Source organism: Chiloscyllium plagiosum, unplaced genomic scaffold (genome assembly GCF_037043375.1).
Source record: "Chiloscyllium plagiosum isolate Xiang-an unplaced genomic scaffold, Cpla_swu_hap1 HiC_scaffold_10, whole genome shotgun sequence".
Taxonomy (NCBI): domain Eukaryota; kingdom Metazoa; phylum Chordata; class Chondrichthyes; order Orectolobiformes; family Hemiscylliidae; genus Chiloscyllium; species Chiloscyllium plagiosum.
The window spans coordinates 53,514,023-53,586,111 of NW_028270148.1; the positions used below are offsets into that span (position 1 = coordinate 53,514,023).

At 40.6% G+C, this 72,089-nt stretch overlaps 1 protein-coding gene across 1 annotated transcript; it reads left to right on the top strand.

Annotated features, from left to right (window-relative positions):
- The first annotated feature begins 15,401 nt into the window (after positions 1-15,401).
- Positions 15,402-45,422, top strand: nek2 (NIMA-related kinase 2). The gene is made up of 9 exons (XM_043695888.2): positions 15,402-15,653; positions 26,462-26,679; positions 27,566-27,806; positions 28,896-28,978; positions 34,892-35,018; positions 37,568-37,790; positions 38,937-38,991; positions 41,603-41,676; positions 44,130-45,422. The coding sequence occupies exons 1-9, from the start codon at positions 15,558-15,560 to the stop codon at positions 44,357-44,359; spliced, it is 1,347 nt and encodes a 448-aa protein (XP_043551823.1). The 5' UTR covers positions 15,402-15,557; the 3' UTR covers positions 44,360-45,422.
- The last annotated feature ends 26,667 nt before the right edge of the window (positions 45,423-72,089 follow it).

The following is a 72,089-nucleotide window of genomic DNA, read 5'->3' on the forward strand; positions in this document are numbered from 1 at the left end:
TACCTGTCAGATCTTTCATGCACATCCAGACTCTCTCGGGCACTGAATGCTGCCCTTGAAGCAGCTGCAGGGGATTGGGGTGGGTGGTGCAAACATTTGCACACTTCCTCCTGGAGTGTGCCTTTGCAAAGATCATTTGGAGAGAATGCAGTGGTTTTTGTCAAGGTTCATCCTGAGTAGTTCCATGACACAGGACATTGCTCTACTGTCTTTTCTGGTTGGCACAGCAAGACAAACAATGACTGCACCTGGAGGACTATCAAATCATTGAAAGGTGCTCATTTGTGTGCCTGAAATTTGCTGACCTCAAACAAGTTTTGTGGACTGGCACATTCCAAGATCCATGGGCTGAGGGAAGCACTAAAACTTGGGAAGTTGCCACCATTGTGCCATGGGGAAAGACCACCGACTAAGGTCTTTCTGCCAATGTATAATGAAGGGTCCTTTCAGTTCCTAGACCCCTTAGAGTCATAGAGTTATATAGCACTGAAACAGGCCCTTCAGCCTGACTTGTCCATGCTGACCAAGTTTCTGAAACTGAACTCGTCCAATTTGCCTGCGTTTGTCCCATTTCCCTCTAAACCTTTTCTATCCATTTCTAAATGCCTTTTAAATGTTGTAATTGTACTTGCTTCTACCAAATGTATATAAACATCTTTCCTGCATGAGTTAAAAACACCTTTTTTATTTGCAATTGCACAGTAGCGCAGAGATATCAAATTTCTGTGACATTTGTGTCTCTGTATTTCTCTCTGCAAAAACTGTATGGAATGAATTAAGAACCGAGAATGTACAAGGTACAATTAGTACGTTTGCTGATGGCACTAAAATAGGAGGTATCATGGACAGTGAGGAAGGTTATCAGAAATTGCAGCAGGACCTTGACCTGCTGGAGAAGTGGGTTGAGAAATGGCACATGGAGTTTATTGTAGAAAAGTGTGAAGTCTTGCATTTTGGAAAGTCAAATCAAGGTAGGAGTGTCGTGGAAGAGAGGGATCTTAGACTTCAGGTTCACAGTTCTCTGAAAGTGGAGTCACAGGTAGACAGGACAGTGAAGAAGGCTTTTGGTACACTGGCCTTCAGTCAGGGCACTAAGTAAAGAAGTTGGGAAGTTATGTTGCAGTTATACAGGACATTGGTGAGGTCGCACTTGGAGGAGTGTCTTTAATTTTGGTTACTTTGTTATAGGAAGGATGTTATTAAACTGGAAAGCGGGCAGAAGAAATTTACAAGGATGTTGCCTGGACTCAATGATCTGACTTATAGGGAGAGGTGAGACAAGCTACGTCTTTTTTCTTTAGAGTGTAGGAGACTGAGGGGTGGGACCTTATAGAGGTGTATAATATCATGAAAGGCATGATAGGGTGAATGCACTCAGTCTTTTTCTCAGGGCTGGGGAATTGAGGACTTGAGGGCATTAGTTTAAGGTTAAAGGGGAAAGAATAAAAGAGATCCTGAAGGGCAATGTTTTTACACAGAGAGTGGTACACATATGGAATGAGGTACCAGTGGAAGTTGTTGAGGTGGGTATAGTAACATTTAAAAGGCATGTGGACAAATACTTGGAAAGTAAAGGATTAGAAGGATATCGGCCAAGTGCAGAGAAATGGGGTTAGTGTGGGTGGACATTTTGGTCGGCATGGACCGGTTTAGGCCAAAGGGCCTGTCTCCTTGCTGTAGCACTCTATGATTCTATTATTCTAACCCTTCATAATTGATTACAGTTTTTTTTATGAATTAAGTATATTTTTGCAAGAAAAGAAATAAAAAGACAGTCTGCAACTTTTAAAGAGGAGGTAACGTTTGACTGCAGACAACTATTATCTGAAGACTGCTGACAATGAAGGAGTGAGTTATGGGCATCATTAATCTTTTCTCCCAACATTTTGTGGCTGTTCTGTCCTGACATTCTTCTGGCTTGTCAGGTGTTGAGAGGTGATTTGTACTTGACACATTTTGGTAATACCCCTTTCCTCAGGCATTCATGTAGGAAATACAGTTGTTCGCGGGTGGCACTCAGTCGGATGGCGTTGGTTCCCCATCTTTGAGCTTGTTTGAGCGTATTGCGCCCATAGATGTTTGTGATTTTTGAGAAGATCTGTAGCTCAGGTTGAGGTTCAGATTGTAAGTTTGCTCGCTGAGCTGGTAGGTTTGTTCTCAGATGTTTTGTCACAATGGTAGGTAACATCATCAATGAGTCTCTGGTGAAGTGCTGGTGTTAAGTCCCACTTTCTATTTATTTGTCTTGGTCTGTTAAGGTGGATGGTATCATTTTCAGTGATATCAAATCACCTTCAACGACAAGACCTACAAACAAATCAACGGGACACCCATGGAATCTCCAATATGAATATTCTTAGCAGAAACAGTAATGCAGAGACTCGAATGTATAGCCCTCCCAATGATCCAACCCAAGCTTTCAGTCTGCTATGTGGGTGGCACCTGTGTCATCACTAAACGGAACAAATTAGAGCAATTCTACAATATCATCAACAACATCTTTACTGGCATAAATTTCATCAATGAGGAAGAGACCAACAACAGACGCCCCTTCCTAGATGTCACAGTGGAATGAACAGTCAGTGGAGAACTACAGACCAGCATCTACAGGAAAGCAACACACACACAACAGATACTCAACTACAGGAGCAATCATCCCAACACCCACGAACGGAGCTGCATCAGGACATTATTTAAATGGGCCACAACACATTGCAGCACCCAGGAAGTATGAGCTGCAGAAGAACAGTGGGTACTCGATATACACAGTCTGCCGATTCTTAAACAACAAACCCAAACAAGGAGACACAATAAACCCAGAGATTCTACCCACTACCATACATCAGAAGCATCTCGGAGATGACTACCAGACTACTCCGACCCCTTGGTATCATGGTAGCCCACAAACCTACTAACACATTGAAACAGCTACTGATGAACCTAAAGGACCCTATAGCAACAACCAGCAAAACAAATGTCATTTACAAAATACCCTGCAAGGACTGCAACAAGCATTATATTGGAAAGATAAGCAGGAAACTAGCCACCTGGATACACGAGCACCAACTAACCACCAACAGACATGACCAACTATCACTAGTATCCTCACATACAGACGAACAAGGACAACATATCCATCTAGGACAAGCTAAACAGAGACACACATGGGAATTTCGAGAGGCCTGGCATTCATATCAGAACTCCATCAATAAACACATCGATTTGAACCCCATTTACCAACCTCTGAGAAAAAGAACTGGAAATGATATCACCCACCTAAAATGGGAAACCAATGCTATCCGACTGAGCGCCACCCACGAACAATTGTATTTCCTACATAAATGCCTCAGGAAGCAGGTATTACCAAAATGTGACAAATACAAACCACCTTTCAACTTCCCACAAGCCAGAAGAATATCAGAACAGACCAGACACAGAACGTTGCGAGAAATGATTAACAATACCCACAACTGACTCCACGGGAAATTTTGCGCCAAAAGACTTTGTACATCTACACGACTGACCAGGAATGGACAAGCACGTTAGAACGCGCCATCAGCATCAAACAACAACAGACCAAGACAAAGAAAAAACTATCCCTACAAGAAAAGCTGGACAAGCTCGCACAAAAGAACAAGACAGACAATTCAGAAGCTTGGATTAAGAACCCGTTGAATTGACCACGAACAAACATGGAGAATGCCGTCCTAGTAAGAGGGATGAACTACAACTACACAGACATGGACAAAAAGGACTTCCTAGCAGCATTGGAATCAGCCCTAGAAGACAATGGACTCAAGAAAGAAACCCAGCACACCATCAGACAGCAGCACCAACACTAAGCAGGAAGAAAGAAGAGAACACCCTCAACACACAGGAAAGGTAAGCCCTAAAAGGACTCAGAAAAGACAGAAATATTGTAATCCTACCTGCAGACCGTAATCCTAAACAGAACACAATACATTGAAAAGCTGAACCCACTGCTCACAGATACCAACACCTACCAACAGATGGCGATGGAGCCGACTCCACAGCTAGAAAACTGTATCATAGCATAACCGAAGAAACTCCAGACATCAGGTAAAATTAACAAAACAGATCTCCAAAGAAAGAAACCTGAAGGATCCAACATACCCTGCTTCTATGGATTACCTAAGATGCACAAACCAAGGGCCCCCCTCAGACTCATTGCCTCACCCCCTGTCACACCGACATACAAACTAGCAAAAGAAATTCACCATAAACAGAAATACCTTGTAGAAGACTCATGCCACTCAACCCATTCACCCAAGAATTGTTGAACGTCATCAAAGATACCAAGATAGAAGAGGACAAAGGCATGGTCTCCTTCGATGTATTGGTTCTATTCACATCAATTAACATCAGCCTGGCCAAAAAAACACTGACCTCACTACTAGATGAACCAAGGACACAAACACCAGACAGCACCAACTGCATCAACCAGGACAGAATCCTCAAGCTAGTAGATCTGTGCCTCACTACCCACTTGATCTTCAACGACAAGACCTACAAACAAAACAACAGGATACCCATGGAATCACCAATATCAAGATTCTTAGCAGAAGCAGTCATGCAGGGACTCGAACGAACAGCCCTACCCATGATCCACAACCCAAGCTTTCAGTCTGCTATGTGGCTGACACCTTTGTCATCATGAAATGGAACAAATTAGAGGAAACCTACAATGTCATCAATAGCATCCTTACTGGCATAAATTTCACCAAAAAGGAAGAGAACAACAACAGACTCCCTTTCCTAGATGCCACAGTGGAACGAACAGTCATTTGAGAAATACAGACCAACGTGTATAGGAAAGCAACACACTTAGACCAGATACTCAACTATAAGAGCAATCATCCCAACCCCCACAAACTGAGCTGCATCAGGACATTATTTAAATGGGCCACAATACATTGCAGCACCCAGGAACTGTGAGCAGCAGAAGAAAAATACTTACACAGCATATTCAAGAACAGCAGGTACCCGATAAATGGAGTCCGCCAATTCTTAAACAACGTACTCAAACAAGAAGACACAACATGTCCAGAGACTCTTGCCACACTTCAATCCTATCTGGTCTAGTAGCCTGTATCTCAGTATTCTCCTCGACAACATTGTCTTTTTCTAGTGCGAATACTGATGAAAAATATTCATTTAGTACTTCTCCTATCTCCTTGGACTCCATACACAACTTCCCACTACTGTCCTTGATTGGCCCTAATGTTACTCTAGTCATTCTTTTATTCATGATATACCTATAGAAAGCTTTAGGGATTTCCTTGATCCTATCTGCCAATGACTTCTCATGTCCCCTCCTGGCTCTTCTTAGCTCTATCTTTAGGTCCTTCCTGGTTAACTTGAAACTCTCAAGTGCCCTAACTGAGCCTTCAACTCTCATCCTACCATAAACCTTCTTCTTTCTCTTGACAATAGATTCAACTTTTTTAGTCAACCACGGCTCCCTCTCTCGACCACTTCCTCCCTGCCTGACAGGTACGTACTTATCAAGGACACACAGTAGCTGTTCTGTGAATAAGCTCTACATTTCAATTGCGCCATCCACTGCAGTTTCCTTCCCTATCCAATGCATTCTAAATCTTGCCTAATCGCATCATAATTGCCTTTTCCCCAGCTATAAATCTTGCCCTGTGGTATATACCTATCCCTTGCCATCACTAAAGTAAACATAACCGAATTGTGGTCATTATCACCAAAGTGCTCACCTACCTCCGAATCTAACACCTGGCCGGGTTCATGACCCAGTATCAAATCTATTGCAGCCTCACCCCTTGTTAGCCTGTCTACATACTGTGTCATGAAACCCTCCTGCACATATTGGACAAAAACTGACCCATCTAAAGTACTGTAACTATAGTATTTCCAGTCAATATTTGGAAAGTTAAAGTCCCCCCATAACAACTACCCTGTTACTCTCCCTCCTATCCAGAAACATCTTTGATATCCTTTCCAATATATCTCTGGAACTATTCGGAGGTCTATAGAAAACTCCCAACAGGATGATCTCTCCTTTCCTATTTCTAACCTCAGCCCATTCTACCTCATAGACGAGTCCTCAAATGTCCTTTCTGCCACCGTAATACTGTCCTTAATTTACAATGCCACACCTCCCCCTCTTTTACTGAAACATCTAAATCCTGGAACCTGCAACAATCATTTCCTCTCTATCCGTGTCTCCGGAATGGCCACAACATCACGGTCCCAGGTAACGGCCCATGTTGCCAGTTCACCCACCTTATTTCGGATGCTCCTGGCGTTGAAGTAGACACACTTCAAACCTCCTTCTTGCTTACGGCGAACTCTTACGACCTTGAAACCTTATTTCTGACCTCAATATTCTCAACCTCCTAAACATTGGAATTGCAATTTAGGTTCCCATCCCCTTGCTGAATTAGTTTAAACCCTCTCGAAGAGCGTTAGCAAATTTCCCTCCCAGGATATTGGTATCCCTCTGGTTCAGGTGTAGATCATCCTGTTTGTAGAGGTCCCACCTACCACAGAATGTTCCCCAATTATCCAGGTATCCAAAACTCTCCCTTCTGCACCATCCCTGTAGCCATGTCTTCAACTGATCTTTCTCCCTATTCCTCGCATCATGGGTAACAAACCAGAGATAAACAACTCTGATTATTCTAGCTCTAGGCTTCCACCCTAGTTCCCTGAATTTCTGTCTTAAGTCCCCATCCCTTTTCCTATCTATGTCGTTAGTGCCTATGTGGACCACGACTTGGGGCTGTTCCCCCTCTCCTTAAATGCCCTGAAAACATGATCCGAGACATCACGGACCCTGACACCTGGGAGGCAACATACCAACCATGAGTGTCTCTCGTTCCCACAGAACCTCCTATCTGACCCCCTAATTATGGAGTCCCCAATGACTAATGCTGTGTTCCTCTCCTCCCTTTCATTCTGAACAACAGGGACAGACTCTGTGCCAGAGATCTGTACCTCATGGCTTACCCATGGTAAGTTGCTCCCCGCCCCCCCCAAACAGGATTCAAAAAGGTACACTTGTTATTGAGGAGAACGGTCACACGGGGTCCCTGCACAGTTGCCTTTCTGCCCCTGACTGTAACCCAACTGCCTTTTTCTTGTACCTAGGGTGTGACTACTTCCCTGCAACTCCTCTCTGTAACTCCCTCCACCTCCTGAATGATCTGGAGTTCATCCAGCTCCAGTTCCAGTTTCCTAACACGGTTTTTGAGGAGCTGGAGTTGGGTGCACTTCCAGCAAATGAAGTCAGCAGGGAACTAGTGGTGACCCTTACCTCCCATATTCTGTAGGAGGAACATTCAACTGCCCTAACCTCCATTCCCACTATTCTAAATTCCCAAAGAGAGTATTGAAAAATAAAGAAAAGAAAAAGTCACCTTACCAATCCGATGCACAGAACTCTTTTTTTTTGGTTAGACGAGGATGGGTGGGAGACACCACCGAAATAGTATTTTGGGTAACGCAACAGCCCAAATATTTTACTTCGCTTACTCAGCAGTCCCATGTCCGCTCCTGCTCAGTGTGCACTCTGCCTATTCACGAGTTAACTTTTTAAAGCAGTCACTTCCTGGCAGTCCCCTGGTTGTCACTCCCACTCTTCCTGCTGCTAAACAAAAATGGATGGCCCCGATACAAAGAAGGACACCACTTTGACTGGGACATCATATCCATCCTAAGACAGGGTAAACAGAGACATACACAGGATTTCCGAAAGGCCTGGCATTCAAATTGGAACTCCATCAATAAATGCATTGATTTGGGCCCCCTTTACCAATCTCTGAGAAAAAGACCCGGAAATGTTATCACCCACCTTAAGACACATAAATAGAAAGCGGGACAGAACACTAGTGCTTCACCGCAGGCTCACGGATGATGTTACAAAGCATGGTGATGAAATGTCTGAGAACAAGCCTACCAGCTCAGCGAGCAAACTTACAACCTGAACCTCAACCGAGCTACAAATCTTCTCAAAAATGGGTGAGAGTCATTGAGCGGACAGGGTACATGCAAGAGTGAATTTGGTGAAATATATTTGCAGTGGCAGAGTTAAAGTAGTGGCTTTGAGTGTTTGGGAGCCGAAAGAAAATGGTGGCATTTACCCTTCTGGAGCTCAGAAAATCATTTACCTTCTTGCACTGCTGTGTTCAATTTAACTAGGTTATAACACTAGTTAAACATCCCTGCTGACTGTGTCTCACAGTATAACCTCCTTTGATGGTCTAAAGGATAAAGAAGTGCCCTTCTCTTCATCACTCCATCCACCAGCACCTCAACGTCCTTGTGTGCAAAGTGGGTAATTAACTTGTCTTCATGTGTCATGTCTTTGGGGATCACTTTGCTGGACTACAGAATTAGAGACAGTTCCTGGCTTGCAACATATGATGTGGTGTACAGCTGGGGTATAAGTAGTGTGAACTCCACCTCTCCCACTGTGCAATTTAATAAGAAGGTCCCCCAGAATCCATAATTAATGAGTAAGGAGAGGAAGATTCCCAAGAAAAGGTGCCCTAGGCCAAGCTGAGCAGGTGCCATGAATCCCATTTGACAAAACACTTTAAATGAAAATAGGAAAATTCCACCAAATGTGTTTCAGGAAGATGTTTCTGAATATCTCTAAGTTTACTGGGAATGGATAGATGATTGCCTTACTAATTGAGAACAGAGTCTGAATAAATGGATAATTTTCAGGTGGCAAAATATATATCGAGTGTTGCTGCCCCCTTGACTATTACAACTTATGTTAATCATTTGGACAAGAATTTTATTGTAGCAGAAACTGCTGACGAAATAGATGGGTAGGAAAATAAGTAAGTAAAAGAAAATAAGATCCTGGAGCAAGTGAGGTTGAGGGGTGATCTTATAGAGATTTATAAAGTAATGACGGGCATAGATAAGGTGAATAGCAAATGTCTTTTCCTTAAGGTAGGGGAGTTCATAATTAGAGGGCATATTTTTAAGGTAAGAGGAGAAAGATTTAAAAGGGAACTGAGGGGCAACTTTTTCACACAGAGGGTGGTTCATATGTGGAATGAACTGCCAGAAGAAATGGTACATGCAGGTACAGTTACAGCATTTCCAAGACATGGATATGTATATGAACCAGAAAGGTTTAGAGAGGTATCGGCCAAATACAGGCAAATGGGACTACTTTAGTTTGGGAAACTTGGTCAGCATGGACGAGTTGGACTAAAGGGTATGTTTCCATGTTCCATGACTCTATGATAAGTGAGCAAGGAGACAAACATACAGATAATTATAGGTCAGTTAGCTCAACATCTGTTATTGGAAAAATATTAGTCTATTATAAAGGATATAAAATCAGAATATTTAGGAGTACATAATATGATTAATCAGAGTCGCCATAGCTTCACGAAGAGAATGTCATGCCTGACAAATTAATTAGAATTCTTTCAGGAGGCAATGAGAATCATAGATAAAAGGGAAGAACCAGATGTAATATATTTGGATTTTCAGAAGGTATTTGATAAAGTACCACACATTAGGCTTTTTAATAAATTAAGAGCCCCTGGATTTGGAGGTAGTATATTAGCATGGATAGATTATTGGCTTATTGATAGACATTTGTGATAAGGAGGGGCATTTGCAGGATGGTAATTTGTAACTAATGGAGTGTCACAGCTACTAGATATTTTATAATATCTACTAAGGAATTGGATGAGAAAAGTGAATGTACTATAGCCAAGTTTGAGGATGATACAAAAATTGGTTGAAAGGTAAATGGGAAGAATGGCACAAAGTCTGAAGGAAACTGTTTCACTTTTATGTTTCTTTGCAGCCTTTGTTTAGTTTCTTAAAAGGACTGTTACAATTTTTTTTTTGTTTATGGTTGATAAGGCACTGGGTGTGTGTATCAGTTTGTGCGTGTTTGAGTGTGTGACAGAGATTGGAGGGTCCCCTCGGCCTGCCCAAACTGGCGATCAGCAGGTCCAGAAAGAGGCTTCCAGTACCTGTCTGGCTCCTTCTTCTGTGTTTATGTCCTTTGGTTGTCCATCAAGAGGGAGCATGTGGTGTCCACTGGCATGGTAGAGGCCTTTACAGACCAGTAGGCAACGAGGCGGTAGAGTATATTATCACCCTGATAATGATATTTTGATTTGGTCTTGATAAGATTCTATTTGTGTTTTGTAAGTTTCCTTTGACTGATTAGCTTGTTTTTGTTATAGTACCCCACCAGGACCTTGTTTAAGTTGTTTTAAAAGAGTAGACTGGTTATACAATGGACAAAGATTTGGCAATTTGAGGAGCCAAATATTATTTAAATAAAAAAGATTGCAGAAAACTACAGCACAGAGAGATTTAAAGTCATAGAGCTTCACAACATGGAAACAGACCCTTCAGTCCAAATAGCCCACACCAATCATGTTCCCAAACTAAACTAGTGCCACCTGCCTGCGTTGGCCCACATCCCTTCAAACTTTTCCTATTCATGAACTTATCCAAATGTCTTTTAAATTTTGTAACTGTACCAGCATCCCACTTTCACTGACAGTTCATTCCACATATGAACCACTCTGTGTGAAAAAGATACCCCATGTCCTTTTTAAACCTTTCTCCTCTCACCTTGAAAATAGGCTTCCCAGTTTTGAACTCCCCCACCCTACAGAAAAGATCACGGTCATTCACAAGTCCTTTTACACAAATCACAAAAAGCTAGCATGCAAGGGAATGCGGAAGACAAATGAAATGTTGGTCTTTATTTCAAAGAGAATGGAGTATTTTGAAAGTAGAGTCACAGGTAGATAGAATATGAAGAGGGTGTTTGGTATGCTTTCCTTTATAGGTGGTGGGGGGTCATGTTGTGGCTGTACAGGACATTGGTTAGGCCACTTTTTGGAATATTGCATGCAATTCTGGTCTCCTTCCTATCGGAAGAATGTTGTGAAACTTGAAAGGGTTCAGAAACGATTTACAAAGATGTTGCCAAGGTTGAAGGATTTGCGCCATCGGGAGAGGCTGAATAGGTTGGGGCTGTTTTCCCTAGAGTGTCAGAGGCTGAGGGGTGACCTTATAGTGGTTTATAAAATCATGAGGGGCATGGATAGGATAAATAGACAAGGTCTTTTCCCTGGGGTGGAGATACCAGAACTAGAGCGCATAGGTTTAGGGTGAGAGGGGAAAGATATAAAAGGGACCTAAGGGACAACTTTTTCACACAGAAGTTGGTGCATGTATGGAATGAGCTGCCAGAGGAAGTGATGGAGGCTTGTACAATCACAGATTTAAAAGGCATCTGAATGGGTATATGAATAGAGGGATATGGGCCAAGTGCTGGCAAATGGGACTAGATAAGGTTAGGATAATCTGGTCGGCATGGACGAGTTGGACCAAAGGGTCTGTTTCTGTGCTCTCCATCTCTATGATTCTGTAAAATAGAGAGGTCTTGCTGAAACTATACAAGACACTAGTCATACCACAGCTGGAATATTGTAATTGGTTTTGGTCCCATTATCAAAGGAAAGCGATAGTGGCATTAGAGGCAGTAGAGAATGTTCAGTAGGTTAATCCTGGATATAGCGGCCCTTAATTATGAAGAATGGTTGAGTAGGGATTGTACTTTGGCAGGAGGAATAGCAATGCAAAACTGCAGTAAAGAGGGATCAGGTTCTCCTTGAACTTGATTGCAAAAGGTTCGTGTGCAATTTGAATGTAAATCTTATCTTGAAATTTGGGATTGTTAGAAGTTGCCCAAGTCCTATAGTTAATTACATCTCAATGCCATTTTCAGAATTTGACTTTCTGTTAATGTTTGTTATTTTTCAGAACAATAGTAGAAAATAATGTTGCTACCTTCCATGCCAAGTTTTGACAGATATTGTACAGAACATGGAAATATCCAAGTTTAGGTGGCACGGTGGCCCAGTGGTAAGCATTGTTGCCTCATAGTGCCAGAGACCCAGGTTCAATTCCCGCCTCAGGCGACTGACATTCTCCCCATGTCTGCGTGGGTTTCCTCTGGGTGTTCCGATTTCTTCCCACAGTCCAAAAATGTGCAGGTTAGGTGAATTGGCCATGCAAAGTTGCCTGTCGTGTTAGGTGAAGGGATGAAATGTAGGGGAATGGGTCTGGGTGGGTTGCGCTTCGGCAGGTCGGTGTGGACTTGTTGGGCTGAAGTATCACCTAACTATTCGAGATTGCCCAGGTTATGCTTTTTTGTTTGTTATGTAAATTGCGAAACAGTTAAACTGTCAAGACATCTATTATGTCAAGTCTGGGAGAGGTTGGGCAAGAAGGAACTTGCGAGGAGAACGTGAGGACTGCAGATGCTGGAGATCAGAGCTGAAAATGTGTAGCTTGAAAAGCGCAGCAGGTCAGGCAGCATCCAAGGAACAGGAGAATCGACGTTTCGGGCATGAGCCCTTCTTCAGGAATGAGGAAAGTGTGTCCAGCAGGCTAAGATAAAAGGTAGGGAGGAGGGACTTGGGGGAGGGGTGTTGGAAATGCGACAGGTGGAAGGAGGTTAAGGTGGGGTTCTGTCTTGGTGGCGATTGGAGGGGAGGGGCTCAAGGGCGGAGGAGCGGGAAGTGGAGGAGATGCGGTGGAGAGCATTGTCAATCACGTCTGAGGGGAAATTGCGGTCTTTGAAGGAGGCCAACTGGGTTGTACGGTATTGGAACTGGTCCTCCGGGGAGCAGATGCGGCGGAGACGAAGGATTTGTGAATATGGGATGGCGTTTTTACAGGGGGCAGGATGGGAGGAGGTGTAGTCTAGGTAGCTGTGGGAGTCGGTCAGTTTATAGTAAATATCAGTGTTGATTCGGTCGCCCGAGATAGAAATGGAGAGGTCTAGGGAGGAGTCTGAGACGGACCAGGTAAATTTGAGGTCGGGGTGGAAGGTGTTGGTAAAGTGGATGAACTGTTCAACCTCCTCGTGGGAACACGAGGCAGCGCCGATACGGTCATCGATGTAGCGGAGGAAAAGATGGGGGGTGGTGCCAGTGTGGCTGCGGAAGATGCACTGTTCCACATATCCTACGAAGAGGCAGGCATAGCTGGGGCCCATGCGGGTGCCCATGGCTACTCCTTTGGTTTGGAGGAATTGGGAGGATTGGAAGGAGAAGTTGTTCAGGGTGAGGACCAGTTCAGTCGGTCGAAGGAGGGTGTCAGTGGAAGGGTACTGGTTGGTACAGCTGGAAAGGAAGAAACGGAGGGCTTTGAGTCCTTTGGAGGATGGAGGTGTACAGGGACTGGATGTCCATGGTGAAGATAAGGTGTTGGGGACCGGGGAAGCAAAAATCATGGAGGAGTTGGAGGGCGTGGGTGGTGTCCCGAACATAGGTGGGGAGTTCTTGGACTAAGGGGGACAGGACCGTGTCGAAGTATGCAGAGATGAGTTCGGTGGGGCAGGAGCAGGCTGAGACAATGGGTCAGCCGGGGCAGTCAGGTTTGTGGATTTTGGGCAGGAGGTAGAAACGGGCGGTGTGGGCTTTGTGGGACTATGAGGTTGGAGGCGGTGGATGGGAGATCCCCTGAGGTGATGAGGTTATGGATGGTCTGGGAGATGATGGTTTGGTGGTGGGAGGTGGGGTCATGGTCAAGGGGGCAGTAGGAGGAGGTGTCCACAAGCTGACGTTTAGCCTCAGCAGTGTAAAGGTCGGTGCACCAAACTACTATCATGCCTGAAAATGTGTTGCTGGAAAAGCGCAGCAGGTCAGGCAGCATCCAAGGAACAGGAGAATTGACATTTCGGGCATAAGCCCTTCTTCAGGAATGAGGAAAGTGTGTCCAGCAGGCTAAGATAAAAGATAGGGAGGAGGGACTTGGGGGGAGGGGTGTTGGAAATGCGATAGGTGGAAGGAAGTCAAGGTGAGGGTGATAGGCCGGAGTGGGGTGGGGGCGGAGAGGTCAGGAAGAAGATTGCAGGTTAGGAAGGCGGTGCTGAGTTCGAGGGATTTGACTGAGATAAGGTGAGGGGAAATGAGGAAACTGGAGAAATCTGAGTTCATCCCTTGTGGTTGGAGGGTTCCTAGGCGGAAGATGAGGCGCTCTTCCTCCAACCGTCATGTTGCTATGGTCTGGCGATGGAGGAGTCCAAGGACCTGCATGTCCTTGGTGGAGTGGGAGGGGGAGTTGAAGTGTTGAGCCACGGGGTGGTTGGGTTGGTTGGTGCGGGTGTCCCAGAGGTGTTCTCTGAAACGTTCTGCAAGTTGGCGGCCTGTCTCCCCAATATAGAGGAGGCCACATCGGGTGCAGCGGATGCAATAGACGATGTGTGTGGAGTTGCAGGTGAATTTGTGGCGGATATGGAAGTATCCCTTGGGGCCTTGGAGGGAAGTAAGGGGGGAGGTGTGGCCGCAAGTTTTGCATTTCTTGCGGTTGCAGGGGAAGGTGACAGGAGTGGAGGTTGGGTTGGTGGACCTGACGAGGGAGTCACGGAGGGAGTGGTCTTTTCGGAACGCTGATATGGGAGGGGAGGGAAATATATCCCTTGTGGTGGGGTCCATTTGGAGGTGGCGGAAATGACGGCGGATGATACGCTGTACATGGAGGTTGGTGGGGTGGTAGGTGAGGACCAGTGGGATTCTGTCCTGGTGGAGGTTGGAGGGGCAGGGCTCAAGGGCGGAGGAGCAGGAAGTGGAAGAGATGCGGTGGAGGGCATCGTCGACCACCTTGGATGCTGCCTGACCTGCTGCGCTTTTCCAGCAACACATTTTCAGCTCTGATCTCCAGCATCTGCAGTCCTCACGTTCTCCTCGAAGATTACTACCACGCCTCCCTTGTCTGCCGGTTTGATGGAGGTTGGGGTTGGAATGGTGGGAGTGGAGGGCTGCATGTTCCGAGGGTGAGAGGTTGGAGCGGGTGAGGGGGTGGAGAGGTTGAGGCAGTTGGTGAGAGGGGTGGAGCTTCAACATACATTCTGGGTTATTTTGTATCAAATAACTATACAACCAAAAAGATTAATGCCGGTAATTAATAGCCCCTTGTTTTACACTTTTTAAGAGTTACTTGTTATTTTGAAGTTTTTTGACACTTAAATTTCTCATTTCTAATAAATTCCAGTATTTTCCCAGAAATACAGTGACATTCTAATTCCATTTGGCTTGGACGCTGAAAGAAGTCTTACTTTAGAAATTGGATCGCCTTTGTCTCTAACAACAAACTATAGACAAAACAAATTCGCAAACATCATAGTATGAAAATCCAGAACGAACGCTAATCGCGTTTAAATTTCGCGCGCTGCCCCCGCGCTCCAGCCGCTCCCAAGGCAACTATTTGTTATTCGCAAGAGCCAACCAAAGGACGGGACACCGAGGCTGACTAACCAATCGGAATGGAGCTGAGGAAGCCAGTTTGGGGGGGGGGGGGAAGGCCCACGCGCTTTCGTCGGTTGAGCGCGGCTTCAACGAGAACTGGCCATAGCACCCGACCCCACTCCCACGATCCCCTAATCGGTCTCTCTCCCCCGACAACTCGCACATATATATCGAGCCAGGGAAGTGGATGTGTCAGAGGCAGAGTCCCCTCAACTCCATCTCGGACATCGATGCTCGCCTCGCGTTGAAAAAATGCCTTCCCGCCTAGAAGATTATGAGCTGCTGGAGAGCATCGGCTCCGGTTCTTATGGCAGATGTCAGAAGATCAGACGGAACTCGGACGGAAAGGTGAGCTCCCATCTAAACAATGCCCCTGGGCATTTTAACTGGGTTTTCCCACCTCACTGGCAAGAGCTGTTTTGTGTCTTAAGGAAATTTGAAAACACTAGCTAGGATGATTTCAATTTACAATTTCGACTCAGAGCGGCAGAAAAGCTAACTGCCGATTCTGACCTCCCTTCCCCCTCAACCCCAATTCCTGGAGGTTTCATCACATGATCTTCTCTCCAATCGCAACCTATTCCCAGATGTAGTTAAAGACACCTAATTTCACCGTTGGACTTTCGTTACCTTAACACACACATTTATTGTATCTGTTGCTCCAGATGTGGTCCCCTCTACATTGTGGAGACAGGACCTGTACTTGCAGAAGGCTTCAGAGAACAACACCCCCCACCTATGGCCTGACCACTTTAACTCCCTCAGGCGGAAGTGGGTACTGCAGATGCTGGGGATTAGAGTCAAGGTTAGAGTGGTGCTGGAAAAGCACAGCAGATCAGGCAGCATCCGAGGAGCAGGAAAACTGAAAACGTTGATTTTCCTGCTCCTCGGATGCTGCCTGACCTGCTGTGTTTTTTCCAGCACCACACTATCTTCACTTTAACATCCCCAATGACATGCAGGTTTTGGGCCTCCTCCGTTGCCCAACCCTTAACATCCAACACCACATCTTCCACCTTGGGACCCTCCAACCACTTGGGATCAATGTGGATCTCAGATCAAACCTTTCAGCTTGGCACCACCCTCTTGACCTCTCCTACCTGTCCATCTTCCTTCCCACCTATTTACTCTACCCTCCTCTCTGACCTATCACCTTCACCTCCCATCTTCATTTACCTATCACATTCTCAGCCCTCTTTCCTCCACAGCCCCCCCCCCCCCCCCCCTCTGATTTATCTCTCAGCCCCCTTGGCCCACAAGCCGCATTCCTAATGAAGAGTTTATGTTCGAAACATCAATTCTGCTGCTCCTTGGATGCTGCCTGACTGTCTGTGCTTTTCTAGCACCACAGACTCAACGTGGAAGCAGAAATTGTCATTTAGCTGAGTCTGCTCTGCCATGCAACGCCATTATGACTAATCTGATAATCCTTGACTCCATTTTCCTACCTTTTTCATATAATTTTTAATTACTTAACCAATTAAAAATCTATCTCGGCCTTGCATATGCTTAATGAGCCACTGCAAAATCCCTCTGTGGTGAAGAATTCACAGATTCACCTCCCTCTGACAAAATTTCTCATTATCTGAAATGGGTAACCCCTTACTTTGACATCATATCTGGCTGTGGACTCTCCCACAAGGGGAAGTCATATCTCTATATAGCCCTCACTGTAAATCTTGTATTTTTCAATCAAGTGTCTTCGTTAGAATCATAGAAATGTATAGAATGGAAACAGACCCTTCAGTCCAATTTGTCCATGCTGACCAAATATTCTAAATTAAATCTAGTCCCATTTACCAGCATTTGGTCATATCCCTCTAAACTTTTCCTTATCAAATATCCTGGAAGTCCAAATATTCTACATCTACAGGATCCCCATGATCCAGATTTCTTATATCTTCAAAGAACTCCAGTAAATCAGTAAACTAAATTTACCCTTCATAAAACAATGCTGACTCCAAATATCCTGTTGTTACTTTCTTAATAATTGTTCCCAATGACAGGCCAAAAATTACATGATGGGGTTATAGTCCAACAGTTTGTTTGAAAGCACAACCTTTCGGAGCTCCCTCCTTAGTAACTGATATGCAGTTTTCTGCTTTCTGCCTCCCTTCCTTTTCTTGAAAAAAGTGTGTTATATTTGCATTTTTCCACTTCGCTGGAAACTTTTCTGCATCCAGGGAATTTTGGAATATTCTAGCCTACAGATTCACTACCTTTGTACTTTTTTTAAGACCATAGGATGTAACGCATCAGATCCAAGGATTTGCCTGCCTTCAGTAGCTTTGCAATGATGTTGTTCTAAGTTACTATCTTTCTATAACTTTCATTACCTGTCAGAAGCTTATTTTCCCTCGTCAGCCATTGTTTCTGTGGTTGCTAAGTTGAAATGTTTAAAGGTGCACGATTTAGAAGGATGATAGTGGCCTGATAGATCATAAATCATACAGAAGGATTTAACAAGGCTGAATGGTAATCTGATAGAGGTTTATAAAATCATGAAAGGCATGGATAGAGTAAATAGACAAGGTATTTTCCCTGGTGTGGGTGAGTCCAGACCGAGAGGGCATAGGTTCAAGGTGAGAGGGTAAAAATATAAAAGAGACCCAAGGAGCAACTTTTTCATGCAGAGGGTGGTGCGTCTATGGAATGAGCTGCCAGCAGAAGTGGTGAAGGCTGGTACAATTGCAACATTTAAAAGGCATCTGGATGGGTATATGAATAGGAAGGGTATGGAGGGATATGGGCTGGGTGCTAGCAAGTGAGACGAGATTAGGTTGGGATATCTGGTTGGCATGGATGAGTTGAACTGAAGAGTACATTTCCGTGCTGTACATCTCAATGTCTCTTAGCAGCACTGAGCATCTTTTCTCAAGTTACCTGTTCTTAAGATTATTAAGAGGTTTGATAGGGTAAATGCAGAGATGCTTCCATTTCTGGGGTAAGACCGAAATTGTTACTAATAAGTCTAGTAATAAATTGGCAAGTTTCTTTTTTGTTTGATTAAAATGCAGAAAGTGCACAAATGCATTGTGATAAGTGGATACCATGGGAAAGTCAGATAAACACCTGAGGGAGATAGAAATAAAAGGATGTGATGATGGGCTTCATTGAAGTAGTTTATGAATAATGTTCCCTCTAAGCGGTAAATGCGCACAGCTGCTCTGAAAGTCCATGCATGGTGATAGTGTGCTAAGACCTCTGAGGTCCATGAGGAAGAAAATAAAATAATCGAGACTGCTGAATATGAGGTTGCTTGTAAAGCAAGATGTTTGGCAACATGACATACTTTTTCTTTAAAAAAAAAAGGATGCTTGAGAAACTCATGAATTCTGGCATCTATGTTTCAAATCCATTGACTCTTTTGGAATGGAAGTGAGGTGGAAAATTGTGTGTTTTACTATGTTGTTAAGTGGAAAGCAACAAGAAGATCAGAAGAGCAGGTCAGCAAAATATTAAGGGAGATTGTGAGATTAAAGGCATCATGGAACAAGATAAAGAACGTAGCACAGTTTTAGAGAAGACAAGCTATAGATCAGAGTACAGGTGATCTCCAATTTACAAATATCTGATTTATGAATGCTCATACTTACAAACTTATACACTGATATAATTTTAAATAACAGACATGCACATTTCCTGTACTTTTGCCTTCCTGCTTTGTATTGTCCTGCCTTGCGCTCCAATTTACAAACTGACCTGCAAGTGGACTCAAGAATGGAATCTACAGAAGAACCTCAATTATCCAAATGAGATGGGCGGGCACAATTTCATTTGGATAATTGTTTATTTGTTTAATCGATTCAATGCCTCTCCTCTGGGGCTCAGTTTTCTGTTAAGTCTGCTCCCTGTTCAGGAGTCTAGGCAGTAGCACACTGCATGAGTCCCCAACCCCGTCGGTCCCCAGCCCGCCCCTAACCCTGTCCAACACCGCCACCCCCAACCTGGTCCAACATTGCCCCCAACACCATCTCACGCCCGCCCCAATCCCATCCAACACTGCCCCCCAAACGCCACGCCCTGCCTGCCCTCAAATCCTGTTCAACTCCACCGCCCAATCCTGTCCATCACCGCCCGCCCCCATGCCCCCACTGTGCTCTCCTCCCCCTGCGGGGCATCCAGACTGGACGCCAACAGTAAGACTGCTGCTGCCTTCCTGGGGTAAGTCTCCAAATAGCACCCATGTGCGCATACACACAACTTTATACTGCAACTTTTTGAAAGTTCCCCCTCTGCCCTGTACAGAACAATGTTAGAAAGAATATCTGGGCAAAGGGGGTTTCGGGTTCACCCCTGTGTAGAACTCCAGAGAAAGTGTGGAGAAAGGAAGAGAGGGCGGGAGGTCAGTCATTTGGTGACAGTGCCTGGGCTCCCATTGATATCCAGGACTGTTCTCAGCAGCTTTTCACTAAGCCGAGATTGTTTTTAATCATTGTAAACAAAAGGTGTGATCAGTGTTGGAAATACCTCTTTGATGTAATGTTTCTATCGGGACCTCAATCTCCTTCGGATAATCCGATATTCGGATAATTGATTTTTGGATAATCGAGGTTTCTCTGTATTCATAACCCACGGCTGCCTGTAGGTATTAATAACAGAATGAAGTTGGACCGTGACTGAAAACGAAGTTTTCTTCTAAAGGCATCCCAAGATCGTAGTTAAAGGAGTACTTAACACTCTAAAAAAATACTTTGGCTTCCCAAATGAATCCACGTGGTTCATATCTGCTCCTACCAGATATCATCTGCACACTTTGGATTACAGACACCTACATTGCCAAAATCACATGAGTAGATAAAGCTGATTTATATGCGAAACTGCCTTCTGAAACCATGGAAATTTCATGCCCACAATTCCAGCATGTGGAGGGTGAATTCTGATTTTATCAGGAATTTGGTGAGGGGAATTTGTATAACAGGAGAGCTTGGAATAACTGAATCATATGAAGAATGAGAGGTCAATGAGGAGAGGTTTGCAGTTATTAAATCTGTAAATGCATCCAATATGGTGAGGTAGAGAAAAAATATGGAGTACTGGACACAAACTGCAGGTCTGGCAGCATCTGTAGAGAAAAAGCCATGTGAATATTTCAAGTCCAGTGATCATTTGTCAGAACTGAAGAAAGCTGGGAAAGGGTAGTATTTATGCTGATGACAGGTTGGGGGATGGAAGGGCTGGAGGGAATAAATAGATAATGCAGTTGAGATAGGGTGGACAGAATGGTGGACAGAGAGATAGCTGATGATAAGCCAAGGAGCGATAAGTGCAAACAAGAAGTCTGAACATTTGATAATGGATTGTCTGTTCAGCGGCTTGTTCAGTGAGGATTTGGGTGTGGGAGAAGGGTAACCTACATGGAGGAGGATGATCATGTTCTGAAATTTTAAATCTTAATGTTGAGCCCTGAAGATCATAAGTTGCATAGGTGGAAGATGAAGTGTTGTTTTCCAGCTTGCATTGAGCCTTGCTGGAGCACTGCAGCAGACCTGAGACAAATATGTTGACGTGGGAACCTGGTGAGTTGTAGTGGAGGACAGCTGGAAGCTTGGGGTTATTTCTATGGACCAGATGTAGGTGTTCAAGAAAACAGTCATCCAATCTGCTTTTTGTCTCCCCAGTTTTAAAGGAGACCACATTGTGAGCAGCTAATTCAGTATAATAGATTGAATGAGGTACAGATAAATTGCTGCTTCACCTGGATGGTATGTGCAGGTTATTGCATAGTGAGGAGTTAAATGGGCATGTATTATACCTTCTGTGATTGCATGGGAAAGTGCTGGGGGATATTTTGGGAGTGGAGGAGGTGTGGACTAAGGTGGCCAAAAAGAATGGTCCTTGAAGAATGCTGACAAAGGAGAGGAATGTGTGTCTGGTGGTGGCATCTCTCTTAAGGTGGTGGAAATTGTTTGTACACTTTGGAAGGAGCATCAGGAATGCAGAGTACTGGGCTAATGGTAAGATTCTGGGCAGGGTAGACGAGCGGAGAGATCTCCGTGTCCACGTACATAGATCCATGACAGTTGCCACCCAGGTTGATAGGGTTGTTAAGAAGGCATACGGTGTGTTAGCTTTTATTGGTGGAGGGACTGAGTTTCAGAGCCACGAGGTCATATTGCGGCTATACAAAACTCTGGTACGGCTGCACTTGAAGTATTGCGTACTGTTCTGGTCATCACGTTATAGGAAGGATGTAGAAGCTTTGGAAAGGATTCTGAGGCGATTTACTAGGATGTTGCCTGGTATGGAGAGAAGGTATTATGAGGAAAGGCTGATCAACTTGAGGCTGTTTTTATTAGAGAGAAGAAGGTTGAAAGGTGATTTAATTGAAACGTATAAGATAATCAAACGGTTAGATAGGGTAGACGGTGAGAGCCTTTTTCCTCGGGTGGTGATGGCTAGCACGATGGGATGTAGCTTTAAATTGAGGGGTGATAGATATAGGATGGATGTCAGAGGTTTCTTTACTCAGTAGTAGCAGTGTGGAACGTCCTGCTTGCAACAGCACTAGACTCACCAACTTTAAGGACATTTAAATGGTCATTGGATAAACATATGGATGAAAATGGAATAGTGTAGGATCGATAGGTTTCAGATTGGTTCCATAGTCTGTGCAACATCCAGGGCTGAAGGGTTTGTACTGCACTTTCATGTTCTATATTCTGTGGAGGTTAGTGGGATAGAAAATGAGCACCAGGGCACCCTATCGTTGTGGGAAGGGCTGAGGGCAGAAGTGCAGGAAATGGGTCAGATATGGTTGAAGGCCCTATCAACGTCAGTGGCGGGGAACTCTTGGTTGAGAAAAGGTGGATATTTCTGAGGCCCCTCCATGGAAGTTTAGAGGCCAAAAAACTGCAGATGCTGGAATCCAAGGTAGACAAACAGGAGGCTGGAAAAACACAGCAAGCCAGGCAGCATCAGGAAGTGGAGAAGTCAACATTTTGGGTGCAACTCTACTTCAGGATCTTCTGTTTTTTTATATGCCTAAATATAGTAAGGTTTTCAGAAACATTTCTGACTACTCATTAATCATTGGCAGTCAAGAGCAGGCACAGTCACAGGAAGGTTATTTTAACAATACAGATTGGCTTTGGGCAACAGAACCTCAGCTTCTTATAAGGGGTAATGGACTTGGAAAAGAAAATTACTCCTCAAAGGGAGATGGATCTGTGGAATTCACTACCCCAGAGTTGGATGCTAGATCGTGGAGTAAACTGGAGGTTGCGGTTAGCAATAAGTTGAACCTGGCTTGCTGTGTTCTTTGAGCCATCTGCTTGTCTACCTCCATGGAAGGTGGCATTATCAGAACAGATGAGATGGAGAAACTGGGAGAATGTGTTGCAGAGTATTTATAGGAAGTGTGGTGTGAGGATATATGTCAAGGTAACTGGGAGTTGATGTGTTTTTAATGAAAATTGGTGACTAACTTTTATCTCTAGAAATGAAACCAAATGGAAAAGGAAGGGAATAGTCAGAAATGGAGCAGGTGAAGGTGACAACAGGATGGAATTGCAAGCAAAATTGATAAACTCTTCCATTTTTTAATGAGATAGGTTGGTTTTTATAATGAGTGTGGTGCTGGAAAAGCACAGCAGGTCAGGCAGCATCTGAGGAGCAGGAAAATCGATGTTTTGGGAAAAAGCCCTTCATCAGGAATAAGGCTTGTGAGTCAGGGCAGCTTTATTCCTGATGAAGGGCTTTTGCCCGAAACATTGATTTTTCTGCTCCTCGGTTGCTGCCTGACCTGCTATGCTTTTCCAGCACCACATTCTAGACTCTAATCTTGAGCATCTGCAGTCCTCACTTTCGCCTAAGTTTCTATTATTAATCTAGTAATAGTGTATTTAACAGTACTACTGTTCTTTGTATAATTAATTGTCAAGTTTCTTATTTATTGTATTTACCTATTTTTCTTGTATTATACTTACTTTTTGTATTTTAAATAAACGCAGAGATTCTTTTGCCCTGAAACACCTGTCTACTGCCTCTTCATTTCACATTCCCTAAATAAGACATGTCTAGAACCAGGAAACTGAGTATTTTAACCATTTAAAAGTCAGGAAATAACTGATTGCAAACCAGAATCCTACACAAGTCTCTAAAGGTAGCAGTACAAGTAGATAGGGCTGTAAAGAAAGTAAATGGAATGCTCTTCTTCACTGACAGAATAATAGAATATAAAAGTAGGGACATAATAATGAAACTGCTGAGGCCAAAGATGGAGTATTGTGTGCAGTTCTGGTTGCCTCATTGCAGGACGGATGTAGTTGTTCTGGAAGAGTGCAAATAAAATTTACTAGAATGTTGCCAGGTCTGGAGAATCGTAGTTACAAGGAAAGATTGGAGAGATTGGGTTTTTTCCTTGAACAGAGTAGATTGAGGTAACACAAAATTGTGAGGAATAGAGAAAAGAGTAGACAGGTGGAAGCTGTTTCCTTTGACAGAGTTAAAAAAAATACCAGGGGTCATACATTCAAGCTAAATGGCAGAAGGATTAGAGTGGACATGAATAAAGTTTTTTTTACACAGAGGGTGGTAGGCGTCTGAAATTTGCTACCTAGGTTGGCAGTGGATGAAGAAACCCTAAACTCTTCTTTAAAAAAGTACCTGGATATGCACCTTAAGTGCTGCAAGCTTCAGGGTTATGGGACATGTGCAGGATGGTGGGATTAAAAAGGGCATCTGAGTGTCTTTGGGTCAGCATGGACAAGATGAGCTGAATGCCCCCCTTCTCTGCTTTATCATTTCCATGGTTTTATAATTGATGCACACAGACTTGTGGTGTCTATATCTCACTGCTAAATCACTAATTAAAGATCAACGCTTTATTTGTTCCCAAAGTTACCCGTTCGTACACATTTGCACTGCAACCCAAAGTAACATGTTCATTATAAAACCCAGGAGAAAGTGAGGACTGCAGATGCTGGACATCAGAGTCGACGTTTCAGGCAAAAGCCCTTCATCAGGAATGGGCTGTGAGCCGAGTAAGTGGAGAGATAAATGGGAGGGGTTGGGGCTGGCGTGAAGGTAGCACAGAGTGTGATAGATAGGTAGATGGAGGTGGGGGTGATGGTGATAGATCAGAGAGGAGGGTGGAGTGGATAGGTGGGAAGGTAGATGGATGAGTAGGAGAGGTCATGAAATGGAAGGTTGAAATTGGGAACTTACCCTAGTGACACTGGGCAGCACGGTGGCAAGTGGTTAGCACTGCTGCCTCACAGTGCCAGAGACCTGGGTTCAATTCCCGCCTCAGACGACTGTCTGTGTGGAGTTTGCACATTCTCCCTGTGTCTGCGTGGATTTCCTCCGGGTGCTCAGGTTTCCTCTCACAGTCCAAAAATGTGCAGGTTAGGTGAATTGGCCATGCTAAATTGCCCGTAGTGTTAGGTGAAGGGGTAAATGTAGGGGACTAAGTCTGGGTGGGTTGCTCTTCGGAGAGTCGGTGTGGACTTGTTGGGCCGAAGGGCCTGTTTCCACACTGTAAGTAATCTAATCTAAAACAATTTCAATTAGAGTCATTAATCAGAATTCCTACCCTGGGTCCCAATGCAATGTCACCACCCTTCTTTCCCCTCCCTGCAAGCTTGGTCAGAACGTAGGAGTCTTGGGAGTTTATGCTCACCACTCAAACGCGTTTTTGAAGTGCGCCCGCTTACTGAGGTTTTTGCCATTGGTTCTTCTGGTTCATAACAGGTCTGTGTCTGGTAGCTCTCGTTCATAGAAGTTCTGGTTGGCCTCCCTTTCTCAGATGTATTTGTTCTGATGAGCCCCTTCGTTTGGCCTCCCTGTTCTTGGTTCTCAATTTGGCCTCTGGTTTCTCGTTCCAAAACTGCTTGTTGGGAGTGGGAGTCTGTGGGGAAACTTTTTGTGCAAAAGCTTGTTTTCGAAAAATACTCTCTTCTCAGGTGAGATTTGAGACCTCCCCTCAAATCAGTACTTTTCTTTAAGCTCTTGATGTTCTTTTCTGCAGTTAATTAGCATTCCGATGGTTAGAGTATGTGTGTGAATGGGTTTTGATTCAGGCTGAATGTCCAAAATTCCTGTAGGCCCCATACTGTGCATCATGTACGTAGCCCGATGTGTAAAATCTGTCTCAAGGGGATCATTAATTTCAGTTAACGGTCCTTGTAGAGAGGAACTGTAAATTATATTTCCAGGCTGAACAACGATTCCAGACTGACATGTTTTCTGTGAGTTATGTTTGCATATTTTCAACAGAACTCAGGGTTTTCTAAAGTTTTGAAGAGCTCAGTTTTGTCCACTATTTTCGATGTTGGGGACTTTTGCTCAACCTTACGTTTGCACACTAAGATCTCTCACTCCACCTACACCTCTCAGATTCTTGTTTATTGTATACTCTCTTTTAATATTTGACATCCTTAAATGTGTTACCTCCCACTTATCAGAGTTGAACTCTATCTGCGACTTTCCTACCCACTCCACTAATCCATCTCTATTATTTTGGAGCTCACGACTAACCTCTACACATGGCCAATCTTTGTGTCGTCAGTAAATTTCCCAATAGTGTGTCTCCCCACCTCCCAGCATTCAAGTCCAAATCATTATTGTATAAAACAAACAGCAAGGGTCTCAACACCAAGCCCTGTGGAATATCACCATAAGTAGTCACCATAAGTTCGGTATCAGCTTAAATTTTTGAAATTTAGTACAAGGTGCCTTTGAATTGATAACTTATGTTCGAGTCTCACATGACAGATTGGTCAAATAGTAAAATCCCATGACATATAGGGTAATTTGTTGAATTATATCCAAAATTGGCTTAGTAACAGAAAACAAAGGGTAATGGTCAATGGGTGCCCCTGCAAATGGAAAGCTGATACAGAACTTATGGTGACGACTTGTAAATAGTACAACACCAGGTCATTGTCCAACAGATTTATTTGGTACTTGCAATAAACTTGTTAGACTATAACCTGATGTTGTGTGACTTTTGACTTTGTTCACCCCAGTCCAACACCAGCACCTCTACATCATACATGTAAATATGCACTTTTAACATACAGGAACATCTCTTGAATAACCCGATTGTTGATAGAATCTTCAAATTTCAACTTTAAAACTGTATGTTTGATCCTATGTTTGTAACCCAAATTACTGCCATCTGTCTTAATGGGTATTTTCACTAACATTTGCAGGTTCTGGTCTGGAAAGAAATGGATTATGGATCCATGTCTGAGGCAGAGAAACAGATGCTTGTCTCAGAGGTGAACTTACTTCGTGAACTTAAACATCCAAATATTGTTCGATATTATGATCGTATTATTGACAGAACAAATACAACATTATACATAGTAATGGAGTTCTGTGAAGGAGGTGATTTGGCCAGCCTGATTAACAAGTGTATTCGAGAAAGGTAACATCTGTTTATAATGGGAGAATATTATTTGAATATGCTATTTTTGAAAATAGTATAGGATTCCATGTTATCAATACTTTCTTGTTTGAATCTTGAATTTTTATGATGAAATTACATGATGCAAAATATTGCATCATGTGGTCTGGGTTTTTAATTTTCATTGAACAAAAACACAAGTTGTCCATTGTCTTTTTTTTTCAGAAAAATACATCATGTCATTATTGTATTTTTCTAAACTATTCAGTATATGAGTTGTTAGTTACTGAAGGATCCAAGGATACTTGGTCCTGTTTAATCATGCAGTCGATGTTTGATAAAGTAACTTATTTAATTCAGTTTGTGTTTTTGAATTTAGTGAGCAATTAGAGACTGCATGTGAAATTGTAGCAAAACAGAATGACCCATCATCAGGCAGGCAATGGCAGGACAAAAATAAAATAGTAAGAATAAAGTATTGTAACATCCTCAGATATATTGCTTCTCAGATGTTAAATACTTATGATGACAACAGTTAATATGCCGCAGGTGGTAATGAAGATATACGGAGTCCCCGATTTGCAAACATCTGACTTGCGAAAGCTCGTCCCTTATGAACCTGATCCAAAATGAGGATGTAATTTGAAAGGCCCAAAATGCAAACATTTCCTGCACTAACGAATAGCTGCTTTACATTGTCTTACATTGTGTTGCGACTTGCCTGCTTGCAACCTGAGGACTACCTGTAACCCTTATTGAATGTTGTTTAGCTTCAAAGATGCATATTTTGTGTTAACATCTCTTAACCATAGAAATTTTATGGAATTCTTCATTAGGTCGTGTTTCTTATTGAATACTTTTAGGAATATTGTTCCTTTTTTAAAAAAAACGTTAATTTGTCTTTCAGGCGATATTTAGAGGAAGACTTTGCCCTGCGTGTCCTTGCTCAGACAGCTTTGGCCTTACGAGAATGTCACAGACGTAGTGAAAGTGGTCGCACAGTGCTACACAGAGATCTCAAACCAGCAAATGTTTTTCTTGACGCGCAACATAATGTCAAATTAGGTGATTTTGGCTTGGCTAGAATTTTGCAACATGATACTAGTTTTGCCAAAACATTTGTTGGCACTCCATATTACATGTCTCCAGTGAGTATACACTTTCCATACAATATTTGAAAGTGCACACAACATCAATGTTAAATCCCCTATTCCCATCCTCCTTCTTCCCCTGCCCACAGAGGTGTAAAGAGCTGGACAAATAAGATTGTATTGGCAGATCACGAGTCGCAGCCAATAGGTTAGCAAGGTGAAACTGTTAAGTGTTGCCTGAAAGTTTTGGAGTGGTGGGATTAGTGTGTGGCAGAGAGTGATGATCACTCTGGTTCTATGAAATTAAATGGCTTTCCTGTTCTGTTATACCAGCTGTGGCCCCAGTCTGCTGCAAGGGAGTTGGGGTTGCCATGCTCCAGAACCACCCCCATCCTTTTTATTCACTTGTGGGACATAGGCATTGTTGGTGGCCAGCATTTATTGCCTATTCTTAGTTGGCCTTGAGAAGGTCAAGAAGCTGCGTTCTTGAACTGCTGCAGTCCATGTGCTGTAGGTTATTGGGTGGAATGTCTCTGTTATGCCCTGACAGATTTTGGAGATGGTGCCAGTCTCTCAGTTGAATGCTGTCTGGTGGTGGCTCCTGCATTGCCAGAAGCAAATGGCAGCTCCAGCAAGTGGTGTGAACCTGGTGGGCAGTGTGGGAAAAACTGAAACTTGGAAGTCTTGCAACAACCACAAGTTGGAGAGACAGAGGACTTTGTACCAAAATGGCATCATTGGATCAGGTCATTGTTTAGTGATCCAATGCTGAAAAAAATCTCAGGATGCTCAATGAGATTTAAGACCCCAAAACATTTCACAACATTAAGCTGAGATTTACCCTTGAGTCAAGGCTAAGAAAAATGTTCAGGATTTATTTAAATCCTCACAAACTTGGTCTGTTTGTTAAGAGTTTGTGCTTTCACCACATTCTGTCCAGGAAGAATAGAGACTGTCTCTCTCCATCTCTAACTTCCATTCCTCCCTCAGGTTGAACCAGGTTGCAGGGCTCAGAACACAGTGACGTTGAAATGTTATCCAACTTCATTAAAGTAACTACCTACTTTGGGTAAATAAAGGATTGCAATTATGATATGACTAACCATGTACGTTTCCATTAATCATTTTGCATGATTTAATTTGCAGGAACAAATTAATCACATGTCCTATAATGAGAAATCTGATATATGGTCCTTAGGATGTCTGCTGTATGAACTTTGTGCACTTTCGTAAGTACCGTACTAAGGCTATTCTAATCACAGCATCTTCTGCTCTGATTGTGAGCTTGCATTTTATGACTTAATGCATTTTTTTTGCTTTCTCCCTCTAACTTTTGGTATAAGTGGATGGTTTTCATTAAGGGTATGTTTTGTGCAGACAGATTCTCTTAAAGCTTTGCAAAGTCAAAGACTCGTGGTGTAACCCACATGTTTGAAATTCTAGAAATGAATTCAAGTACAACTCTATTTCAGGCAATTTTTAAGCACACTGTCAGTTGTTGGAGTGGTTGTTTGGATATATTGAAAATTCTGGAAATCTGAGTAATCAGGAAAAAAATTGGCGGATTCCATTCATCAGACATTCATAGTACAAGTTGTTGCTTTATTCGTGCTTATATCATTGTAAAGATCTAAATGATTGGAGGAACGGGCAGCAGAAGTTCTAGTGTTGTCTGCATTCATTTTCTCGAGTTGTTTGATCTATTGCTTTATGATTCTTTTGTTGAAGAAGGTGGAGGTGTAAGAGGATATAGCCACATTTTATTTTCTATGGGATGTGTTCTGCCGCTCAATATCCTTGTCAATGTTTCTTTTAAAGATGGTGAAGAAAGGATGCCCTGTATCATCAATAAGGATTGGATTGGACAAAATTAAAAATCAGACAACACCAGGTTATAGTCCAACAGATTTATTTGGAGACATTCTCAAGATAGCTTTTAACGATAGGTGCCATCTCAGCTCAGATAATGCAGTGAAGGTGTGAGGTTAAAGTCGGTCTGTGTCCCAATGTTAGGTCAAACTGATTCTATTTCTAAAGTGGGGTTTATAGAATTTTACATGGATTTATGCAGTTTTTGAGCAAAATAAAATGTAATTCTGCAAGTACAAATTCGCCCCACAAACTTGTGTGTGTGTGTATATGCAGGGGAGACCGAGTGAGTGTGTGCATGTGTGGGGGTGAGTGTCTGTGAATGTGTGTTTGGGTATAAGTGTGTGAGAAGGTGCATGTGTTGGTGTGAGTGTGGGGAGTGTATGTTTGAGCGAATGAGAGAGAGCTTCTGTATAGAGAGGGTCTGCATGGGTGAGTGGGTCTGTAGGAGAGAGTGTGGGCGTGTGTGCCTCTGTGCCCGCATGCATGAGAGTGTATAGTGTAGTGGGGTCACCTGTAGTGCAACATGAACCTAATGTCCCAGTTGAGGCCATCCCCATTGGTACCGAACATGGCTATCAGCCACTTGCATTGTTGCCTGTCCCATAGTCCGCCTTGGAGGAATGTCCCGGACTGCTGAAGTGTTCCTCGACTGGGACAGAACATTCCTGGCTGGTGATTGTTGTGCAGTGTCCATTTATCTGTTGCTGCAGCCTCTGCTCTGTCTTGCCAATGTACCGTGCCTCTGGGCATTCTTGCCTGCAGCGTGTGAGGTAGACAATGTTGGCTGAGTCACATGAGTACTTGCCGCATACTTGGTGGGTTGTGTCCCCACGTGTAATGGTGGCATCCGTGTCAACACTGTGACACGTCTTGCAGCATCTACCGTGACTGGGTTGCATGGTGTTGTTCTGAGGCAAACCTGTTAGCTCTGAACAATGATCTGTTTGAGGTTTGGTGATTGTTTAAAGGCAAGAAGTGGAGGTGTGGAGAAGGTCTTGGTGAGGTGCTCATCCTCATCAATAATGTGTTGCAAGCTGCAAAGTAGTTTTTCAGCTCCTGGAAAGTGCTTGACAACAAAGGGTACCATATCTGTTGCAGCTCATGTCTGTCTCCTGAGGAGGTCATTACGGTTTCTTGCTTTGGCATGTCAGAACTGGTGGTACTTGCAAGTGTCTGTCACGTTCCTCCTCATCTGAACAGATCCTGTGAATGCATAGTGTTTCTCCATAGAGGATAGCAGTTTTATTATATTTAGGGTGGAAGCGAGACAAATGTAGCATAGTGAGGTTATCTGTGTATTTACAGTAGAGTGAGGTGCACATCCCTGATGGCGATGCATATGTCCAAGAATGAGACAGATACTGGAGAGTAGTCCATGGTGAGTTTGATGTTGGGATGAAACTCATTCATGTCCCTGTGTAGTTGTTTCAGTGACTCTTCGCCATGGGTCCCGAGGAGGAAAATGTCGTCAATATATCTGATGTATAGTGTTGGTTAGAGGTCCTGCATAGAGAAGAAGTCTTGTTCGAATCTGTGCATGAAAATTTTGGCATATTGGGGTGCACATTTGGTCCCCATGTCTGGATGAAGAACTGGTTGCCAAAGGTGAAAACGTTGTGGTTGAGGATGAAGCGGATGAGTTGTAGGACATTGTTTGGAGATTGGCAGTTGTCGGTATTGAGTACTGAGGCTGTTGCCATGAGGCCATAATTGTGGAATGCTGAAACATCCATTGTGATGAAGAATGTTCCAGGTTCAACTGGTCCGTAGGTGCTGAGTTTCTGTATGAAATCTGTAGTGTCGTGACAGAAACTGGGGGTCCTCTGTACAATAAGTTTCAACATCTCTTCGATATAACTCACACAGGGTCCCGTTGCCTGGTATGATGGAACGTTGGCTTTGTGTATCTTCGGAAGATAGCAGAAGTCGCCTACGTGAGAAATACATGGGAGAGGATGCGTAGGGAACTCTGAAGGACTGTATCAAAAGTCTTGATCAATGTTTTTAGTTCATGGATGTGCTCTTTGGTTGTAGCGGCTGGTCATTGCCTGGAGTGTTCCTGGTTCTTTTGGATTGGGAGCGGTCATTTTAACTTCTTTTGTCAATTGAAAAACTAACTTGACAACTGCTTTCACATCCCCTGCCCTGTTTTCTCCCATCTATTTATAATTTTGTTTTAGTGTTTTAAGGGCATATGAAGAGGGTCATGTGATCTGTTCTGATTTGTGCCTGACAGCACATTGGTGGCTTAGATGTTAAAGGTGGGGGACACCGGGTTGTTTTATTGGGATGGAAGTGTAAGATGTTCACAACTTTGGATAATGACTTTGGCATCTATGATTAGTGCAGTATTAAGTCTTAACAGAAAACTTAGAAATGTCATGTTTGTTGCTTTAAATCTGTGTTTATTTAATTTCCAGATAGAATGGAGTTGGAGGGTTTAAGGGGTGGCTAACTAACATTTCTAGCTTGATACAAGGTGCTGTGATTTACATTGCCACAAAGATGGGCTTTAAAGGGGGAAAAGTCCATAACAAATCATTGTAATGTTGGGTTACGTCGTTTTTTTTTAAGCTATTCTTAGCCCAACAACCAGGTTCAGCCTGAAAGAGAAATGAAGGTAAGAGATAGAGAGACAGACAGTCTCTATTCTTCCCACACAGAATATAGTGGAAGCACACACTCTGATTGAAGAGATACAAATGCTGAAAATTTTGCCTAGCTTAGCCTTGATTCAAGAGTAACTCAGCTTAAAAGGAGACAAGGTGCTGGACACTGAGGATGATTTTTGACAGGCCACAAGAGAGTTGACAGTGTAAATTACAACAGTGTTGAGGGGAATTTTATAGTTTGGATCCAAGTTGCAGTTGAAATAATGGTTAGTCATTGTCGCTTTTAGGTTATGGTAAAAAGCTTAAAACTTGAAATCTTGCTCTTAGTCAGTTACATGAACTTTGAATTTGTTTTTAAAAGTCATTGATCTCTCCAAGGATGGTAACCCTTTATGTTACAAATCATTTCATTCAGTTTTTTTTTAATTCAACTGATTCTTATTTTGGATTTTGATGTTTTGAGTCTGAAACATGGTTTATTATACCCTCCTTAGTTTTGCATAGAAATGTCATTTGATAATTTGCAGCTTTTTAAGTCATCAAAAATGATTGACAATTCTGAAGTGTTCTAGAACATTTAAGTCTTAACTGAGCTAAGATGGGTAGCATTTTTTAAAATAATAAACATTTGTTTGGTATGCTGTTGTGTTTACCTAATAATAATAATAACCGCTCAATTCAGGTGTAATTAATCAAACTAGCATAAAAGATTTGGAAATTTTAAACCTAAAACCAGCAGTATAGAAAAGATTTATCCCATGCAGTAATCTGTAAAAAAAAATTGAGTGGCCAAGAACTATTTCAGGTAAAAAGGCAAGTGGGACTAGATTGGGTTGGGATATCTGGTCGGCATGGACAGGTTGGACCAAAGGGTCTGTATCCATGCTGTACATCTCTATGACTCCATAACTTTATTTCTTAAAGTATATTAGACAATAATTAACTAACAACTAAATACAAGTTCTTACTCTAAGCTTTTTTTTAACCTTCCTTTCTATAATATTAGTCCGATAAAACTCCCGATTACGATTTACAAATCAAAACGTCTTATCTCAAAATCAGGCAGCTTGCTTTCTTCTTGGTATTTCAGTCTTTTCTTCTTCTTAGGAATCCTGCTTCATACGTTATTGATCGATAAAGGAACCTTTTAAGAGCGCTATTTCCTGGGCAGTGTGCAGAAGTCGTAGGCTTGGCAATTCTCCTCTCAACTGTTCAATTTTCCCCAGTCTTATACACCCCCCCCAAAAGCATCGGAATGTATCATTTGCTTTTACGGTTGTCAGTATACTAAATTCAAATTGGATTGGAGTTTGGTATTTTTTCGGGGTATAATTTAAACTGATTGGCCTAATTCAAATCTGTTTTGTCACTTCCAGGCAACCAGCTAATCAAGTTGTTCCACCAAATGTTACTTTTTTTTTCAGAACACTTGGTTCTCTCAGGTAGTTCTGCTGGTTTTAACTCTCTTAAAGGGACAGTACACCCACATCTTCATAACAACTCAATCATTTAATAGGTACCCATAAAAGGTATCACACCTCCAGGTCAAAAATGCTCATTTCAGTTGACTGAGTCAGTTTGGAATATTTTTGAAGTGTGTTAATTTTCTTAGACTTGCATGAATAGACAGATTTAAAAATTATTTTATATCAAAGAATATAACTCTGGAAGAAACTGATTGGTGCATACCAATGAAAGCAGTGAAAGTATCAGGATACTTTTTTATGGGCATTTTTCATGTGATTTTAAAATCAAATTATTTTACAGGTGGTGGATAGAATATTATTATAACATACTAATTTATGGTAATAAATTCATTTTTAGCTGTATCTGGGAACCATTATAATGGAAAGAAACAATTGCATTCCATCACCCTGCTCATTTGTGGCCATTCAGAGATGATTTATGTTTGTTATTATGCAAAACAAATTTAAACAGAAACTGTACTGCCATCTAATCAATGCATTTTTCTACACATTTTTCTTGTGCCAAAGGGGAAACTATCCTATTATGCATTCTAACTGTGCTACTGATGCAAACTGGTGTTGTAAATGTTAGTATAATGACATCTAGTGACCATTCTACAGTACTGAAGACAAAACAGATCATTTGGATTGTAGTTTAAATCTTTGTAAAACAGTTCTTCAGATTGCACTGATAAATAAATAATTTTGAAAGTGAAAAGCCTTGACATCGATTGAATTACAATGTGTCAAGCTTTTTTTTTGTTCTAATTCACTAGTGGGATGTGGTTTTTGCTGCCTGAGCCAGAGTTTATCACCTTTCCCTCGTTCTCTTCGAAGATAGAGGTGAGCTGCCTTCTTGAGCCACTGCAGTCCATGTGATGTAGTAGACCTCCATACTATTAGGGAAATCTGGGATTTTGACCAAATACCATTGAAGGCATGGCGATACATTTTCTAAGACAGGATGGTGAGTGGCTTGGAGGGACTTGCAAGTAATGGTGTTGCCATTATCCTTCCAGATGCACGCGGTTGTGGGTTTGGAAGGTGTTGTCTAAGGAGCTTTAGTGTTATCTGATGACATTCTGCTGATACCACATCCAGATTGAGCTTTGCTATTGGTCAGACTAATCATGTTTTGTCATTAAAACTGTGTTTGATTACCTGACTCAATTTTGAATTTTATATTTTAAAGCCCACCTTTCACTGCATATAATCAGAAGGACTTAGCAGAAAAAATAAGAGAGGGCAAGTTCAGACGAATTCCTTATCGCTATTCTGATGAACTAAATGATCTGCTTGGCAAGATGTTAAACCTTAAGGTCAGTATCAGGTTTTTGTTTTGTCAGATGTAAATTTTTTTTTACTCTTTTAAATGTCTTAATTCCTTTTCCATCTTCTGTTATTCACTCTCCTGTATTGCCCACAAAACCATCCCTGCATCAAGAAAAAATGTGAAGCCTAAATTATATGTTAGTTGTAGAAGATTGCTAGCTATATAGAAGCTAGGAGTAGGAGGAGGCCATTTGGCCCTTCAAGCCTGCTCTGCCATTCATCATGATCATGACTGATTGTAGAACTTAGTAGCCTAATCCTGCTTTCTCCCCATAACCTTTGATCCCATTTGCCCCAAGTGCTATATCTAGCTGTGTCTTGAATACAGTCAATGTTTTGGAATCAACTACTTCCTGTGGAAATGAATTTCAGAGTCTCACCACTCTTTGGGTGAAGAAGTGTCTCCTCATCTCCATTCTAAATTTTCAGTCTGTGACCCCTGGTTCTGGACGCACCCACTATTGGGAACATCCTCCCTGCAAGTACCCTGTCTCGTCCTGTTAGAATTTTATAAGTCTCTATGACATTCCCCCTCACTCATCTGAACTCTAGTGAAAACAATCCTAACCTAGTCAATCTCTCCTCATACATCAATCCTGCCATGTTCGGAATCAGCCTGGTAAACCTTCGCTGCACTCCCTTGAAAGCAAGAGCATCCTTCCTCAGAAAAGGAGACCAAAACTGTACATAATATTCTCGGATAGAAATTATGGTGAATCCTTGATACGTTCTGGTTAGGTTGGAGCCACAGATTCTCCTTGGAGCAAAGGAGTTTGGGAATAGATTTGATACCAGTGGACAAGATTCTGATGGGTTTTAAATAAGGTGGATAGAGACAAACAATTCCCATTAGCTGATAATATAAAGATTAGAAAACACAGATACAAGGTTTTTTGCAAAGATGCAAGAGAATGTAAGGAAGAATTATTTTTATGCAATGAGTGGGAATGTAATCTATAAATTGAAAGCAAAATTGGATGGGCACTTGAAGGAAAAAGAATATGTGAATAGAACCAGGCAATGGGTTGATTTGATTGCTCCATTGAGGGCAAGCATAGACTCAGTGGACTGAATTAACTTCTTTTGTGCCATAATGGCTCCGTGAGTGCTTAGTAAAATCACTCTTTGTATTTATCCCAATATTGGATCTAATATTTTGCTTCCTAGTTGTTACAAGAAATTTTTGTGACTGTGTTAATACCAGTTGATTAATTGATAGGACCATCAGCTGTATATTTTCAGAAATGTGCTGATTATTCACTTTGATATTCTGTTTTAGTATGACCAGTCACTCTTTCAAGTCACTCCTTTCAGTTGTGAATGCATTTTATATTGTCCAATATCTATTAAACAATAGTGTGAATTGAAGATGCTAACACAGAATATTTGTTCCCTTTTTTTGGCTTCATTTGTTAGTAACTGTAAGCGCATGATGGCATCGGCAATTCATACTACTATTTTAACTGATGTTGGTCAAGAAAAGCTGTACAATCAGTAGCAAGGGAGATGGAGTTGCATTTGACTGGTGACATGTAATCACATAATTTGAAGCTGCTATGTATGCAGTGCATAACTTGCAAATTTGAAACAGATGGTCATGTTACTGATAGCTTGATAACATTACAGTAGTGAAAACATCTACTTAATAGAAAATAATGTAATGGTTTTGCAGCAAGACAAATTTTCTTTTGTCTATCTCTAGCCTCACTGTGGGTATTTAGAGTCAACTATATAGCAGGGGGTTGGAATTGCCAAATAGTTTCTTCACTGAATATGATTTTTTTTTGTTTAAACAAAAAATCAGTTTTCATATTTGTCATCATTTGGTGCTAGTCAGTAAATTACCAGACCTGTCAATTCCATTCCTGATTTAAACTGGTTGAATTTGAACTCTTGAGTTGCTAATATAGTGAACTGGTCATAATCCTAGAATCCCAACAGTGTGGAAGAAGGCCATCCAGCTCATCGAGTCCACTGACCCTCCAAAGAGCATCCCATCCAGACCCACCCCCTACCCTTTCTCTGTAACCCTGCATTTTCTATGGTCAATCCACCTAACCTGCACATCCTTAGACTGTGAGAGGAAACCCTTACAGACACTGGGAGAATATACAAAAGCCATAGACAATCGCCCGAGGGTGGAATTGAAACCAGGGCCTTGGCACTGTAAGGCAGCAGTGCTAACCAGCATGCTACCCAATATTGAGGGATCTTGAGTTCTGAACTAAACAAAAGTCAAGTGACATTGATGCATTTCTCGGTTTTATTCAAGAAAGAAAGCTTAATTAGATAAACCAATTTTTAAGGAATATGATGAATGCTATTTATAAAATGGAACTCTGCATTGTTCCTATTGACTTGTGCCTTTATTGGTTTCTACTCATTCTTGGGCCACCTAATATGTGAACAATTGATGATGTACAGAGATCTAAGTGAAGTGAAATTCTTTCTGGGGAGAGGGAGCAGGGGAAGACACACACAATCATTGCTCATTTTTACGTAATTGATATATAGTGTATTATTTTAAAATGATTAGGATTATCTAAGGCCTTCTGTGGATGAGCTAATGCAGCATACCTTAATTGCTGATTTGGTGGCTGAAGAGCAACGAAAAATGTCAGCTGAAAGAAGAGGGAGAAGATCTTTGGAGAATGAACATCTCCAGGACCGTGACCCAATGATGACTGAGCTGAAACTTAAAGAAGAACAGCTTCAGAACAGGGAGAAGGCCTTAAAAAAGAGAGAAGAGTTCCTTGAACGTAATTATGTTTGCTTGATTTATTTTAGTTATGGTATATTGAAATGGAATTAAAGTCTATGTTCATATTGCATCTTAGATAGGTTTGGGATCTGGCTCTTAGCATTATTGAATCCACAGCAAAATAAAGCAAGTTTATCTTAGGTTTTATTTCTTTTGGTTTTCTTCCTCTATTTGATGATATGGGGTTGTGAAATAGCCAACAGTTGGTTGAAAGTGCACTTTCATATAAATGACTTACTCGGGTTGGTTATAAGAAAATGGTTTTATGATGTTTCTTTTATTGGAGGTAAGATGTGAATAAAGACGCTTCACTTTCAAACAATTCCATGTTTTATACATACTTTTTCCTAGCAAGGTTTGAGAAGATTTGTAGCTTAGGTTGAGGTTCTGGATGTAGGTTTGCTCGCTGAGCTAGAAGGTTCATTTCCAGATGTTTCGTTACCCTACTAGGTAACATCTTTAGTGGGCCTCAGGCGAAACACTGCTGATAAATCCTGCTTTCTATTTATATGTTTGGGTTTCTTTGGGTTGGTGAAGTCATTGCCTGTGGTGAATTCACTTCTGGTTCTTTTGCTCACCCCCTGAGAAAAAGAACTGGAAGTGATTTCACCACAGGAAATGACATCACCAGTCCAAAGAAACCCAAACATATAAATAGAAAGCAGGACTTATAAGCACTGCTTCACCTGAGGCCCACTGAAGATGTTGCCATGTAGGGTGATGAAACGTCTGGAAATGAACCTTCCAGCTCAGCGAACAAACGTACATCCAGATACATTTTCCTATTACCTCAGCAGCAGCAGGTTCAAACTGATCAAGTTCTGCCTATTGTGATTATATAATGTGTTTTTTCTGTCATAAGATCTGAGTTCCATTCAGTTGTGTGATTGGAAGAGGAAGCATTGGTGCAATTGTCATTCGTGAGCATTACTTTCACAGTAATTGTCATTTATAGACTCAAGACCTTTGAACTTGCCTTCATGTTGGATCTCTGCAGAACTTCATGGGCAACAGCTTTTCACAACCTTTTCACAGTTAACTATTTTGTATACAAAAAGTAGATTTTAGATGTGTTAAATAGTAAAATGTGTGTGGAAATTGTACTTGGTACTGTTACCAATGCTTTTTACTTAATTTTCTTCAGAACGTGAGCAAGAGCTTTGCATTCGAGAGAGACTGGCAGAAGAAAAGTTTTCTAGGTAACATCCAACTTAGTGTTTGCCTTTGAATGGATGATTTGGAGATGCCGGTGTTGGACTGGGGTGTACAAAGTTAAAAATCACACAACACCAGGTTATAGTCCAACAGGTTTAATTGGAAGCACACTAGCTTTCGGAGCGACGCTCCTTCATCAGGTGATTGACAATCACCTGATGAAGAAGCGTTGCTCCGAAAGCTAGTGTGCTTCCAATTAAACCTGTTGGACTATAACCTGGTGTTGTGTGATTTTTAACCTTTTGAATGGAGGAGTTGAGGCAGCGACTTGTACAATAAAATTTAATTTCAATTCTGTCTATCCAACATGAAAAACCACCCTTGAAAAACTTGAAGTGCTTTTATCTTCCTGGAATTACACTAACAACTACAGAGGGCGGGGGAATTTCATTTCCGTTGAGATAATCAATTGTAGTATAGTCAGTAAATTTCCATGTTTAAAATAAATTTTCTCAGGTGCATTACTTCAATACACAGGTATGGTGGGCAAAACTGTCCTGAAAATTTCAAATTGCCCTAGGCAATGCACCGTCACTGAATGACAACTAATGGGGGAAAATGTCGTCTCTGTGAGTAGAAGGAAACCTGACAAGCTGCTCCTAAAATCACAGGCATGTTCTCTCCTGCACTTGCTGTTTAATACTTTGTTGCAAGTTTATCCAAAACAAACACTGGAGTGAAGCATCCTGTGAATACCCCCATGGGGATAACTTATTAGTATTATTGCTAAACAATTCAGGATCTGGATAATGTTCTGGGGATTTGGGTTTGAATCCCACCATGGTAACTGGTGGAATTTGAATTTGAATTAATCTGGATTTAAAAATCTAACGATGACCATGAAACTGTTAGCCAATTGTCAGGAAAAACCTATCTGGTTCACTGTCTCACCAGACCTTACCTGGTCTGGCCTACTTCCAGACTCAGTAATATAGTTGACTCTCAACTGTCCTCTGGTCAGTTAGGAATGGGGCAATGAATGCTGGCTTAGCCAGCAACAACCACATCCACTGAATGAATTAAAAAAATGAATGGTGGGGTAGCAAGCAGTTGTGTAAGTGACAGAGTGGCCAGGAAGGTGACATGTCTTTTGTCTTGGGTTGGGATAGACACTGGCGGTTCACTGGGACTTGTATTGAGTTTTTTTGTTAAGTCATGGATAAAATGGGGAGGAGCGATGACAGCTGAAGGGTGTGTAGAGCAAGAAGGGAGTTGCAGTATTGTGGGGGGAGAAGGAGACTACATATGAGGGAGAACTGATTTTAAACTTGTCACAACAGCTAACTGGGATCCAAAACATTCACTGAAGTAATTAATTCCTTGCAAATAAATGTGTAATTTCCTGATTATGGTTGTGTACGTTTAGTAGCTACAATACTTGGAAAACATGTAATGGACCCAATTGTAACTAACAGGGTATTAATTACAACATTTAAATATGTGAGATTGAAATGTGAGGGGCAGTTTAAAAAAAATGTAATAACTGCCTGGTTAAAATGTTCCAGCTTTATGAATATATTCAGAATACATTAGCTTTAACCTCACTAAGCTATGGAAGGTGTTTTTGAGGTGATGCATTTTGTTTTACAAGTGTGTCAGTAATAATTTGAAAATCAACTTTTTTGCTGACTTCGACCTGTTATCTTTACCAATTTAACTACTGTAGTATCTGGGGAATTAATGTTTTCATTGTATGTTGTGACAATTTAATGGAGAGTTGATTAATTTTGGGGATATTGATGAATCCTTTTAACTGAGTGCAAATGCCCCATATGTCAACATAAATACAGAAAGTATTGTTACTAAAAGACTACATTACCTAATAAGTGAATTAATAAGAATTAAATAGTAGTTACAATATCCATGAAATGACCTCAAAATAAAAAAGAAACCCCCAAGAAACTGTTGTCATGACTGAAATTTAATGCATGTGGATCAAGATGGTGATCTATAGATATCGTGATACTTTATATTTAACCTCTCAAGGGTTCTAATTATGGAGTGCTTATGCTATTGAAATTTGCTATCTGAAATTTCACCAATCACCTTAAACCCATGTCCTTCTATTCTCATTCTGTCTGTTAGATCTGTTTAGATCCCTCAATTTTGAATACTTCTATCAAATTTCCTCTCAACCTTCTCTTCTATAAATTATTGTGGATTAGGTCCATAATGTAGCACACTGTGCTATATATCCCAACAAAGAAACTAGAGTCTTTATTGCATTAGTTATCTTCTTCATATAGATTTGTATGTTAGAATTATTTATATATATTTTGAAATAAAACTAAAGCTATTTATTTAAAAGAAATGAGTTTTGCATTTATGAAATATGAAGTATTTTTTAAAAGAAATTGTGTAATTTGGGATTGAAACTGAACTCCACACTAACAGCAATTGGTTCTCACTAATGAGTAGTGTTTCTTTTCTTCTACTACTCTTGTTTTTTCCTGAACCTTAAAATTGCATCCTCTGTGTCATGATTGTTTTATTAAGTAATATTTCTGTTTTAAGTCTTTGAGGTTTTTTATCAAGAGTTCCTATTCATTTACTAATGCTCAAGTAAAAAATGTAATTTTTATGATCTGTGAACAGGGCAGAGAGCATATTAAAGAACTATACCTTGATGAAGGAAAAGCAAATACTGAAGACAGCAGTTCTTCGATTAGGTATGTGGTATTGTGAATGGCACTTGGCATTCCCTTCTGGCTAGAATTTGATACATATGAATCTGATATTCTTATAGTTTTCAATTAAATATCTGAATTTGCAACATTTTTATCTTGGTTTTATATATTTTAAATATATATAGATCATAAGTATTTTTACTTTCCATGATCTGCTGACTAAATTTATTGACATAGGGAAGAATTGTGCGTATGCACTCGACTTGCACTGTGTCCACTGGCATGCATGTAGTTTCTCCCACCGCTGGTGTCATTGGTTTGCTTTTCTGGTTGATATCAATACTGGTTTGTGGGAGCAGTATCTACCACTGGCCTGAGCTCCAACCACCTTCTTTCCTTGTTCTGCAGCCACTCCAGAACCTCCTACCTTCATCAACCCTCTCCTACAGTCGCAACAGCAGACAGATACAGAAGAAACTGCTGTCTATATTGCCCCATCACATAATCCCAGCAAGCATGCAGCAGGGTTTAAATATAGAACTGCAGTTCACATCCATTTAAATTCTCAAAATTCTTGGTAATTTCCATTAGATTACAAAGTGCTATTTTCTGGAAAATTATTGTCACATCTTGGAATGGTTATGCCCAGATATGTCACACTCTCAAGTATTAATTACCTAATTAATTTGTTTAAGTTATAACCACGTTTATTTTAAAGGGAAGTGATTTGTTTTTTTCCTCTTGAAGAAGAGGATATTGAACTGTTTGCAATTTCCAATTGAAGATATTTTTGCAGTTTCTCAGTTGGCCTGTGTCACCTTTTTTGAAATGTCTTTGGCAGTGAGATCAAAGTTAGGGAGTGCACGAACTGCGGTTGCAGCATCATCAAACCTTTGTTGTAACTGGTGGACTTGTTCCAGGCAGTTTAAAACTGCTACATGAATGTCTACTTCAGATTTTAAATGATTTATTTCTTCAGATTTGTTGGGTGTTCTGGTAGAAAATCAGTTCTCCCTGTGTCTGTATGGGTTTTCTCCGGGTGCTCCGGTTTCCTCCCACAGTCCAAAGATGTGCAGGTTAGGTGAATTGGCCGTGCTAAATTGCCCATAATGCTAGGTGCATTAGTCAGAGGGAAATGGGTCTGGGTGGGTTAATCTTTGGAGGGTGGGTGTGGACTGGATGGGAAAGGGTTGTTTCCCCACTGTAGGGAATCTAATCTAACATAATCTAAAATTGTTGAACAAATTAAAAAAGGCAGCATATGAGAAATCTCAGTTGATAAATAATGGAACTCTATAGCTTCAAGGTTATAGTTTTGAGCATGGGTTAAGCAATAGATTTTTTTAAATGTTTCATGAAATAAAAACATTTTTAATTTTACCAACTCGTTAAGAGATCACAACTCAAATGTGTTGCAGTCTTGATCTGGATTTTTAGCAAATTTTAAGACAATTTTCTTTTAAATGGCTTTTTTACTTAGTTATCTATTTTTAAATTTAATTCCGCTTCACTCTTGCTTCTTGCAATGATGTCACATTATTTCTTATTTTATCTTTAAAGTTTTTGGGAACCAATTACCTAATCCATAAAGGATGGCTGTTACTATGATGTCACTGACCCATTTACATATGAGAAGTTCTCCCCCTAACGTTGCAGCATCAATGAATGCAGTTAACCGAATCAAATAAACCTTCTGTTTGACCCATCGTAATCCATATTTTTGTTTGTACTTTTGCTGATTATGCTGCTATGATTTTAATATTTTTTTAAAAGCAGAAACATGATTTATGTTCATGGGTTGCTTGATAGTGTGAATGAAAATAAACAGTAAGCTTTGATGAGAAACTGATCATATTGCTTGTGTAAGGAGCAATATGTGTTGAAATCAAAATTAACTTCACAAGTAACACATTTTAAGATTGCTCAGGTAATTTGCTCACAGGTGGAATAAACTTTTTTTAATATTACAAGGAAATTAATTACAACACACTTGTAGACATCTTTATTACAGATATAGGCATGTGATTAGGTCCTCAGAAGTGAGGATTACATCTTGAAAGTGAACTTTTGGAGTAGATTCCAATTTACTGCATTACTTGCCCAAACAAGATTTTTACCCAAATTTTAAGCAACGCTGCCTGGCTGAAAGTGGTCAGATGAGCAGGCACCTTGGGATGGGAGCAGGATACTGTTTTCAATATATAGATTTAGTTGAATAATGTCATCCGGACCTGACCTGCAATTTTGATTGAATGTCTCTACAGGGGAGCTATCTGAACCATGACAGGGTGGTTGCAGTGGGATATTTTTCCATCCAGTAGCATTCTCCTTCTGTGCAAAACATTAAAATGGTTGATCCCTTTCGGGGGGAAAAAAAAAAGAGTTGAAACATTTGTGTTAACAAACCTCTTGTACATTGTTATTTAAAATTTGGGATTCATAATCTGTAGAATATGCATTAAACTGATTTCTTTTCAAATTTCCCATTCTGCTAGATGATTATGTAGACACAGAATCCTCTCCAGGGAAGAAGAAAGTTCATTTTGCCGGAGAGAGTAAAGAAAACATTCACTTTAAGGAAAGTGATGCAACAAAGCGCCTATGTAAACCAAAAAATTTGGATCTGAAGAAAAGATTGCAAGCTGCTAATCTCCGAGCCAGAGCATTATGTGAATTGGAAAAAAATTACCAACTAAAGAGCCGACAACTTTTGGGCATGCGCTGATTTGTCTGTAATGAACATATTTTTAAAAGAAAATATATTTGATATAATAGAAAAGCTGTGATTTATAGAATGGTAGTCTATCACAAATTTGACTGTCTCTTACTGTGTACATCAGATACTCAATTTAGTCTCAACTTTTGCTTCCACACTGAAATGGAAAGAAACATTCAAAAGAGCACCCACTTTCTCTTCACACCATGATTCACCTTGTTTTCTAACGTGCTGCTGCCCCATCGAGGTTCCCAACGCGGCAAGTCACACACCATCTTTCCTATTCCGAGTCAAAAAAGTGTGGCAGTGGAAAAAGCACAGCAGGTCAGGCAGCAGCTGAGGACCAAGAGAGTCGGTGTTTTGGGTATGACCCTTCAACAGTCCTGATCCTTGGATGCTGCCTGACCTGCTGTGCTTTTTCCTGTGCCACACTTTATCAAGTGACTCTCCAGCATCTGCAGGCTTACTAAGTCCTACCTTCCCTATTCCATTAACTTTTCTTCATACTTTCAAACTTTGCTGTGGACATGTTACAGCATATACATGCTGGTATGGCCTCTTAAAATGTACCATTTCCTGACTTTATTGTTACATATTTATTTCTGTTATAACTTTTGTTGACCCAGTGCTACCATTTTTGCATATGAGATTAGATTTGTTGTAAAGTATTTTCAAAACACTCCAGTTTGGAGTAAGCAGCTTCATATTAAAATTTATATTCAATTTATTGCCATTCTATGTTTAAGTATTTTCTCAAAAGTACATTTGTGTTTCTGCACTACTATATTTGTATAATTTATGGAGGTAACTCAATTTGGGGGCAGTAAACTTGGCAGTATTAATCAAGCTGTCCAGTGTATACCACTACATTCCTTTCCGGAAAAAGAAAATTACACAGGGTGTATAACAAATGGCCAATTGCATACCACCAGTTTTGTCCTCATTTAAGTGGATTTTATTTGGATATAATGAAAAGCTGTTTGCTAACTTTTTATTCTTTGTAGCCATACAGATGTAAATTTATCTTGTTTGTGAAAGTCTACAGTTGATTAAAATCAATATTTTTAAGCTACTACACTTTGAAGTCAAATTTTGTATATGCAAATGCACTTTTCAGGTCAATTTCCACACTTTAATATCTCAATGCCAATTTTAACTGCTATTTGAATACTTAAAACATTCATGAGCACGTTTTGATGAACTCTTGTGCAAATCAATGGGGTACTCCTTAACCTCCTTGATACATACCCATCAAGCTTAAACTGACAAAGGTTTGAAGTTCTGGTCAAAAGGTGTTTTGTTTTTCCTTTGCTCGTTACAATCTTGTTCAAGCTCAAGAAAATGTTCTTTTTTGGATTTTTTTTTAGTAAACCTTGGCAGAATTCAGGAAGTATTTCAACTTTCTAAATACTCTTTTCATCACCTTGCACTGGCTATATCTCATTATTAGCACAGGTTTAATGGTTTTAGTGTAATCTAAGATTTAGTGAGTTCCAGCTGCTGATATCAATTCTTCCTAGTGATTATACCAATACTAGGGCCATAGCATATATCTCATTACCCTGTGAAACCTTTAAAGATTTTGGAACGTGTATAGAATTAACAATTAGATTTACACAATGCCAATTCGATTCATACAGTACCTGTGGATTTTTTTTATTTGTTCCTTTGCAGTTGTCTGGTATTAAATGTTCAGTACTTCAAATGGATTTATACCAGATGTTAGTTATGTTGGCGTTGAAAGTGTCAGAAGCTTACACGAGCTGTAGTAATATCTGCCAGCAACTATTGTTGATTCTGGAAGAGAGATTAAAAATTTAAATGAAACAGAAGAAGCACCTTCCATGTGAAGTGTATCTGGTTGTTAACAAAAGAGTAAGATGCAATCTTCCCCTCACTGTAGGTGGCGAGAAGGGGAAATAATTGGGTGAGTCAGACCTGGAGAGATACCCTTCCTTGCCTCCCCACGAGTTAACTGTTGGTGTAAAGGTGCAGTTTTTGACTTGTCAGTAAATAAGGCCCCCTTAAGTAGCCAACTATAAACCACTTAGCTGCAACTTGATATTTCCCAAGTTAATTGGCTTCCTGGCAGGTGAGGAAAAGTGGCTGGATTCCTAACTGTACAATCAAGGTGACCTGCCTGCTCGTTTGGAGTGGGATGCCACCATGTACCCCAATCTAGGATAATTGAGACACAGGTAGGCTGAAGGGGGCAAAGAATGGCCTCAAAGCACCTACTACAGTACATGCCTTTTAATTTCTTCAACACATCACCAACCCTGAGAGAAATAAAAGATCTGCTGCTCACTGTTGGATACCTTAAAGAGTACCCAAAAGTTCCTGGCTGGCTGGTAGCTTCAAGTGTCCATAAGACACCCACAATTGAGGCCTGCAATATGCTGGGATGTTTACCACTCAGCTGATTGTACACCAATCAGGCAGTGGGGGCATTAAATTAGTTGACACCACCTATGGCCTGAAAAAGGAAAACCTTTGGTATAATTGGTTCAAGTAGTTTTAGAACTAACTTTGCTCAGGAACATAATGTGAATAACAAATATTTAATCAGAAAAATAATGTATTTTGAATTTGTATTTAGTATACTGTCGACTAGTTGAAGAGCACATTCCATGTTAATTCAAATAAGAGGATGACGAATTATTGTTTTGATTATCCATCACCATAAAAGGAGAAGACAATGGGGACTATTGCATACAATTAAATAATATAAATGTGATATGAAATTGTTTAATCATATAAATAGGACTGCTTTATAAATATACTGCAAAGTATTGGCACACATCATGCAGAATATTTGTGCTTAATTTACATTTCCATCTTCCAGCTGTAATAAACTGAGTCAGAATATTGGGGATAGAAAGAAGATTAGTGACTCCTTAAAAGTTCCTATCTAATTGCTGAAATGGGGACTGAATCTTCTAGGGCCCTGAACAGCATTGACTATAGTGATAAATCTGGGAGAATCATGTGAGAATTAATGCAAGGGCTGCCTTGATATTGGGGGCAATTCGTTGCATTTTCAAACGAAGTTTCCAGCAGCGAGATGATTCTGGCTAGAAAGTAATGAGTGCCTATTCATTGGGATTATTGCTTGTTGTCAGCCTCAAACTAAAAATCTTGTCTCATCAATGTGCAGCTTGCAGCCATGAAAGTTAGAGCAGGTATCTACCAACATCAACTCGCCAGTTTCTTTGAATCATCTTAGAAATCCAGCGGCTATATCTTGTACTCCATGGCACCAGCTATGTACGACCCTGTCCATAAACTGTTGACATTTGATACCTGCCAGCCTCTCCAAACTCTCATGGGTACCTACTTGATTCATTTACAGGGCACTGCATTAATCCTCTGATATGACCAGATCCCATTCTGGGGTTCCTGATTTATTTCGGGTTTATACAATTTATTATACAACAGCAAGAAGCTTGCTCAACAGAAAAATCCAGGCACATTTTGCAACAGGAGAAGTCTGTGTATACTGACCTTCAGGAGAACAGTACCTTTCGGCAAGCTACATCAGCCTATGTGCTGCTACAATTGAATGTGCTTATCTGTCATTCAGTTGAAAGTGGTTGCCTAAATAATAATTATTGTAATAGGAAACTGCCTTAACCATTACAACTTGGATTTATTTATAAACTATCTGTAAAAGTAGACATGTCTTGATACCACACAGACTGGGAGATCATGAACAGCTTTGTGAAACAAATGGGAAGTTGGTGTGAGTAGGAATTTGATGGAGAAGAAGGAGGAAATTCTCATGGTTTTTTTCTCTAGCCACTGATAAGTATTCTTCGTTTGAATGTAGTTGCAAAGATTGTCATTTGTTGTTCGTTTAGCTAATTAAATAAAATTATACCAATTAAATAAATTAGATATTTGGACATGGGAGGGATGCAGGTATGCTGTGTCTAGACCATATGGTAACGTGGATCTGTTGATATTAGAAGGTTTGTAAGATCCACTTTGGGGTTTCAAGTAGATACCTAAGTGCAGCCTTGAAGGTAAATTCTGGGTTGTTACTGGAAGGTGAGGTAAAGACAAGGGGTTCAGCAAATTGAGTCTTGGAGTCATACAGCATGGAAACAGATGCTTCGGTCCAACTTATCCATGCTGACCAGACATCCTGATCTGACCTAGTCCCGTTTGCCAGTATTTGACCATATTCCTCTAAATCCATCCTATTCATATACCCATCCAGATGCTTTTATAATGTTGTAATTGTACCAGCCTCCTCTGGCAGCTTGTTTCATACACATACTCACCTCTGCATGAAAAATGCCTGGTGTATTTTGATGAATATGTTCACTTATTTGAAGGTTGTTCTATGTCGCCATAAGCCTCAACTACAGGTGAAGTATTTTCACATAACCTTAGTAGTCAAATTAACTTTCAATATGTCCACACAAAATTAGAATGATGAATAATTTAATAAATTAGATGTTTTGTACTTTTGCTCTCAACATTTTCAATTTTTTACCACCTTTCCCTTTTCTTGGTGGACTATGGCTTCTATGGTTTTTAACAGTTTGATGGTAGTTAAAACTTAACTATATTTTAAGTTCGATGTTGGGTAATGAAAATTGGCAAACTAATTTATGATCAAGAGTTTCACCATAGAACTCAAACATGTCCTTACCTAAGATTCACACAAGAGCTGACATACTTTCACATATGAGGTTCTGAATAGTGACCTTCAGGATTGAGTATTATACTGTGTTGACCAAGGTAGGAAAAGTGCACTCTATCTCTCTTTAGTCCCAGTACGCCATGGATACAACACAAATTTAATCATCTTACCCAGTTCCCAATATGGCCAAGGGTGTGCTTTTACTATTTTAGTTTAGAATAAAAAGTTTCATTAACTAGATTTCTTGAATAAACACATAATTGCTGTTTTATTATAAAACAAAGCTTCAAAATTGCAAATCTGATTAATATTCACTTTGTAATCTAATTTAATATAGAAATATAAATGTTTACCCTTTAAATAATCCACTTCATGTTCATGTCAGGTAAAGGATAAAAATGGATTTCCTGCTCTGGGGTTTCATATTAGGATGGAATAAAAAACACTTATCTAATAGTAGTTAGTTCTTGATGGAAAAGAGGATAAGGTATGGGTTGTTCAGATTGTACTAAAATGCTTATGTTATCAAAATGTAATACATTACTTACATGGATTCTGTTTACATGAAGATCTCTGAGGTATTTATTTACAGCCAAAATATGATATACAGTATAATCTCCAGACACAGCCTGTGCCTTGAATGCTGCAAGGCAGAGAGCCCATGGACTGTAGTCATGTGTTAACATCAAAAAGTATTTGGCTTATTTGCATGTAGAGCTTCCTAAAGGACCATCAGACCAAAGGTGATCTCACAACATAAGGGCTGTTCAATCTGGTATTCTGGGACACCTAGATAGGTAACTAGACATATACAATTATCTCTAAGATCTTTGCAGTTGCAAATGTTTAGGAAATATCAATATAAATTACCTTAGAAATTTCTCATGCATGCAGTTTGATCAGTCTTCCAGGTTCCACAATGGATGTACAACAAGGAGTTTGCAGAAATGGGAGACAGATGAGTCAGGCTGCCTTTTCCTCAGCATAATTATCCCAGCTGAAAACCAAAAAACCAATGTCCAACTGCATGTAAAATGTCATCTAAATAGAAACTATCTTTATGGCAGTCATAAAACCCAGGCATATGACCTCCAGCAAACAAGTCCAGCAATTACCTGAAACCACAAGTTTACAAAAAAAAATTAATTTGTGAAGAAAAATGTTCTAATATCCAACAAGGCCTAAATGAAAGAAAACCAGCTATCCACAGGAGTTGAAGTAAATATTTTTTTTCTCTACTGTGAAGACCATCACTATTTTACTTTTATTTTTCTCATTTTCTGGTTTGTAAATGTAAGTTGAAGTTAAGAACTGAATTTTGAACTTTGAACAACAGTTTGTTTTAAAACGGAAGAGAATGAAGAGATATTTTCTGGGAACTGACCTGAAAAGTAATGCAAGTTAATTACTGATCTCAGGATAGTGAAGCAAATCAGTGCAGAGTTGCTGCTATGTTCAGAGCTGGTAGCTGATGGGTGTTGAATTGGTCAATCAAGGAAGTACCAGTTCTGACTGGATTTTCGTAGGAGGCAGTGTGATTTTTTTTGGAGACTTCCAGAGACGGTGCTGCTTGGTTTTGCTTTCTCTCCAGTTATTGAGTTGTTAATAGTTCTGAGAAAAGAATCCCAGTGTGTAAAGAATAAATAAATATTCCTTGATGTCTCCTGATACTGCTTACATTAACTGTGTCCTTTTCTGGTCACCCTATTATAGAAAGGATGTTATTAAGCTGGAGAAGGTTCAAAAGAGATTTACCAGGATGTTGCCAGGAATGGAAGGTTTTGAATTATAAAGAGAGGCTAGTTAGGCTGGGACTTTTTCAACTGGAGCATAGGAGGTTGAGAGGTAACCTTATTGAGGTTTATAAAATAATGAGGGCTATGGATAAGGTAAATGGCAGGTATCTTTTCCCTCGAGTGGGGGATTTCAAGACTAGGGGGCATATTTTTAAGGTGAGAGAAGAAAGAATTTAAAAAGATATGAGAGGCTTTTTTTTTCTTACACAGGGAGTATTTCATGTGTGGAATGAATTTCCAGAGGAAGTGGTGGGTGCAAGTGCAGTTATAATGTTTAGGAGACATTTAGATAAGTACATGAAGAAGAAATGTTTGGAAGAATATGGGCCAAGTGAAGGCAGGTGGGACTAGTTTAGTTTGGCCTTATGGTCGGTTGGACCAAAGAGTCTGTTTCTATACTGTATGACTCTATAACTGGTGACATTGGAATTCAAGCAAGATATACAGTTCTACTTGTCTGTGAAAAGCTCAGTTCAAGGATTTCATGAAACTCTGATATCCACTGTTTGAAATGGTTTATTCAACCGGTAAATCATTCTTTCATTTTTAAAAAAATTATCCCTTAATTTTGTCTGTCTGGGTATGAGTGGGGTTATGATCAAAGAAGATTGGGCTTTAGATTGTAGATCTTCATCTGGGTTCTGATAAATTTAAATTATTAATAATCAATTGTTAATGTTGTTTTAAGTTATAAACTTGGTGTCCAAGATCTGTTATTCATAAAGTCTGATTAGGAACAACTGAGGAATTTTGAAGGTTATTGAATATTTTAATCTCTCTGCGTTGAAGATCCAGTGATAATGAAGCTAATTTGGTTTGGCTTGCTATCTATGTGTTGTAATACTACAATTCTTCAAAATTGTAGTATACATTTTGAAGAATTGTAGTGTTAGTACACATGGATACTAAGCCAAACCAAATCAGCTTCATTATCACTGGATCTTCAACGTAGAGAGATTAAAATATTCAATAACTTTCAAAATCATGAATCTGAAGCCTTCATAATACCTTTACCCTTGATAACTGAAATGCCATTTTCAAATGTGTATCATTATGAAGTACAAGTCAAGAAAGTACCCAATGAACTTCTGAAACCACTTCTGTTCAGGTAACTGGTTACCCTGAATTGACTTGCTTCTCCTTCTAGGGCAATTATTTTACCCTCTGATTTAATCTCTGGATTCTGCTGAATTAAAACTCCATTCTGAAGTCAAACCTAACTTAATTGACTTAATGAGTTTACTCTGCTTGTCATAATCCAACAGGATAAACATTTTAATTGTTAATATTGTAGGGATTTTTGTTAATACTCTGTTGCATTTACAAGCTTTCTTGAAACTGATATATGGAGTCCACTGTCCCAAATGACTTTTTTTAAAAAACTTAAGAGTGTACCAAAATTCATTGGCCTCTACTTTGAAGCCCAAATGCCAAAATATAATATACATTTTATACATTTTCAGCTGTAATAACAAATTCTACTAAAAGATTGTGCTATTTTGATTTTTGATATTTTTTGTCTACAAAGTCTATGATCTGCACATACCAGTGACTCCAACACATTTAACAAGCTGATAGCCATCCCAAAGTTTGGTGTAGATTTAGCTTTGTGGGAAAATATGTTCCACTGGTTTCTCCATGCCTGACTTATCTTCTTGTAACAGGTCCAAACTTACCATAGACCAATAGTATTGAAAACGACTGTGGTTCAAACTTTGTTGCGTTCAAACAGTCACAAGTTAAACAACTGTTACACAACAAATTAAGTTAATTTAGATTCCCCAAACAGCTGACTGGCTATAAAAACTGCACAAACTACCCACTGGAAAGCTTGATTGTACTGCTATTTATAAGTCACTGAGCTCTATTGACTGGTGCACTTCGGATCTCCTTGGTATGAAGGTGAGTCTCACTGGCCAAGTCGTTGAGGGAATGGCCATCAGGTGTCCATTCTTATAACCCCTTTCTGTGCCTTTCTGGGATGTTCTCTGTCTTCAGCCAATGGGGACATAGGGCAGGGGTCACAGCACACAATTAAGCTAGGCCAGGTCGTCTTGGGTGTATCCATCCCCCTTCCAAGATATGATTACTCCCATGGTGGCAAGGAGTCTGGTTGAAATTAGGAAATACACAAACATGTCTTTCCTTATTATTCTGACTGAATACTTCTTAATGGGTTTCGGATCCCAGCAACGGGTTCTGCCTCGGGCGAGTGTCTGTGTGGAGGTTGCACATTCTTCCTGTGTCTGCATGGGTTTCCTCTGGTGCTCCGGTTTCCTCCCACAATCCAAAGATGTGCAGGTCAATTGAATTGGCCATGCTAAATTGCCCATAGAGTTAGGTGCATTAGTCAGGGGTAAATATAGGGTAGGGGAATGGGTCTGGGTGATTTACTCTTTGGAGGGTCGATGTGGACTTGTAGGGCCAAATGGCCTGTTTCAATACTGTAGGGAATCTATTCTAATCTAAACTCTCCCATTGTTAAGGTCGAGCACCATAAGAATAGGGAAGTCTTGCTGCAACTGTGCAAGGTGCTGGTGAGACCACATCTGGAGTACTGTGGGCTTTTATTGTCCCCTTATTTAAGGAATGATATTAATTCATTGGAGGCAGTTCAGAGAAGGTTCACTCGGATGATCCCAGGTGTGGAGAGATTGTCTTATGAGCAAAGGTTGACACTCTACTAATTGGAATTTAGAAGAGTAAGGGGTGATCTCATGAAACATATGGATTTTTAAGGGGCTTAACAGAGTAAATGCTGAGAGGATACTTCCCCTCATGGGAGAGTCTAGGACCAGAAGGCAAATGTCAGAATAAAGGGCTGCCAATTTATGACTGAAATAAGGAGTAATTTCTTTTGTCAGAGGGTTGAGAGTCTTTGGAACTCCTTGCTAAAAGAGCTTTAGGACAGTTCTTGTGTATATTTAAGGCTGAGATAGATCGATTCTTGATCCTAGAGGAATCAAGAGTTAAGGGGAGAACACAGAAAAGTGGACATGAGGAGTATCAGATCAGGCATAGTCCTATTGAATGACAGAGTAAACCCAAGGGGCTATACAGCCTACTCCTGTTCCTATTTCTTATGGTCTTAAAAGGTTTCCCAATCTATGAATATTTCCCCTAAATAAAAATCAATTCTTCTTTTGACTCCTCCTCACACACTGCAACTGTGAATGTAGTCCCTGGCTGACAATGATTGACTTGATGGAAGGCCAATATTTAAATATGGCATTGGTGGTAGAAATCTGGAAAGGTCTTTGTCCTGGCAATGGCAAGTATTTCTGGCTCTGGCAAATGGAAAATGAAGCGAGTGTGCTGCAATGGAGATGTGGTGCACATATAATGAGGTGACCTGTGGAGAGTTGGGTGAGATAATTTGCTAGAGCTCGGAGAGAAACTCTTCACAAAGCTTCCCAAAATTGACATCTAGTCAAAAGCTGTGGTTTCAAATAAACTTTTGGACTATAACCTGGTGTTGTCTGACGTCTGACCTTAATAAGTGTAATAATTGGAATGAGAATCAAGCTAAAAAGAATATAGAAGTTGTGGTTTTAGATTTGAAAAGCATTAAAAATAGCACTTCAAGTTTCAGTTGCAAGAAGGATACAAGACAGAAAGTAATGGGTATGGGAAGAAGGAAGTTTCTCTGACAGACAGAAAGCAAGGAATGATGTTCTGTTGCAATCTCTGCTTGGACCATTATTGTTCACCAAATCCATAAATGATTTTAATTCAAAAATTGGAGTTGTACTGTTGCAACTGTAGACAATATCAAACATGGAGGAAAGTGAATAGCTGACAATGTGGAGAAAGCATCAAAATCCAGGAGTACTTCAGGCTTTCAGAGTGGATAGATAAATTTAAAACTGAATTCAGTATAGCAAAATATGGCTGATTCGTTTTAGTAGAATGAGAAAGGTCACTTATTTTTTGGAAGGTTAGAAACTAAGTGTAATGGGGGTAAGTAAAGGAATCTACACACCTGGATATAGAAAATCACCAAAAATAACAAGTTAAAGCCATAAAGAACAGACGAAGTAGCATGATGCATTTTTAATGAAATAGAATATAAAAGCATGACCAATTGGTTAAAACACATTTGTGCAGTTTCTACGTGGGCACAGAGACCATAATATTAAAATTTACTGATATGACCAAAGTATGGGTTTAGTAAAGATTTGAATGGGCATAGATGACTAATGGAATAACAGATAAGATAATGCAATTTTATATGAATAAAATTAAGGTTTTGGAAGAAAGATTAAGAAATAGGAGCATACCTTTAAAGGATATTGCCAACAGTACCAACAAGATGACTTTATACAGTACATTAATGCAAATCAATGCTAAAGGGTTGTGAGGACAGGTTGCATTTAATTTACATTCCATTAAGTTGAAGGATGATATAATCAAGTGTTTCAAATTAATCAAAGATTTCAGTTAATTGATTGTGAAACTATTTCATATGGGACGGAATACTGAAGGACCATGAGGCCTTAACTTAAAAGTTTTCTTTTGTAAAAAGCAAGAGCTTTTGCATTCAAGGAGTATGGAAATTCATTTCCTGAAATGCTATAGATGTTAGGTCAATTGAAATGTTCTAAGGCTAACATCAATTTGTTTTTGTTAGATATTGGTATCAAGGGAGAAAAGGTGGGTAAATAATATTGATGTTTATGTCAGTCGTGATCTAATCAAACTCAGACTCAAGGGCTTAATAGCATACACCAATTTTGATGCTCCCATGAAAGATGGCAAAAGAAATGGTTGATTCATGAAAATGGAAAAAATAATACATAGTATTTTCCAGAGATATGAAAATATGCAGGTAGATAAGATCATTAAAGATTACCAACAATTTTTTAGGTTTCATAAATAGGGGCACAGATTCAAATCTCTCGGGATGTTGGCAATTTTATATAGGGACATGCTTAGGTCAAACATTAGAGCACTGCATGCAGTTTTGACCACCCGAATACATGTAGGGCAGTGAATACACACAACACACTAACCCAAAGGTTGAGATGCACAATGTTTGCTTGTTAGATAAGAAATTGGTTTTGTGAACTCTGATGCAGTATTGCAGAATTACAAAATCACAGAATTGTTACAGCACAGAAGGAGGCCATTCTGCCCATTGTGACTGCACTGGCTTCTTAAATGATCATCATTGCCTAGTACCAATCATCTCCTGCTTTTTCACCATTCCTTTGCATATTATTTTTATCCAAATAATCATCCAATGTCTTCTGCATTACCTGAATTGAATCTGTCTCCCCCACACCTCCAACTACACATTGACTGAAAAAGATTTTCCTCACTTTCACCCTTGCTTCTTTTGCAGATCACTTTAAATCTATACCCTCTTATTCTTATTCCTTTTGCGAGTGATGGAAATTTCTCACTATCTACTCTTTTCAGTTTGATTTATGATTTTGAAAACCTCTATCAGATCCTCTTAGCCTTCTTCTCTCCAAAGAAAACAATCCCAACTTCTTCAATCTATCCTCAAAATTGAAGTTCCTCATTCCTAGACCTCTTCTTATAAATTCTTTTTGCCGCTCTCCAATGCATTCACATACTTCCTAAAATGTGGCAATTAGAACAGTACACAATACTCCAGCTGACATCTAAAAAATGATCTATACAAATTCAACATCACCTCCTTACTCTTGTACTCTAGGCCTGGATGAATAAAACTGAAGATACTGAATGTTTTACTGACTGTGCTCTCTACCTGTCCTGCCATTTTCAATGATCTTTTCACATATACCTTCAGGTTGTTCTGCTCCTGCACCCCTATTTTATGTTATCTTTCATTGTTCTTTCTTCCAAAATGCATTACCTCAAATTTTTCAACATTGAAACCTATCCACTGCCTATCTGACTACTTCACCAACTTGTCTACAGTCTTCCAGAGTTTTCCACTGTCCTTCTCACAGTTTACAATTTTTCCAAGATTTGTGTAATTTGCAAACTTTGAAATTGCCCCTGAACACCAAGATTCTACATCGTTAATATATTTCAGGAAAAGCAAGGATCCTAATACTGACACCTGCAAAGTTCCACTACAAACTTCTTCCAGGGCAAAAAATAATCAGTTGACAATTACTCAGCCAATTTTGCAACCAAGATGCTACTGACCCTTTTATTCCATGATCCATAACTTTCCTCACAAGTCTATTTTGTTGCACCGATCCATCACTTGCTGAAAGTCCATGTACCCCACATCAACATTGTTGTGCTCATTGAGCCTTCAAATAATTCCACCAAGTTAATGAAACAATCTTTTCTCTTTAGAAATCCATGCTGACTCTTCATAATCAACCAGTTTATCCATGTAACTATTAATTCTATCCCAAATAATTGTCTCTAGAAGCTTCCCCACCTCTAAAGTTAAACAGACTGGTCTGACATTGCTGGGTTTGTCCTTACAAACATTTTGAACAAGGCCATAATGTTTTGAATTTTCCAATCTTATGACACCTCTCCCAAGTCAAGGGAAGACTGAAAGATTGTGACCAGTGCCTGTACAATTTCCACTCTTACTTTCTTCAATATTTTTTGATGCCTCTCATCCAGTCCCAATGCCTTGCCAACTTGAAATACTAACTGTCTATCTAACACTTTTGCCCTATCAATTTTGAACCTTTAGCAATGAGTTCCTTTCTTTGCCACCATAGCTTGGTTGTGTCTCTCTTTAGTAAAGACACATGCAAAGTATTCATTTAATACATAAGCTGTGCATGAGTTTCCTCCTGGTGCTCCGGTTTCCTCCCACAGCCCTAAGATGTGCAGGTTAGGTGAATTGGCTACTCTACGTAGTGTTAGGTGTATTAGTCAGGGGTAAATATAGGGGGGTGGGTTTCTCTTCGGAGGGTTGGTGTGAACTTGTTGGGCTGAAGGGCCTGTTTCCATACTGTAGGGAATGTAATCTAATCTAATCATATTTGTAATACATGCAAGAGTTTACATTGCATTCACAATCATCACTAGATGGAACCAGTGTGCTAAATATATAATATATACATTATATTTGAATTGTACTTAAATTTAAGAGTTATAGATTCCCGACAGTGTGGAAAGAGGCTATTCAGCCCATCAAGTCTGCACCACCCCTCTGAAGACACTCCTGCCTTATCCTCATATCCCCCCATTTCCAATGGCTAGCCCACAAAGCCTGCACAACCCTGGACACTATGTGGCAATTGAGCATGGCCAATCCATCTAACCTGCACATATTTGGACTGTGGCAGGAGATTGGAGCACACTGCAGAAACTCACACAGACATGGGGAAATTGTGGGGTCGTCACCCAAGTCTGGGATTGAACTCAGGTCCCTGGCATTATGAAGCAGTAGTGCTAACCGCTGTGCTGCCCTAGTTTACAGGATCTTCCTTCCAAACTCAGACGCCAACCTGGCTTTGAAATATATTGATGTACTTTCACTCTATCTGGCTGAGAAGTCTAGAACTCTCTTCATTACAGCATTGTGGGTGTAGCTATGCCATGCTCATGCCTTATGAAAGAATTTCAGAATGCCCACCCTCCAAAAAGGTCATAAATGTAAAATAGTCATGAATAAATCCAATAAGGACAAAAATCTGGAGAAATTTCTTTGTTAGAGAGTGATTGAATATGAAATTTGCTACTCTTGTAAGCCAGCTGTAAGACATTGCAAGCACAATAGTAAAAAGGAGAAAGTAACCTACTTCCTTTATATATGTAAAGCTTTCTTTTTATACATTGCAGTTCTCATTGTAGGTTTTTCTGGCAAAATTGTCCCAATTGTCCAGTGTTTAGTGAGTCTTACAGTGTTTCAATCCAGCTGTTTTACATTTGTAATGTTTCCAGTTTTAACTTACCTATTTTACTAATCATCATGCATGGGTTGGTAATAGTCTCAGATCTTCTCACTGACCTGACAGAAACAGACCACATTAATAACTTCATTTGCTTAAGATAGTTAGGTGTTCTACAGGTTCAGGCAATGTGTCAATTTTATGGGTGAACAGTATTAATGTGCTTCTTACTTTTTGTGTGCTACTTTGCTTCTCATTTTCAGCTTAAATTACTGGCTAGCAGCAATGTGAAAAGGAGATCAAAATGTCAGCAAGTATTGTTAATTCCTTCAGTAAGTATTCAGGTGTACTTGCATCCTAAAGAGGATATTACAGTTTTGGATGTAGGTTTGCTCGCTGAGCTAGAAGGTTCGTTTTCAAATGTTTTGTCAGCATACTCAGTAACATCTTCTGTGAGCTTCCTAAAAAGCACTGGTGGCGTAGCCCGCTTTCTATTTATATGTTTGAGTTTCCTTGGGTTTCCTGTTTAGGGATTGACAGGAACAAGGAATTAAATTGAAGAAAAGGTCCTTAAAGATTACTACCCGAGCCACGTGCAAATTGGCATAGGGACACAAGAATAAGGGAAGTAAATATGTGGGTAAAAGAGTGTTGCAGGAAAGAGGGGTCCTTTTTTGTGGGGCAATGGCATTCAGAATTGGAACAGGAGGGACCTGTACTGTTGGGACGGTCTCCAACTGAACCAAGCTGGGACCAATATTCGGGTGAAAAGGTAAATAGGGTGGTAGACTAGGAAGTGGGGGAGGGGGGTGCAGGGAAGGAGAAAACTACAAGAAGTATAATGGCCAATGGGAAACAAAGCAGCAGGTTAACATCTGTGGGGCCGGATTCAACTGCATGGAAAAATATGAAAAGAAGTAAAAAGGAAACTCTGGAGCAGTTATTAAACACAAATAGAACACAAAATAGGACAGAGTGTTTGGAAAGGGTTAGATATCAAACTTCAAGCACACTCGATAAAGGGATGACAATGAAAAGAGGGACAATAAATACAGGACTGAAGGTGTTGTATCTGAATGAATGCAGTATACGAAATAAGGTGTGTGGCACAGATTGAAATTGGTAAGTATGATGTGGTGGGCATCATGGAGACATGGCTGCAAGGAGATCAGGACAGGGAGCTAAATATCCAAGGATATGCATCCTGTGGAAAAGACAGGCAAGTGGGCAGAGGGGTGGGGTTGCCTTTGTGGTAAGAAATTAAATTAAATCAATAGCAAGAAATGATATTTGTGGCAGATAATGTAGAACCTATATGGATAGGGTTGAGTAATTGCAAATGTTAAAAAAATCCCACAATGGGAGTTATGCACAGGCCTCCAAACAGTAGTCAGGATGTGGGACACAAAATTCACTAGGAGATAGAAAAAGTGTCTAAGAAAGGCAAGGTTACAGTGATCATGGAGGATTTCAATTTTCAGGTAGACTGGGAAAATCAGACTGGTAATGAATCTCAAGAAAAGGAATTTGTGGAATGTCTACAAGATGGCTTTCTGGAACAGCTTGTGGAGGAGTTCATGAGGAAACAGGCAACTCTGGATTTAGTGTTGTGAAATGAGGCAGACTCAATAAGGGAGCTTAAGGAGAAGTAACCCTTAGGAGGCAGTGACCATAATATGATTGTATATACAATGCAATTTGAGAGGGAAAAGTTGGAATCAGATGTAACAGTATTACAGTTGAATAAAGGCAACTACAGAGGCATGAAGGAGGAGCTGGGTAGAATTGACTGGCGAGGAGCCTGGCAGGAAAGACAGTAGTACAGCAGGAGTTTCTGGGGGTAATTCGGGAGACACCACAAAAACTCATTCCGAGGAAAAAGAAGCAAACTAAAGGAGGAAAAGGCAACCATGGCTGACTACAAATCAGAGACAGCATAAAAGAGATAATGAGGGCTGCAGTTGCTGGACAGCCAGAGTCGATTACGTGTGGTGCTGAAAATGGCACAGCAGTTCCGGCAGCATCTGAGGAGCAAAAAAGTTGATGTTTTCGACATAACCCTTCATCAGGACTAGAGAGGGGAAGCAGGGGCTGAGATTTCTCAACACCCCCCCCCCCTCCCCCTCCCCAATCCCAATGAAGGGTTATGCCGAAAACATTGACTCTCTTGCTCCTCAGATGCTATCTAGTCTGCTGTGCCTTTTCTAGCACCATAATTTATCGACAGGGACAGCATAAAAGCAAAAGAAAAAACATATAATGTGAAGAAGGACAATAGGAAGCAAGATGATTGGGAAACCTGCATAGACCAGCAGAGGACAACTAAAAAAGAAATAAGGAGGGAGAAGACTAAATATGTGGGTAAGCTAGCTAGTAACATAAAAGAAGAATGCGAGAGTTTCTTTAGATCTAGAAAAGGGCCAAACAGAGGCAAAAGTGGACATTGGGCACTGGAAAATGACGCCGGAGAGCTAATAATGGGGAACAAAGAAATGATGAAGAAACTGAATAAGTAGAGTCATAGAGATGTACAGCATGGAAACAGACCCTTCGGTCCAACCCATCCATGCCGACCAGATATACCAACCCAATCTAGTCCCATCTGCCAGCACTTGGCCCATATCCCTCCAAACCCTTCCTATTCATATACCCATCCAAATGCCTCTTAATGTTGCAATTGTACCAGCCTCCACCACTTCCTCTGGCAGCTCATTCCATACACGTACTACCCTGTGTGTGAAAATGTTGCCCTGTAGGTCTCTTTTATATCTTTCCCCTCTCACCCTAAATCAATGTCCTCCAGTTCAGGACTCCCCAACCCCAGGGAAAAGACTTTGCCTATTTACCCTATCCATGCCACTCATAGTTTTGTAAACCTCTATAAGGTTACCCCTCAGCCTCCGACGCGTCAGGGAAAACAGCCCCAGCCTGTTCAGCCAGTCCCTATAGCTCAAACCCTCCAACCCTGGCAACATCCTTGTAAATCCTTTCTGAACCCTTTCAGGTTTCACAACCAATAGAAAGGAGACCAGAATTGCATGCAATATTCCAACAGTGGCCTAACCGATGTCCTGTACAGCTGCAACATGACCTCCCAACTCCTGTACTCAATACTTTGACCAATAAAGGAAAGCATACCAAACGCCTTCTTCACTATCCTATCTACCTGCGACTCCACTTTCAAGAAGCTATGAACCTGTACTCCAAGGTCTCTTTGTTCAGCAACACTCCCTAGGATCTTACCATTAAATGTACAAGTCCTGCTAAGATTTGCTTTCCCAAAATGCAGCACCTCACATTTATCTGAATTAAACTCCATCTACCACTTCTCAGTCCACTGGCCCACCTGATCAAAATCCTGTTGTAATCGGAGGTAACCCTCCTTGCTGTTCACTACACCTCTAATTTTGATATCATCTGCAAACTTACTAACTGTACCTCCTATGCTTGCATCCAAATCATTTATGTAAATGACAAAAAGTAGAGGACTCAGCACCGATCCTTGTGGCACTCCACTGGTCACAGGCCTCCAGTCTGAAAAACAACCCTCCACCACCACCTTCTGTCTTCTACCTTTGAGCCAGTTCTGTATCCAAATGGCTAGTTCTCCCTGTATTCCATGAGATCTAATCTTGCTAACCAGTCTCCCATGGGGAACCTTGTCAAACACCTTACTGAAGTCCATAAAGATCACATCTACCGCTCTACCCTCATCAATCCTCTTTGTTACTTTGCATCAGTCTTCATGGTGGAAGACATGAGTAACATCCGAAAAATTCAGGAGAATCAGAGGACAGAGGTGAATATGGTGGCCATCAGGATTCTCTTAAGATAAACTTGCAGGTTGAGTCAGTATTTAGACAGGCAAAAACAATGTTGGCATTTATTTCGAGAGGACTAGAATATAAAAGCAGGGATGTACTTCTGAGGCTTTATAAGGCTCTAGTCCAGACCACATTTGGAATATTGTGACAAATGTTGGGCCCCATACCTCAGAAAGTTACACTAGCCCTGGAGTAGGTCGAGATGAGGTTCACAAGAATAATCCCAGGAATGAGAGGCTTAACATATGAGAAAGGTTATAAGACTCTGTGTCTTGATGAAATTTAGAAGGATGGGGTTGGGGGGGGGGTGATCTGTTTGAAACTTACAGAATACTGAATGGCCTGGACAGAATGGATGTTGGAGACTAGAAGATGAAGGCATAGCTTTAAAGTAAAGGAAACACCCTTCAGCGCAGGGATGAGGAGAGCGGTTAATCTGGATAGAGTGGACTTGTTCTTCACACAGAACGTAGTGAATCTGTGGAACTGATTGCCACAGAAAGGCTGTGGAGGCCGGGTCATTGAATGTATTTAAAGACAGAGATGGATAGGTTCTTGATTTGTAAGAGGATCAAAGGTTATGGGAAGAAAGCAGAAGAATGGCGTTGAGAAACATATCAACCATAATCAAATTGTGAATCAAACTCAATAGGCAGAATGGTCTAATTGTGCTCCTATATCTTTTGGTTTATGTTTTAAGGCAACATTTTAAAAAATACAGTGATCTCCTTTGTTCATGACGTTTGTTTGCAGCTGCCAGACTGAGGTTCAGGATTGGTGCTTTCATCAAGGATCTTTAATCTGATAAGTATAACAAAGGCAGATTGTTTTCCTGTGATTCTCAATAGCAAGATAATAAGATAGTTATTGCAATTACTGTGGTCACTCTTGTCTTGTACAGAATTTTTGCATCAAGTACATTCTGGGACCATGCCCTGTTCCTTCAACAGAGATTAAGAAGTTTATGTGTTTGTTGCAGTTGTAGCAGTTTCCTGCACTTGAAGATTCTTGGTATACCACAATAAGCCAAAACTTTGTCAATAATGATCCAGTCAATAGATTTGCTGAGCTCTTCCACTATGGGTTTAACATCCATAAGACCATAAAGCATACGAGCAGAGATTAGGCCATTTGGCCCATTGAGTCTGCTCTGCCATTCAATCATAGCTGATAAATTTCTTATCTTCATGCTCCCACTTTCTCCCTGTAACCTTTGAACCTCTTGACAATTAATCACTGGCTGCTGTCCTGAAAACTCCCCTTTTATCCCCACTCTCTGCGTTCTGCCAGTCAGCCAATTCTCTGTCCATGCCAGTATCTTATCCCTAACATCATGGGCTGTCTTGCTTAGCAGGCTCCTGTGTGGCACCTTGTCAAAGGCCTTTTAGAAATCCGAATAGATCAGTCAGTCATATAAACGATTTGGATGAGAATTTAGGAGGCATGATTAATAAATTTGTGGATAACACCAAACTTGTGGTATTGTGGACAGTGAAGATTACAAAGGGATCTTGATCAATTGGGCTAGTGGGATGAGGAATAGAGTTTCATTTTGATAAATGCAAGGTATTGTATTTTGGTAAAACAAACAAGGGCAGGACTTATACAGTTAATAGAAGGGTCCTGGGTAGTTTTGTAGAACAGAGACCTAGGGGTTCAGGTACATAGTTGTTTGAAAGCTGTGTCACAGATGAACAGGGTGATTAAGCAGGCATTTCGTACACTTGCCTTTATTGCTCTGATCAAATTAAGTATGAGTTGGGACAACATGTGGCTCTACAGGGTGTTGGTGAGGTCTCTTCTAGAATACTGTGGGCAGTTCTGGTCATCATGTTTTAGGAAGGATATTATTAAATTGGAGAGGGTTTAGAAAGATTTACTGGGATGTTGCCAGGAATGGAGGGTTTGAGTTATAGAAATAGGTTGGATATCTGGGACCTTTTTTCATTTGAACATGGCAGGTTGAGGGGTGACCTTGTAAAGGTTTGTAAAGTCATGACACGCATAGATAAGGTGAATAGCAAGTGTTTTTTCCCCTAGGGTAGTGGAGTTCAAAACTGGGGGGCACATTTTTAAGGTGAGAGGAGAAAGATTTAAAAAGGACATGAGGGACAACTTTTTTTTTTAAACACAAAGGATGGTTCTTATGTAGAACGAACTGCCAGAGGAAGTGATGAATGCAGGTACACTTACAACATTTAAAAATCATTTGGACAGGTATATGAATAGGAAAGGTTTGCAGGAATATGGGCCAAACATAGGCAAGTGGGACTAGTTTAGTTTGGGAAATTTGGTTGACATGGACAAGTTGGACCGAAAGGTCTGTTTCCATGCTGTATGACTCTATGTCCATTGGCTCCCATTAGCCCCTGAGAAAATTTGAACAGATCTGTTATGCATGATTTCCCCTTAACAAAGTTAGACCGACTCAGCCCTATTATCATTATTACAAACATTTTTGACTAGATGAGCAGAGATGGTCTATTTAAGCTTCTTGAGAAAATTGGCAGCCACTGAAGCTGCTTGGTGTGATCTTCTCTTTCCATAAGAAGACAATGGGCAAGATCAGATTTGACACAGTATCAGTGAGACCTTTTAAATATCATAGTGTGGTCAAACATGGCTACATTATGTCAAGAACATCCTTTAGCTTATTATTCACTGTCATGTGCCTTTCAGTCATCTACCTAAGTGTCTGTCTGCATTTCAGATCTGACAGAAAACTGTTCAGTCTTGCTCGCCTGAGATTCAAAGCAAAAGTACTCTAAGTTCTCACCAGGGAGTTGTTTTCTATCAATGATGCAGCATTAGTATGTGTATGGATGAACAGCTTTGGTTGGAAATTGTACAGGCTCTCTCATGGTTTGACCATTTATCAGCAGGAGCCTGTTGACAGCTTCACATTATCTAGATTCCACAGTCACCAGCAAATTGTTACTTGATGTTGAAGTTAAAATGCGTATTGCAAAAATCTGTAGCTCAACTAAGTAAAAGAAATGTCGAAAAATAATTTGACTGGGAGCACCAAACACTGACCTTGTGTCCTCAGTGAACTCCTCTACAGCTCTGAGACTTGGACAACACATACTAATGTGGGCGGCATGGTGGCCCAGTGGTTAGCTGCTGCCTCACAGCGCCAGAGACCCGGGTTCAATTCCCGCCTCAGGCGACTGACTGTGTGGAGTTTGCACGTTCTCCCCGTGTCTGCGTGGGTTTCCTCCGGGTGCTCCGATTTCCTCCCACAGTCCAAAGATGTGCATGTCAGGTGAATTGGCCATGCTAAATTGCCCGTAGTGTTAGGTAAGGGGTAAATGTAGGAGTCTGGGTGGGTTGCGCTTCGGCGGGGCGGTGTGGACTTGTTGGGCCGAAGGGCCTGTTTCCACACTGTAAGTAATCTAATCTAATCAAGAAGAAGACTGAATATTTTCTATCTTTGTTGTATAAAACATAGCTTTGCCATTTTATGACAGGATGTGGTCACCTGCTCAAAAGGTCCTGAAGTATGCTAATTTCATCAGTGCTAAACAAACAACGCTTGTGCTGGTTTGGCCACATTCATCAGATGTTCAGCAACTATAGGTCCAAAGACTTTCTCGATGGTGCATTGGCTGGTGAGTCATGACCTCTTGGATCTTTATTTCTCTACTCCAAGAGCATCTGTAAGCAAGTCATGAATATGGCAGACACTGACTCATAACTAGCAGACAGCACTGGTTGGCTCTCTGGAAAGGTATTAGAGATAAGAAGAAACAGAATTTCAGATGTTTGAGAGGGGATAACAACAAATTCTACCCGTTCTCAGTCCACTGCAGTGACAAGCCACAGTGGGGCTACAAAGCCACATCAGGTAATATTTAACTGACACTTTACAGCACACTCCATTGTCTCACAAAATGGAAGGCTGCCAAAGGAGATCCCAAGATAAGTATATCAAAGACTAAAATGAGTAAATGTGGATAAAGACCATAGTTTATTACAATGAACCTTGATTAACATTTCTCAACAGTGAATTCAGGATCACTCATTGGTAGATATAACAGGTTATATGCACTGATTTGATTTTTCCACCCACACTCCACTATCTTTTATTACGTAATTATGTTGCACATGCTCAGAAGGTGGAAAAAAATTAATCTATTGAAAACACCTCCTCTACAACAAACAAATTTGATTCTGCTGATACTGAGACAGCATTCCCTGACTGATGAGTAACAGAATACACAACTGTGTGGTAGCTAACTTGGAAGTGGATATGTAGGATGGGAAAACATTTGTTCCCAAATGATCACAAAATAAAGTTACCATTGTCCCAGAGGACCATAAGATTGCACTCTCATTAGAGAGAGATGGCTGGTGGTGGTTTAACCTGAGGGTCACCACACCTCAGGCAAGAAGGGACTATATGGTGACTTCAGTATGAGAATTGAACTCATGCTGTTGGCTTCATAAACCAGCCATCCAGCGAACTGGCCAACTGCAATAAAAACAGAAAATGCTGAATAAACTGAGCAAGTCTGGCAGCATCAATGGAGAGAAATCAGAAGCTAACATTTTGAACTTTATAGGGTTAACCCTAACTCTTAACACTTCAAGAGTAAAGGTAGGCTATATGAAACATTAACTCTATTTCTCTCTCCATAGATGCTATCAGACCTGCTGAGTTTCTCCAACATTTTCTGTTTTAGTTTCAGATTTAGAGCATCTGCAATATTTTCATTTTATTTAACTGCATTAATAAGCTATTTGACATGATAAAGTAAACTCAAAATGTCAAGGCAGTAGTTGAGGGGTTAAAACTTCAGGATTGGGAAGGGTAATTTTAATACATATAACATGATTTAACTTTGCACATAACCTGACTTTTTTCAACAGCCAGCCTTCCATTTTGTACACAAATTAATGTGTGCAAATGCCATCTTAAGAGTGGAAGGCATAGAGAAAGAAAATACCAAACAGGTGATGAATTCATTCATGTTATTTCCTGAGGGAAGGCTCTACATGTTTTTCTTTATGTCATTTTTCCACTGTGGCTGAATAAATACATCCAGGAAAAGGTCAAATATGTATCTAATATTGCTTCCTACTTAGTTTGTTCTTGAAGGTTGCCTGGTGTGTGATGTGGTCCACAGCATTAGCCTGAATTCTCAAATTTAAACATAAGTATTGCAATATAAACAACACAAAAGCACAGTATTCCTTAAAGGCAAGCAGTTTAACCATTTATCTTGACATTTGAGTCACATGTGAGCATGACCAGCTGGGTGATATGTTCCTTTCTCTGAAAGATATGAGAAAAACAGTTGCTTTTGTAAATGACAGTCCATCAGCTTTCATCATTTTATCCATTTTATTGAATTCAATTTAACAACCTCCTGTTGCATCTATTTAAAAAAAGAAGTATGCAAAGATGACATTAAAACACAACTGATCAGAAAGCCATCAGGATATAAATTGCATGTGATAATTTCTAATGGTACTTCTCTTAAATCCAGTTCTTAACCAGAGGTTAAGAACTAATTTTGCATGGATAACTTGATTATTGCCCTTTAAATTGTCCATCTAGAATAATTCTATTTAAGTTAAGTGATATTTTCTTTTGCTTTCCTGTCTAACGTTTTCTGTTTTTGCTTTTAGATTAGATGACATTACAGTGTGGAAACAGGCCCTTCGGCCCAACAAGTCCACAATGACCCGCCGAAGCGCAACCCATCCATACCCCTACTCCTACATTTACATTTACCCCTTACCTAACACTACAGGCAATTTAGTATGGCCAATTCACCTAACCTGCACATCTTTGGACTGTGGGAGGAAACCGGAGCACCCGGAGGAAACCCACGCGGAGAACGTGCAAACTCCACAGTCAGTCGCCTGAGGCGGGAATTGAACCCAGGTCTCTGGCGCTGTGAGGCAGCAGTGCTAACCACTGCGTCACCGTGCCGCCCACAAATTCTCAGCAAAAGGTAATAAAGTGAAAACAGTGCCAATATATGAGATTCATTTGTGCAATCACTCTCATAATCCTCAAAAAGAAACAAAAGTGTGTTGACTGAGAAATGGTCTTTTTCCTTACTTATAACCCCAGAAGCTATTTGCTCTTTGCAACGTTGCACTTTTTTATGCAATTTACTTTTAAAAAAACATGATCATTTGTGCACACAACATTAAACTCTTGTAAGCTCTGCAGTCATCATTTCTCCCAACTCCTGTGATGAACTGAAAATTTGTTGCACAGCCTGCTAATGTATCATAATGTTTCCTTGTTCTTGAAGTAGATGGCATAGGTTTATGGTGAGAGGGAGAAGATTTTAAAGGGATCTAAGGCACAGCTTTTTCACGCAGAGGATGGTGCAAGTATGGAATGATCTGCCAGAGGAAGTGGTGGAGGTTGGTACAATTACAATATTTAAAAGGATGGATACACGAATAGGAACAGTTTATAGGGATGTGGGCCAAATGCTGGCAAATGTTACTAGATTAGTATAGGATATCTGGTCGGCATGGACGAGTTGGACTGAGGGATCTGTTTCCATGCTGTAGATCTCTACAACTCTGACTATGACTCTATCAATCAGTATTCTTTCTCATATAAGAGACTTAGCATTGTTTCAATATTACTTCTTAATTTATCTCATGTTTCTTCTTTTAATCTTGATAGTGTGCTAAATATGGCTTCTTCAATGCGAATATGGCTGCAAACAGTTTACCTAGGTTTCTTCAAAAACCTATTCAAAAACCTCTTAAAATGTAAACATTATATTCTCAACTACCAGCACCACCCACATATAAATAAGACAGCTAGTACCAAATTAAATAAATAGTCATTCAGCATAAAAATAGACCCTTCAGTCCAACTTGTCCATGTTGACCAGACATCCAGACCTGACCTAGTCCCATTTACCTGCATTTGGCCTCCTTCCTTCTAAACCCTCTTGTTCAAATACCATCCCAATGCCTTTTAAACAATTGTACCCACCTCCATCACTTCCTCTGCCAGCTTGTTCCATACACACACCTTCTGGGTGAAAAAGTTACCCCTTGGGTCCTTTTTCAATTGTCTTCCTCTCACCTTAAACCTATGCCCTCTAGTTTTGGACTCCCACAAGCTAGGAAAAATACCATCACTATTCACTCTATCCATGCCTCTCATGATTTTATAAACCTCTATAAGGTCACCTCTTAGCCTCATACACTTTAGGGAAAAAAGCCACAGCCTATTCATCCTCCCAGATAGCTCAAACCCTCCAGTCCTGGCAACATCCTTGCAAATCTTTTCTGCACCCACTCAACAAAATGTCTTTACACACATGGTGATGCAAGTGTGAAAATCACTGTCAAATGGAGATAATGGCAAGATATTCCAGGAAGGTTTGGTGAATATAGAAAAAGTGTGAGCAGAGGCTAAGCAAAGTATGAACACCAGTATAGATGAGATGGGAAAGTGGCTTGTTTCTCTGCTGGAGATTCCATGTGATTCTGTTTACTTTTCTCAACTGAACAAAAAAGCTGAATCCTTTACATTTATCCTCATATCTTGGAATACAAAACTCTCAACTGGTTGAGGATTCTAGAAATAGGGGTCATAATCTGAGAATCAGTACCATGCCATTCAGGAGAGATGTTAGGAAACACTCCTAACATCTCTCCTGATGCCAGATCAGTTGTTAGTTTTATGTCAGAGATAGCTTTTTTTGGTTAAACTAGGTATTTAGGGATATGGGACATGTACAGGGGTTCCAATTACAATTTGTGCCACTCCTCTACCAATGAAGGAAATCATGTTTTCAATGAAATTTAATTTCCTCATTTGTCATCTCAAAGATTTACAAGAATGTTGCCAGGGTTGGAGGGTTTGAGATGTAGGGAGAGGCTGAAAATGCTGGGGTTATTTTCCCTGGAGCAGAGGCTGAGGGGTGACCTTACAAAAGTTTATGACATCATTGGGGGGGGGGGGGGGGTGTTTAGGGTAAATAGATAAAAGACTTTTCCCCAGGATAGGGGAAGTCCAAAACTCGAGGGCATAGGTTTAAAGGTGAGAGGAGAAAGATTTAAAAGGGATCGAAGGTGCAACTTTTTTGGAGGGTGCTTTTTGTATGGAATGAGCTGCTACAATTACAACATTTAAAAGGTATCTGGATGAGTATACCAATAGGAAGGGTTTAGAGGGGTATGGGCCAATTGCTGGAAAAATGCGACTAGATTAATTAAGATATCTGGTAAGCATGTAGGAGTTGGACCGAAGGGTCTGTTTCCGTGCTGCGCATCTCTTAGACTTCCCATCACTGCGCAATGTAGTTATAAGAAAATGTGTCCCAAGTTTTCCTGGGAAAGTGTACCATTACAAAGGCGCGTTTATGTCGTAGGAAGTCTTGAACAATGCAGGAGAACAAATAAGATGGAATGATTTATGCTATTGTGTCACTCTCTGGCACCACCCACGATAAGGTAACGTTCATAGAACTCGTTCTGATTAAAATCAAAGGCAGTCACGATTTTCCTGCGTTCAAGCCAGTTTTCACAATGCCATGTCTTAGACTCAAAAATAATGGCGCTCGTGACCTGTAAATTATTTCTCAAGTTTCGTAACAGATCTTTCGACAAGTTTCCTATTGGCCTGACCTCAACTTGCTGATTAGACGAAATGATTGTTGACAGGAACCATCATAGGTTATAACCCGCCATGAATAACTGTTTTCCTGCATTCCTAGTTAAGAGTTCTGCGTGTAGGGTTTTCGAATAATTTATTTCACACCATCCATTCAACACACAATTCCACACCAAAAGCTTTAGAGGTCTAAACTCAAGTAACTGGCCCCTGAGGTTTACCAACGACTGCAGTGTTTTGCAGCTATCACAATGATCAGAATTGCACTGATACCACCATTATAGGGTAATGAGCTCAGATGAAACTAATGCCCTGGCTGATGTTTCCCCCAGACCTCTAAACACGTAAACGTCGTCTGTTGCCCCCAGGGTGGCAGAGCTCTAAGTAAACTGGGTAGCACGTCATCCGACTGTAGCACTCAACTCCAGGGATTACTAGGTACCCAATATCTTCGCATTCCTATTTCACCCCACCGTAACGTTCACCTTTCCTCTCAACATTTAAAAAAAGTCAGTCTCTAATTGGTTTGGTAAAAGTGGAAGATTTGTCAATTTGATTTACGGAAACATTCCACAATGATACAATGCTGTAAGTTCCTTAAATGACTAAGTATCACCAAGTAAGCGAGCTAGTTAGTTCAGGTCAATAAACTCTCCGCGAGAATGTCACGTTCAACTATCTCCTGTTAAACGAATTGGACAAGTGAAATTTGCATATTTGAGAAACTTTAATTAAATTTGGCATTTAATCACAAAATAGGGAACTAGTTATTTAGCCAATATCCAATTGTCACAGAGATTTTGCAACACAAAGTATTTCTACTCAAACTGACAACGCCTGTCATCAAAACTCCATTTATTCCAATCCCATTTCCAGCATTTAGCCCGTATGCTATGCGGTTTTAAGTGCTCATCTACATAGTTCTATAACATTTTGAGGCTTCCTGCCTCTACAGTGAGTTCCAGATAATTACAACCCTCTGAAGAAAAAGGGTATTAAAATCCCCTTTAAATCTTCTGCTCCTTACCTTAAAACTGTGCCCCCTGGTTTCTACCTATGTA

Coding starts and splice junctions, on each gene's coding strand:
- nek2 (XM_043695888.2), top strand. CDS start 15,558: ATGCCTTCCCGCCTAGAAGATTATGAGCTGCTGGAGAGCATCGGCTCC. Junction 37,791..38,936: donor GAGAGAAGAGTTCCTTGAAC/GTAATTATGTTT, acceptor AATTTTCTTCAG/AACGTGAGCAAGAGCTTTGC. Junction 41,677..44,129: donor GACAGCAGTTCTTCGATTAG/GTATGTGGTATT, acceptor CCATTCTGCTAG/ATGATTATGTAGACACAGAA.